The sequence below is a fragment of the Triticum aestivum genome, chromosome 6B (genome assembly GCF_018294505.1).
Source record: "Triticum aestivum cultivar Chinese Spring chromosome 6B, IWGSC CS RefSeq v2.1, whole genome shotgun sequence".
NCBI lineage: Eukaryota > Viridiplantae > Streptophyta > Magnoliopsida > Poales > Poaceae > Triticum > Triticum aestivum.
The window spans coordinates 370,112,731-370,184,819 of record NC_057810.1 but is presented as its reverse complement, the minus strand read 5'-3'; positions in this window follow the sequence as shown (position 1 = coordinate 370,184,819).

Here is a 72,089-nt window from a genome sequence, read left to right as displayed (position 1 = left end):
TGAGAAGCCTGACTATCTACCAGATCCTGTCGAGGGCACAAAATCGTAGCTGAGGTATCAAGCTAAACATCGAAGTCCACGTGGAACTACTAGCGAGACCGAAGTCTTTCTGCAAAAACATAAAATAGGCAAACGCGAGTACAAATGTACCCAGCAAGACTTACATCAGAACTAACTACATATGCATCATTATCAACCAAGGGGATGGTGGGGTTTAACTGCAGCAAGCCAGCTTTGACTCGGTGGCTATCCTAAACTACGATTGCAAGTAACTCTTTTGAGGTGGCGCACACGAGTCCACATATTCACCATATCAATACACCACTATGGATACGCTCCCGTCTCCCTACGAGAACGCCATCCATAGCAATCACGCTTATCTTGCGTATTTTAGAGTATCCACTTTCACTTGTCTATGAACTGATATAGGCAACCCAGAAGTCCTTTACCGCGGACACGGCTATTCGAATAGATGATGTTAACCCTGCAGGGGTGTACTTCTTCATACATGTTTCCACCACTTAGCGTCTGCACACGAGATGTGCTCGGCAGACTTCAAGCGAAAGCCGACGTGGGTGTAGACCATGACCTACCTAAACACTCAAGTCTCTAGTCGAGGTTTATCGCCTATTCGGGTTCCATCCATGAGGAGATCCGGCCGGAGTTTCGCTCACAGCCCCAAACGATGTGAACAGGGTTCTGTGACACCAAACAGGCGCCCGGTATACCCGGCCACGTGCCTACCGCATCACAGCCCACCCCTACGGTCAGCGCTGTCCACGGCCTCCAGCATACTACAAACACCAAAAACTACTTGCAACTCCTGGACAGAGGACGAGGGTGAATAAGAAGTCGAGCGGGGTCATATTTCAGGGCCCAATGTATGGTAGTAGTTGAATCATGGATCACAAACACAGAACTCAGTTCCTAAGGACGGCTTCAATGAGGCAACCCACCATGTACTCCTACATGGCCTCTCACCGCTACCTTTACCAAATCGTGTTCACACACTTAGCTCACACACAGTAGGACATGTTCACACGCCTCTGATTCATCCCCGATGAATCAGACCTGACTCAACTCTAAGCAGTAGCAGGCATGACAAACAAGCATGAATGAGTAGGCACAACAGGGCTCAAACAACTCCTACTCATGCTAGTGGGTTTCATCTATTTACTGTGGCAATGACAGGTCATGCAAAGGATGAAGGGTTCAGCTACCGCAGCAAGTAACAAATATGTCGTTGTTGTCCTAATGCAGTAAAAGAGAGCAGGAGCGAGAGAGTGGGATTTTATCGGAATGAACAAGGGGGTTTTGCTTGCCTGGCACTTCTGAAGATAACATTGAGTCTTCATCAGTGTCAACGATCACAACGTCGGAACATCGTCTACCGGGAGGGAACAGATACCGGCAACAAAGAAGAACTACAATCAATGCAATGCACAATATGATGCATGCTCATGACATGGCAATATGAATGTGTTTTGAGCTAATGCAACTAGCAACAGATTAAATGAAGTTGGTTTGAATACAAGATTCAAATTCAAACTCCATATGTGATTATTCAAATGCCATTTAATTGATTTGTGCTAAACAGCAGCTATAAGTTGTTCTAACATGCATGAAAATGGTACAGATGGATTCCTTGAATTTTTCTGATAATTTTTCATATATAAATTATTTCATTTGGAGTTACGGTTAATTTTCTATGATTTATTGAAGTTTTAGCTATTTTCTGAAATTTCCTGAATAATAATAAATCCAGAAAATACTTATTGCGTCAGCATTGTGTCACTATGACGTCAGCAGGTCAATAGACGCTGCTGCTAGTCAAACCTGACCAGTGGGGTCCACTGGTCAGTGACTGGGGCTGGTTAGTGCCGCTGACGTGTGGGCCCAGTCAACGGCCACGTCAGCACGGTCAAAACTGACGCGTGGGGCCACTGCAATTAGACTAAACTAAACAGAAAAATATACTAATCCTAATTAGGCGCAGGGGCCCACATGGCAGTGGCTCATAGGGTGATTAGCCCCTAACTAAGTGGCCACATCGGCCCGCCGGAGTTTGGCCGGCGGCGACCACAGAGCACGGCGGGGGCACGCCGGACTTGCGCTAGGGGCATCGGATTCGCGCGCTGAGGGCACTGGGGCGTAGCCCGGGCTCTCCCGCATCTGATGGGGTAGGTGGGAGGCTGCGGGGACGCCGGGGTTCGTCGGAACGGAGCTTGCGGCGGCGCCGGAGTTCGGGTGGTAACGGGCGCGAGGCCCTGGTGGGGTTTTGGACAAGCTGAGCTGCGCATGGGCTTCCTGTGAGCCCCACGAGCTCAAAGCCGTGCTCGGACGCGACCGAAACAAGCCATGGCCGCGACGGCAACATGGCCGGTGGCAGCGAGCTCCGGTTGCAGTGAGACGGCGGGTGCAGCATAGGGGCGAGCGAATGGAAAGAGGGGAAACACGACGGGGCTCACCGCGATGACGGCGGAACGCTCGGCGAGGTCGGGGTGGGTCCGGAGCCGACGAATTTGACGGTGATGGCCGGCGGGTCCGAGGTAGAAGACGAGCCCGGTGAGGTCGTTCGGGGGCTTCTGGAGGGGCGTGGCTCGGTGAGGTGGGTCGAGGACGGAGTGGCGGAGCTCCTGAGCTCAGCGGGAGGGCGAGGGGTGGCCGGTGGCTGCGGCAATCGGCGTTGGCGGCGATGGTGGCATGTCGGTGGTGCTGCGGGAGAGAGCAGAGAAGGGGGGGGAGGAGTACAGAGGGAGCGAGAAGGGCCAGGGCTGCGTGGCGTCGCGGACGGAGTCCAGGGCGACGAGGGGAAGGCGGCAATCAGGAGGTGGCCGGGGCATCGCCAGCGCTCGCCACCGAGCTGCTTCGGTGCGAGGGGAGGAAGACGACAGGAAAAGGGTGGGCTGGGCCGCGCTGGAGGAGCTGGGCCAGGTAAGTGGGCTGAGGTGAGCGCCAGGTAGTGTCAGGTAAGTGGCTGGGCTTCTCTCTTTTATTTCTGTTTTTATTTATTTATTTGTTCTGTGTTGTTATAGTTTAGTAAAATACTAAACCATTTTATAAAATCCTGAAAATAGTTATGTGGCTAGAACTAAAATATACCAAACCACATAAAATGTTCCAGTATTATTGGACATATATTATTTATATATCAAATATATATCCAATGCAAATAGTTATTGAATTAATTCAATGGCCCGAAAATAAATGTTTCAGTCACTCCAAAAATATTGGTTTGCATTTAATTCTTGCCAATATTTTACAAAGCTGAAAAGGAACATTTTCTTGGACTTCTTTGAGAAGATTTTAATGTTGATCATTTTTAGAAGGTTTCTGAGGCTTTGAAAATTCCCCAATTCAAATTTCATTTGAATTTAAACATGATGCACACATGAGGGTCTAGCCTAGTGCATAACAGGACCAGGGATGTGACAACTCACCCCCACTAAACAAAAATCTCGTCCCGAGATTTAAGCGTAGGGTAAGGTGAAGGGGGAACACAACTAGCACAATCTTCACGATCCAGGTTGCACTTCAAATGAACGTTGATTCAAACACCATCTTTGTCTCGAAGTCCTCCTCTGAGAACTCCAACTATCATGTCAGCGAGAGGAAAGGGAAGACCCTAAAAGAATTGTTCTTCTCGAAGGTCGAACAACTCAGGATTAACCCACGGATTGAGACATAGCAACATCTCTCGAGCTGAGAGACGAAGCACACATCCATAGGAATGGAGTGAAGCAGATGACAAAGGTTCACTAGGTAGACAACAATTTCACGCTTAAGAAGGTGGTAAATGATTGTTAATGTAGCGAGGAGTTTGAGTTGCCATGATACCATAACGATGCACCTTAGGGAAGGTGACTCGTAGAAATATCCCCTTAAGTGGCAAAAAGAATTACCTTTGATTCAAAGATCCTTGAAACTCTTTATACCAGCTTAAGGCAAATCATAATCAATCATTTAGAGGGGTTCGGTAGAATGGCATACCCGAACTTGGATGATGTGGATTACCTTATTGAAGACAACGTAATGGATGAATTTGCTTATCACCGGAAATGGAAGGGACCCATGGTAGAATGGCACATTGGCGGTGCAAGCTGGGAACAAAATGCAAATGCTGGGAATGATTCTGGTAACTGGGGAAGAACCCAAGAATAGAGAGTGAATTCACTGTTTGAAAAGGTCATAGCGTTGCCGAGGAAACTGAGAGGAATCCCGGTTAGTGCCGATGATAAGACGTAGCGCTTGTGCGTGCTCTCAAGAACTTGAGCAATTCCACAATCATCAAGGTTTTACCAACATCCGTGTCAAGGATCCTGGCAACACAACTTGCTACCATGATGAATGATGATGGATGATGCAGATGCAAGGAAGATAACACTTTCTCAGATTTCACCTTAGCGAGGCCAAGGGATCAAAATCTAGATGATCGACCGAGAGACATTTAGCACTCCGCTTTTAATGTTCTCCCTGATGTGATAGCATAATCCATTCATAGATATGGTTTGACATCTAGAACATCAGGTAAAGGTCGGACTTCGGGAACACAAAAGAAATCCATAAGGAACATCTAAGGAGTAAATCCTACGAAGCCTTATGGGGAGGTGGCCAACTTTCTCAATCAAGATACTACAATAATAGGTCTTCCGGCTGGGTGTGTTGGCCATGACATCCACTTTACCGGTTTCCGAGGGACCGATATTATAGTTTTTGGGAAATGTTCCAAACCATCATATCTGCCTGAGATTCAGATCTGGTTGGTGTCAGGATATTCCAGACTCATCGAGTCTAGGAAGAAAAACGAAAGTTTGCAACACAAATCGACGAGATGATGTTGCGAGATTCTCGGGAATGAACTACGATAGTAAGCTCCAAAACATGAGTTGGTTTTGCTACAAACATGTGAACACGCTGTCCCAGACAAACATGACCACGTGGTAGTCTTATAATAAAACACTACCGAGTTCAGGTGGGGAACCATCAACGAGGATATCAAAATCCTTGCAGAAGGCATGCTCTTAAGAAGGAACTTCTTCTCCTTGAACAAATCAATCAGTGGCTTGGTGTGCTCGGAACACATATGGAATGAAGGTTGCAAGTCTCCGAACCATAGAATACTTCACACATATGCATGACTGACTTGGGATGATTCCAGAGGAAGCAAAACTAACTTTCTCAAATTCACGGCGGCAACTTTCACCAAATGCACGTGTATAAGAGGAAGTCACTCCTTTCATCAAACACATACTTCATGAGTTAGCATGAAGAAATGCTTTCAGAAGTTTCCAACACTAACTTGTTGTCCAACAAGATCATGGAGGAGATAAGCATGTTGTCAATGGGATCAACAACAATTCATCTGGGTTTCCTTTTAAAAGGAATTCCATAGTTAAGTGGACACGGTGATAGCATTGGTCAGACCAAAGAATATAATGGTGTACGCTCGAGGAAAAACCCACGAATAAGACAACATTACGAACATCGTTGGTTCTGACTTGATTTGACGATAGCTCATACTCAAATCAAAGATTGGATAAGATAATAGGTCCAGCAACTGATCACAGGGACCAATCGATGAAGATATCATCTTTCTTCAACACACACTACACAAGAATATCCCTTTGGAATGAACTAAGTCAGGCAAGCTTTTATCTTCCAACTCTCCAAGTTGTTGTCTAGCTTAACCAACTAGCTCAGGGATATCTAACACCGATTCTTGGAGAGAGGGTGGTTCACAAGAAAAACCAACTTGATCACGAGCTCAACATAACAGTCAGGAAAACAACCCGGTAACACTTCCAAGATGATATTTGGAAAGCCACGAACCACTGGTATGTTACTAAGCTCGAGAACAATCTCGCTTTTGAGGGCAAGACGATATGATCAAATGAGTGAGGACTTGACAAGATCCTAACTCATCAATCGAAGGGTGCACCGAAATAAGGACTAGGTAGCACGATCAGTCTTAGAAGGATGATTCAAAAACCAACACGCTAAGAATGAAATTATTATCCTTTAACTACCAAGCAACGAGGTTGCTGGGAGTATTGATTCCACACATCACAATTCAGTTGTCGGTATTCCGGTTGCATCAACACGAGGACCGAGGAATGACTAATGATGGTGAGAAGTATCACTATGTTAAAATTCATGAGAGTTGGTGCAGTTCTCATGACAATTCTGACATAAAGAGGGTAATACTCCAAGGTAGAACAGAACCAAAAGCTGGATTGGCATTTGATCTGCGGAATACAACTACTTTGACCCAATCCTAGATATGGATGAGGTACTGGAGTTTGTTTCTCCAAGTCATTCAGGACAGAATGGCTTGACGGACCACAAGGGTAATAGGCATAGATAAACGAATGCATGCATACCCTTGACTATCAATTGATAGACGAAGGTCAGTAGACAACTAAAGAGGGACAACTCAAAGGAACATATAATTTTCTGAGTTGTGGATGCATGGATTAGCATGTCGAACGAGTTCAACATATTTCTTCCGGACAATCCATGCGGAACGGTAGAGCTGGCAGGGTCACAACATAGACTCGAGAACTCAACAAGAGCTCTGGTTGTGATCTTTTGGTTCAGAAGAACTCCTGCCAAGAATGGTTCATGGTATTTGGAAGAACGATATACCACGGACCTTGAGGACTATCGCAAAGGTTACTAATATCCTAAAGGAACTAGCAACACTATCAACAAGAAGTAAGTAGAGTGAATCTCGGGTTCAAAACCCAGGAATAGAATACCTACTAACTAAATGGCATCACGGGATGCTTTCGACAATGATGGCCAGAATCATCACGCTGGAAACACAGATCATGGCTAGACCACTAGATGATCCCCTAAGCACCTAGGGTCATAATAATAACTCCAACATATAAGTCGAGGCAATAGGGTACCTCAACTCACCGATTAGTGTGCTTAATCTGGCCCAAAAGGACATCAGGAACGGGAGGAAAGAATTTGCAAATGCATCAGATAGTTTAGAAACCTGGGATGACTCGGACAGCATAACGGCTGTAAATGCTCAAAAAGATCTGAGACATCATGCAAAATGGTGGCATAACCACTCAGAAACACAATATCAAGGTTTCGAGATCAACAATTAACATACGGAAGTAGTAGGAACTGAACTCAAGCTTAAATCCAACAATCTTATAAGTCTACGGATTAGTAACACGTGATCCTGATAGAAAGAAGAGAAAGCCTAGTTCCTTAACCCCGTAGGAAAGATAAGATGACTCAGATCAGAAGGGCATAAGGTATAAGGAATAAAAAGAGCCTTACGTTCCATCCCACAATCAATTCCCTTATATAGCTAAAGAATTTCTAGACTCAACTTCGACTAGTTTGGCTTGGTAATCCTACAGGCAGTCAAGCTCTGATACCAACCCTGTCAAGACCCTGACTCAATGCCACATCGATCTAGCATGTAACACCTCATATCACTTTGCGGCCTCACGCACGGTATTCCCACGGGTGTCGCCTTACCTTTGCCCGGGACTGTTTGCGCCTTTTGGCACACGTATATGATAGTGTCGCTAGCATCCATATGATAAGGAGCCCGGGTTGACATGGCTAGTCGTAAACCCAAAGTGGCACAGACTCACAGGGACAGGCATCCATGACCCAGCATCGAACGTGTCGGTCATCAGCGAGTGAATCCAGGCTGTAGCACTGGGCTAGCAGGACTCCGGTGAGCCGGGCTGTAGCGGGCTAACAGGACTCCGGTATTCATCGCGTGACATTTCCCCGAAGGGACAGACATAGGAACGAAGAAGGACACATGCCGGCCAGCCTAAGTGTTCCGGAGCAGTAGCAAGCTACCATGGCTCGGTGGAAACACTAGGAGACATTTCCCCGTAAGAGAGGCTACTAAAGATAAACAACTAGATGGTCAGATCCCACACATACCAAGCATTTCAATAACATACACACAATATGCTCGATATGTGCAAATACAACATGGCATCACAACATGACTCTACGACTCTAGTAATTTATCAATAGGCTCCGAGGAGCGAGATATTACAAACAGGGGTCTCACGACCCAACATTCAGAGCATACAAATCAAAACACAAGCGGAAGCTATCATGTCTGAGTACAGACAACTAAAAATGAAAAAGGCTGAGAAGCCTGACTATCTACCAGATCCTGTCGAGGGCACAAAATCGTAGCTGAGGTATCAAGCTAAACGTCGAAGTCCACGTGGAACTACTAGCGAGACCGAAGTCTTTCTGCAAAAACATAAAATAGGCAAACGTGAGTACAAATGTACCCAGCAAGACTTACATCAGAACTAACTACATATGCATCATTATCAACCAAGGGGATGGTGGGGTTTAACTGCAGCAAGCCAGCTTTGACTCGGTGGCTATCCTAAACTACGACTGCAAGTAACTCTTTTGAGGTGGCGCACACGAGTCCACATATTCACCATATCAATACACCACTATGGATCCGCTCCCATCTCCCTACGAGAACGCCATCCATAGCACTCACGCTTATCTTGCGTATTTTAGAGTATCCACTTTCACTTGTCTATGAACTGATGTAGGCAACCCAGAAGTCCTTTACCGCGGACACGGCTATTCGAATAGATGATGTTAACCCTGCAGGGGTGTACTTCTTCATACATGTTTCCACCACTTAGCGTCTGCACACTACATGTGCTCGGCAGACTTCAAGCGAAAGCCGACGTGGGTGTAGACCACGACCTACCTAAACACTCAAGTCTCTAGTCCAGGTTTATCGCCTATTCGAGTTCCATCCATGAGGAGATCCGGCCGGAGTTTCGCTCACAGCCCCAAACGATGTGAACAGGGTTCCGTGACACCAAACGGGCGCCCGGTATACCCGGCCACGTGCCTACCGCATCACAGCCCACCCCTACGGTCAGCGCTGTCCACGGCCTCCAGCATACTACAAACACCAGAAACTACTTGCAACTCCTGGACAGAGGACGAGGGTGAATAAGAAGTCGAGCGGGGTCATATTTCAGGGCCCAATGTATGGTAGTAGCTGAATCATGGATCACAAACACAAAACTCAGTTCCTAAGGACGGCTTCAATGAGACACCACCATGTACTCCTACATGGCCTCTCACCGCTACCTTTACCAAATCGTGTTCACACACTTAGCTCACACACAGTAGGACATGTTCACACGCCTCTGATTCATCCCCGATGAATCAGACCTGACTCAACTCTAAGCAGTAGCAGGCATGACAAACAAGCATGAATGAGTAGGCACAACAGGGCTCAAACAACTCCTACTCATGCTAGTGGGTTTCATCTATTTACTGTGGCAATGACAGGTCATGCAAAGGATGAAGGGTTCAGCTACCGCAGCAAGTAACAAATATGTTGTTGTTGTCCTAATGCAGTAAAAGAGAGCAGGAGCGAGAGAGTGGGATTTTATCGGAATGAACAAGGGGGTTTTGCTTGCCTGGCACTTCTGAAGATAACATTGAGTCTTCATCAGTGTCAACGATCACAACGTCGGAACATCGTCTACCGGGAGGGAACAGATACCGGCAACAAAGAAGAACTACAATCAATGCAATGCACAATATGATGCATGCTCATGACATGGCAATATGAATGTGTTTTGAGCTAATGCAACTAGCAACAGATTAAATGAAGTTGGTTTGAATACAAGATTCAAATTCAAACTCCATATGTGATTATTCAAATGCCATTTAATTGATTTGTGCTAAACAGCAGCTATAAGTTGTTCTAACATGCATGACAATGTTACAGATGGATTCCTTGAATTTTTCTGATAATTTTTCATATATAAATTATTTCATTTGGAGTTACGGTTAATTTTCTATGATTTATTGAAGTTTTAGCTATTTTCTGAAATTTCCTGAATAATAATAAATCCAGAAAATACTTATTGCGTCAGCATTGTGTCACTATGACGTTAGCAGGTCAACAGACGCTGCTGCCGGTCAAACCTGACCAGTGGGGTCCACTAGTCAGTGACTGGGGCTGGTTAGTGCCGCTGACGTGTGGGCCCAGTCAACGACCACGTCAGCATGGTCAAAACTGACGCGTGGGGCCACTGCAATTAGACTAAACTAAACAGAAAAATATACTAATCCTAATTAGGCGCAGGGGCCCACATGGCAGTGGCTCATAGGGTGATTAGCCCCTAACTAAGTGGCCACATCGGCCCGCCGGAGTTTGGCCGGCGGCGACCATAGAGCACGGCGGGGGCACGCCGAACTTGCGCTAGGGGCATCGGATTCGCGCGCTGAGGGCACCGGGGCATAGCCCGGGCTCTCCCGCATCTGATGGGGTAGGTGGGAGGCTGCAGGGACGCCGGGGTTCGTCGGAACGGAGCTCGCGGAGGCGCCGGAGTTCGGGTGGTAACGGGCGCGAGGCCCTGGTGGGGTTTTGGACAAGCTGAGCTGCGCATGGGCTTCCTGTGAGCCCCACGAGCTCAAAGCCGTGCTCGGACGCGACCGAAACAAGGCATGGCCGTGACGGCAACATGGCCGGCGGCAGCGAGCTCCGGTTGCGGTGAGACGGCGGGTGCAGCATAGGGGCGAGCGAATGGAAAGAGGGGAAACACGACGGGGCTCACCGCGATGACGACAGAACGCTCGGCGAGGTCGGGGAGGGTCTGGAGCCGACGAATTTGACGGTGATGGCCGGCGGGTCCGAGGTAGAAGACGAGCCCGGTGAGGTCGTTCGGGGGCTTCTGGAGGGGCGTGGCTCGGTGAGGTGGGTCGAGGACGGAGTGGCGGAGCTCCTGAGCTCAGCGGGAGGGCGAGGGGTGGCCGGTGGCTGCGGCAATCGGCATCGGCGGTGATGGTGGCGTGTCGGTGGTGCTGCGGGAGAGAGCAGAGAATTGGGGGGGAGGAGTACAGAGGGAGTGAGAAGGGCCAGGGCTGCGTGGCGTCGCGGACGGAGTCTAGGGCGACGAGGGGAAGGCGGCAAGCAGGAGGTGGCCGGGGCATCGCCAGCGCTCGCCACCGAGCTGCTTCGGTGCGAGGGGAGGAAGACGACAGGAAAAGGGTGGGCTGGGCCGCGCTGGAGGAGCTGGGCCAGGTAAGTGGGCTGAGGTGAGCGCCAGGTAGTGTCAGGTAAGTGGCTGGGCTTCTCTCTTTTATTTCTGTTTTTATTTATTTATTTGTTCTGTGTTGTTTTAGTTTAGTAAAATACTAAACCATTTTATAAAATCCTGAAAATAGTTATGTGGCTAGAACTAAAATATACCGAACCACATAAAACGTTCCAGTATTATTGGACATATATTATTTATATATGAAATATATATCCAATGCAAATAGTTATTGAATTAATTCAAAGGCCCCAAAATAAATGTTTCAGTCACTCCAAAAATATTGGTTTGCATTTAATTCTTGCCAATATTTTACAAAGCTGAAAAGGAACATTTTCTTGGACTTCTTTGAGAAGATTTTAATGTTGATCATTTTTAGAAGGTTTCTGAGGCTTTGAAAATTCCCCAATTCAAATTTCATTTGAATTTAAACATGATGCACACATGAGGGTCTAGCCTAGTGCATAACCGGACCAGGGATGTGACATCGGTTCCTAATTAAAAAGAAAGACATCATGGACTGCCCAGACGCCGAAGCCTTAGCGGCATTCAAACACAGCATCCGAGATGAATGGCTAGCCCGACACCTCGGGCAGGAGAAGCCAAAGACCATGGCAGCCTTAACTGCACGTATGACCCGTTTTTTTGCGGGTGAAGATAGCTGGTTGGCTCGTAGAAGTAACAGCTCGGGGACCCCAACACTTTTAATGCCAGGGACGGCAATGGTAAACCACGCCACAATAAAAACAAACGTCGAAGCAACAATGACGACGCAGATGATACGGTAGTCAATGCCAGATTCATTGGTTCTAAATCTGGTCAGCGGAAGAAACATTTCAAAGGCAACAAGGACGGTCCATCCAGCTTGGGTAAGATCCTTGAGAGGCCCAGTCAGATTCATGGCACACCCGATAAGCTTGCTAACCACACCAATAGGAATTGTTGGGTTTTCAAACAGGCTGGTCAGATAAATACCGAACACAAGGGAAATGGACCTCCAAGTGAGGACGATGATGAGCGCCATCAGCCAAACACCGGGGGACAAAAGCATTTCCCCCCCAAGGTGAAAACAGTGAACATGATCTATGTCACTCACATTCCCAAGAGGGAGCGCAAGCGCGCACAAAGGGACTTCGATGCCATAGAGCCTGTCGCCCCAAACTTCAACCCATGGTCAGCCTGTCCGATCACTTTTGATCGCAGGGATCACCCAACCAGTATCCATCACGGGGCTTCGGCCGCCCTGGTACTCTATCCAATTATTGACGGATACCATCTCACAAGAGTCCTTATGGACGGGGGCAGCTGTCTCAACTTGATTTATCAAGACACTGTCCGCGAGATGGGCATTGACCCATCAAGAATCAAGCCTATTAACATTACCTTTAAAGGTGTGATACCCGGCGTGGAGACCTGTTGTACGGGCTCACTAACACTAGAGGTAGTATTCTGCTCCCCAGACAACTTCCACAGTGAGAAACTAATCTTTGACACCATCCATTTATGCAGTGGTTATCATGCACTGCTCGAACGAACTGCTTTCGCCCGCTATAATGTAGTCCCGCACTATGCTTATTTGAAGCTTAAGATGCCCGGACCTCGCGACGTTATTACCGTCAATGGAAATATGGAGTGCTCCCTCCATACTGAAGAACACACTGCGGCCCTTGTAGGCGGCCTTATCAAACCAAATAATTCATCGAACATTAAAGCCAACAACATATCTAAATGAGTCCGGTCCATGCATCACTGCGATAACTCGACGTATCTGGACCTCAATTAGCAGCTCGGCCTCTGCCGACTGCCCCATAAGGTTGCAGCTTATGTACCGCGCATACATAACTACACACTGAAAATACCTTTGGCAGCACCGGAGGCACATTGTGGAAAAAGTCCATAGTACGGCTTGACCCTATTTGGACTGTATACATCTTTTTTCACTACAAGTTCATTAAGAGCCCTATTTTGTTGTATGGTTGCACCAGGGATCCTTTCAATGCTAGTGTTTCCCATCTTTACGGCCAACCATCAAATAATCCTATCAAAGGACTTGTTACCAAGGAGAAATGGCGCAGACATGGGGCAGGGCATCACTGGAGTCTTTGAACCATTACCTTTAGGCCGTATGTTAGACTTTCCCTTATGTAATTTTTTTCTTAGGCATGTAACATGACCTTAATATTAATGGCATTGTCTACCGAAACACGCCTCGACGTATTGATAAGGATATAAAGGAAACATGCTATCACCACCTTTGTGTTTGGTTCTTATATTATCTCGTGACCCATATTACCTCCTTGCCTTTGACTGACATACGCGCTTCAGCACGACCTTCATGCCAGGGGTTGTATTCGGCCCCGCAAATTCTCAAAGTATGAACACCTCTAGGGGATTCTTCGGAGTCCTAGATATTGCACTATATGCGTTGGCTCCGAATCATGACTTTGTTCTATAGTTGGGTTGCCCGGCTCTTGTGTTTGCCACCTTACGTTCCGCAAGTTCAGCTAAGGTAGTAAAGGGAGAACTACTGCGATTGTATTTCTGGTTCATCCGGTTAGGTACCTAAGTGGAGAAAGCCGAAAACTTACTGTCATGATATGCGAGAGCGGGTCAGTGATCCGGTGACTTAGTGTTATACTATCGTTCGCGATTTATACCGTGTTATACAAGGGGCTGGGCTTTGACCAGCCGTGTTGCAAAGGCACCGTAATATGGATTTCGGTTCATGCAACAGGGGCTAGAACTTAGCCCCACTAATGGACCCCTATGGCTAAGTGAAAGTGATAAAGCCGCATAGTCTGATTGCCTTGTTCATCTCGCAAGACGCCTCCTATATGGGACCAAGATGTTGGATAAAGTGCGGACATGCGTTCCGGAACACCCCTGTAATATTTACATGGGGGCAGAATTCGACGACTGGAAAACTTTCCGAATTATAAACTAAATGGCCAAACAGGAGGATAAACTAACAAAATCATAAATCACAAGCATAAATATTTCACATTATGAGTTCATTACATGGTTCTTACAAACCAGACTCCACTACTCAAAATGATATCCTTTGAGCATTGACCCTCTACAATGCAGGCTCCCTCAAGGACCTCGCTGAAGTAATTCTCCGACTGCCGTTGATCCTTGCCTTCAGGCGGCCCTGCGGTGGCAATTTGGGTGGCCTTCATCTTCGCCCATTCCACCTTGAATCGGGCGACGACCATCCGGGCACCTTCTATGCAGGCCGACCACTTGATGGCGTCAATCCGAGGACGCGCATCGACCAGCCGCTTCAGGAGTCTGAAGTAGCTGCTGGGTATGGGCTTGGCTGGCTAAAGACAGACTATTACATCCTTCACGGCTAGTCTAGCCACCCTGTGCAGCTCCGTCAGCTACTTCAGCTGATCGCTGAGGGGCGCTGGATACTCTAGCGCAAGGTACTACGTCCAGAACAACTTCTCCGTTGAGTGCCCCTCTTCGGCTCAGAAGAACTCGATGGCGGTCGCAATACTCCTCGGGAAATCTGCAAACACACTTGGAGGACTCCAAAATCGGGTCGGCAAAATGTATCTCTTACTTGTAAATATACTCTACAGGAGAAAGGCCTTACCAGCCGCTATCTGCCTTGCCTCTTGGATCTCCTGGCGCGCGCCCTAGGCTTCAACCCGGGCCTCCTTCATGCTCTCGAGAGCTTTGGCGAGTTCGGAGGCTTGCTCCGAAGTCTTCTGTTCCAAGGACTCGCACTTAGCTATGGCGTCCTTGAGGTCTTGTTCGACCTCGCCCACCAGCGCCTCATGTTTTTGGCGGGTGCTTTGCTCTAGCTCCAACTCCTTCACTGCTTTGTCACCGGCCGCCCTGCTCACCTCTGCCTCCTTCTTGGCTTGGGCAAGCGCGCTCTTGAGGGACTCGACCTCAGCTACGCTAACTATGAGTAACTTCATAGAACTCAGTAAGTTTAAAGAATGAGTACACATATCACTTCGGGTATATACAAATGCCGCATACCTTGCATTTCGTCAAATCGCTTGTTGACGCGGTCGAGCTCCTCATCGGCTAGTCAAAGTTTCCGACTAAACTCGGAAACCTCCGCAGCTTGGGCATGGGCCGCCAGTGCATGCCTGTCCGACACAATTTCATACTACATTATTAACTTATTTTGGGATCCTCCGTCTGGATTGTTCCAATCTTGACAGAGTCTCAGGGGCTACTGTCTATACATGGGTTCAACCTTGCAAAAAAAAACTTGTTAGAAAATTACATTGCATATCTCAAAGCCCGCCAGTAGGCTGTTGAAGGCTTCATTCAGTCCGCTTTTTGTAGACCAAACTTTCTCCATAACCACACCCATCTGGGTGCGGTGCTCCTCCATGATGGAAGCGCATCGCAACACTTCCTCGAGAGTATGAGAGGCCTCCGGATTAACGGAGGCCGCCGATGGAGCTGCTGCTCCTCCCCCCTCTGTCGAAGGAGGGTGTTGGTCCGAACCCGAAGCCGCATTGGTCTCCGGGACGGTGTTCGGTGAGGTCCCGAACTGTTGAGGCCCCCACCCGCGATGGTCATGGGGGTCGTCATGCCCTGCTCTATAGCATCTGAGGTGTTATCCTCGGGCGCCTTCTGGACGGCCTCGTCCATCCCTCCTCGGCTAGGAGAGGTCCTTTGGGATGACACCACGGAGTACTCCATGGCAGGGGGAGAGGGTTCGCGGTGGTCTGTCACTCTCCACCTATTCAGGCGCCAGAGAATTCCCTGACGAAGACGAGGGGTTCGGGATGTCACGCGAAGGGCTGAAATATAAGCAAAGATACAATTTATACAAAGGCAGGAAAGCAGAAGCTGAATGAGTAAAGTTTTTTATGCTTACGATTCGGCCAGGGGCTTGACCCTGGGGGCTCTCCTTGGGCTGTGTTTGGACTTAGAGTCCAAACTAACCGAGAAGGTGATCTTCTTCTTCTTCGGCGTCGCCCCCTCCGGATTCTTGGAGGCTGTCGTCTTCTTCATCGTCGTGATGCAAGGGGAATCGCTCTCCACTTCCTCCTCCTCCTCCTCTTCGTCCTTGTCTTCCTCGTGAGAGGAGGAAACCTCAGTCTTTACGGACACTGCGTCTGAAGGACCTTTGCAGCAGGGCCCGCCCTTGGGCCCCTTGCCCGTCTTCTTGCTTTTCTTCTCAGGCGCTTGATAGGGCACCGGGACCAGCATCTCCGCTAGCTGAGGGGTGACTGGGTCTTCGGGGAACGGAGTCAGACTCTTGATCCTCTCCGCCTTCTTTGTCCAGCCCTGTAAAATGGTTGGCCGATAAGATTTGTAGTACTTGAATATATAGACTGGACATGTCTTCGGACAACTAATACTTACCGGAGTAGCCGGATTCTAGGCGTCAAGACCGACGTCTTCGGTCTCCATGGGCCAGATCTTCTGCGTCTTGAAAAGCAGCTTCCATATTTCAGCATGCGTCGTGCCGAGGAAGTGCTATAGGGTCCGCGGCTCCTCCGTATTGTACTCCCACATAGGGGATGTTTGGCGCTGGCAGGGGATAATGCGGCGGAAGAGCATGATCTGCACCACATTGGTGAGACCAACGTTCTTGCCCAGCACGTTGGTGATGCACGTTTGCAGCGTCTGCACCTCCGTCTGGGACCCCTAGTCCAGGCCCTTGGCGTTCCATGACGTGAGCCTCGTGGAGGGTCCGGATCTGTACTCCGGAATCGCTTCCCAGTTGATGTGGCGTGGCTCGGTGATGTAGAACCATTCTTGTAGCTAGACCTTGACGGTTTCAACAAAGGCCCCCTTTGGCCATGTGGCATTGGGCAGCTTGCTTATCATGGCCCCACTCCAGTCCGTGTGCTGCCAGTCGACCACCTTCGGCTTCACATTGAAGATCTTCAACCATAGGCCGAAGTGTGGGGGGATGCGGAGTAAAGCCTCACACACGACGATAGACGCTGACATGTGGAGGAAATAGTTCGGGGTTAGATCATGAAAATCTAGCCGTTAATAGAACATGAGTCCCCAGACAAAGGGATGGAGTGGAAAACCTAGGCCTCTAAGGAAATGGGGGAGGAAGACGACCCTTTTGCTGGGCTCCGGAATGGGGATGATCTGTCCCTTGGTGGGGATCCTATGCCCGATGGTTGTGGCTTGGTATCCCGCACTACGGAGAACCTTTATCCCCGTCTCTGTGATGGAGGAGGCCTCCCACTTGCCCTTGGAACCGGATCCAGCCATGGTCGGAGGAGGTGGTGGCGGTGAGGAAGAAGAAAACTTTATTTCGGGCGCTAAGAGCTGGGGAGATAAGAAGGTTGAGGAGATTGGAAGGCATGGGGAAAAGAGGAGAAATCCGTTTCCCTCTTATAGGCAGTAAAAATGCCAACAATCCCCCCACTTATGCCTTGAAACTACCTGTTTCCCAACGTGGGCATGTGCCTTAAATAGTTAGATTACCCAAATCTTACTGATGAGCAATCCTGTAATAAGTCGGCACGAGCTCTGTTTTGACAAGACGTGCCAAGGGGGCTTGGCCTTGAAACACGAAATGCGGGGTGTGAAAATGGTTCAGAACGCTGAAGTGTCAAGTCTGATGCTTCGCCTGAAAAAGTTGCCAGTGAAGACAATGTTCCTATTTTTTATATCCTGCCTTCACGGCTAAGGGTTGTGTTAATTATGCAGAGCCGAATGCAGTTCTTTTATGGGGGAAAGCTAACATATATTGTTTAGGGAACCCGCCTCGCAATGCCGAAGATAAACTGCGCGCCGAACACATCGTCATTGAAGACTGGTTCAGTGGCTACGGAGGGAGTCCTGGACTAAGGGGTCCTCGGGCATCCGGTCTATCGGATATGGGCCACACTAATGGGCCGTCAAGATACAATGAAGATGACCACCACTCGTGTCCGGGTAGGACTCCTGTATGCGTGGACGGCAATTTTAGGTGTCTAGATATGCTATTTCCTTTCTATTAAACTAACTTTGTACAACCCTGAGCCCCTCTGGTATCTATATAAACCGGAGGGTTTAGACAGAAGAGGGGATCATAACATTGATAGGCTCACCAAGCTAGGGTTTAGCCACTGCATCTCTAGGTAGTTCAACTCTTGTAACCCCTATACTCATCGAATATAATCAAGAAGTAGTAGGGTTTTACCTCCATTAAGAGGGCCCGAACCTGGGTAAACACTGTGTCCTTTTGATCATAGTTACCATCAATCCTCAGACATAGAGCTTGGGCCCCCTACTTGAGATCTGCCGGTTTTGACACCGACAACAGTTGCCGAGGCAGTATGGGAAAGTGGAGACGCCCACCTCCAATCAAGCACCACGTGTCGGCTCGTTTCGTAGGTGATTGGGCCCGTAGGGCTCTGCACTTGCCCTTTGGCTTTGCCTCGGAGCCAAGTGCGAATGCGCCTTGGGCCCGGGGGCTTCTGTAGGCGTTTTGGGAACTAGGGTACCTAGACCTGCATGCCTCCAGCCCATGGCGTGGCTGCATCGATGGCCTGTTATGATCCAAATTCAACCACAACAAGACAAGACCCTCACGAGGGGCCAAGCCTCGCGAGGCGGACGACATCAAGACCTCCTGAAGGAGCGGCCTCCTCAGGTAGCCTCCTGAGCAGCAGAGATTTGTATGCAAGACCCATCCTCGTGAGGTAGAAATGACATCAGCTGTGACGACCAAGGCCAGACGCGCGCCAGCATGCACGGAGCAGCAGGTTTCCTCTTTGGTACAAAGGAGGCAAGCATGGGTGTGGAATCCCAAGGAATCTGCCAAAGGTTGCTATTTGCGTGCAAGAAGACCAGGACCGCCAGAACAGCAGGATGGATGTCATCGCCGAGCCCACCACAACATCATGATCAGAAGCTTTGCACGCGAAGACCACCTTTCATCAGGATCAGATGTACTTCTTGTCCCCTTTCAAATTTGGCCGTTGTGGGATCCCTTTTCGCCTATGTTTTGGAGGAAGAGGACCAAGGCCACTATAAATATAGCCTAGCCAAAACTGTAGGACACATCGGGTGATCAGCTCATCGAATCCCCAACAGCTCATCGCTAGAACAAGCCTCCTGAGTTTGTTCTTCCACCTGTACTAGTTCATCCTTAGCCACTCGCGAGGCGAATCCACCACAAAGCAGGAGTAGGGTATTACATCGCAAGGTGGCCTGAACCTGGGTAAACTACCGTGTCCTTCTCCTTCTTGTTCATCGAGCTAGGTCATGAGAGCAGCAGATCGATCAGCTTGAGAGGTTGGGTGCTTCGCACACGCCCCTGAGTTCAAACCTTTCTTGGGTCTGCGGAGCCCGGAATCTGACATAAGGGATCATAAGGCTTTGTCACAAATTAGACTCCATTGGCATATTATTTTTTTGCAGGAAGTTTTGACCGAGAAAACTGTCGTCGCTCTATTTTTAAAGCTGGAAGGGATTTGCATGACTAAAGATCTCACCAGCAAGTTGCATCTGAAGCAAAAATTATTCCTTCATAGGTTATCCTAGGGAGGTAATTTTTTGAATCATGTTTCAGAATTTAAGGAGATTATATCCGATCTTGCTGCAATGGATGTTAAGTATGAAGAGGAAGATACCGCTTTAATGTTATTTTGTTCACTGCCAAGCTCTTATACCAATTTTAGAGACACCATATTATACAGTTGTGATACTCTCATGGTTAATGAAGTTTATGAAGCTTTGAACTATAAGGAGAAGATGAAATTAATGGTGCCTCATGATAGTTCAAATTCATCCCAAGCCGAGGGATTATCTGTTCGTGGCAGGACAAAGGAGAAGAACTCACATAATGGAAACAGAGGCAAAAGTAAGAACGACTATAGGGGCCAGTCGCAATCCAGAGACAAGAAATATTGTAGATATTGCATGAGAGATGGGCATGATATCTCAGAATGTTTCAAGTTGCAGAACAAAGAAAAGAGGAAAGTTAACAAACAAGGTGAAAATTTTGCTAAGGTTGCTCGCGATGATAGTTTTGATGATGCTCTTGTCGTTATTGCTGGATGTGCTGAGACCAATGATGAGTGGGTACTTAATACTGCATGTACTTTTCATATGTGCCCGCATAGTTATTGGTTTACTACTTTTGATTCCACTACTACTGCTGGTTCTGTTTTGGGCTTTGATAATTCACCATGTAAGATAAAAGGCATAGCTTTCATTCGAATCAAGATGTTTGATGGCATAATCAGAACTTTGACGATTGTTCGGTATATTCCGAAGATGAAGAGAAATCTTATCTCTGTAAGTGCCCTTGATGCAAAAGGGTACAGGTATTCGGGTGGAGAGAGTGTCTTGAAAGTCACCAAAGGTTCTCTATTGTGATGAAAGGTGACTTAAGTTCGACCAATGGTCTTTATTACCTTCGATGTTCTACAATTTCAGGTAACGCTACTCCAGTTATTTCAAAGAATTCTGATTGTGATGCTGCTAATCTTTGGCATATGCGTCTTGGACATGTGAGTGAACTTGGTTTAGCAGAGTTATATAAGGACATCTTATTGATGGATATGAAACTTGTAAATTAAAATATTCTGAGCATTATATCTTCGGCAAGCACAAGAGGGTCAAGTTCAACACTTCGGTTCATACAACTGAAGGTATTCTTGATTATGTTGATTCTGATTTATGGGGACCATCTCGCAGAAAGTCACTAGGTGGTGCTAGTTACATGTTGTCTCTTATTGATGATTATTCAAGGAAAGTATGGCTTATTTCTTGAAGCATAAATATGAAGCATTCACAGCATTTATGAAGTGAAAGATTATGATCAAAAGATAAACTAAAAAGTGGGTAAAGATACTTCACGCTGATAATGGTATGGAATTCTGTTCTACACAATTTAAGAATCATTGCAAGTCTGAAGGCATTGTCAGACACTACACCCTTCCTTATACCCCTTAATAAGACGGTGTTGCTGAGCATATGAATAGGACCATTATTTTCTGAGCCTGTTGCATGTTGTCCAATGCAGGTTTGCATAGGTTTTTTTGGGCTAAGGCCACTTACACTGCTGTTATCTCATTAATCAGTCACCATCTATTGCTCTTACACTACTATAGGTTGGTCCAAATGCGACAGTCCAATCAGAGACCCTTCGATGAAACTGTGCGCGATGCATTAATCACAAATGGTGATGTAATAAAACCATCAAAAAGATGAAAACATTTGCGATGGCGCTGACATCAGACATATTTCTGTCGGATTTCGGGTTCCGCAAACCCTTGAGAGGTTCGAATTTGGGGTGCGTGCGGAGATCTCAACCTGCCCAGCCTGGCTACTCGCGATCCTCACAGCCTAGCGCGTCGATCTCAAAGGGACAGAGAGACACAACAGTTTATCCTGGTTCGGGCCACCTTGTGATGTAATATCCTACTCCAGCTTTTTGGTGGATTGCCTCGATGGGCTGAGGACGAACTAGTATAGTGGATGAACAGCCTCAGGAGGTGAGGTGTTCTTGAGCTCGAGAGAGCTGGTGATGTGGTCGGGTGAGAATGAGTCCGATCTCTCTCCTCCTTTTTCTATTGTGGTGGCTAAGTCCTATTTATAGTGGCCTTGGTCCTCTTCCCAAATGTTCGCGGGAAGGGATCCCACAACGACCATATTTAAAGGGGGACAAGAAGTACACCCTATCTTGACTAAAGTGGTCTTCGCCTGCAAAAGCCTCAGGTCGTGACGCTGCGGTGGGCTCGGCGATGACCTCCATCCTGCCGCCCTGGTGTTCTTGGTCTAGTTGCACTAGAATGGAAACCTTTGGCTGATTCTTGGGACTCCACGCCTATCGCTTGCCTCCGCTGCACCAAAGAGGAAACTGGTATTCTGCTCCCGCTGGCGCCCGCCTGGCCTTGGTTGTCATGGCTCACGTCAGCTGAGCCTCGTGAGGTGCATCTTGCATAGAAGTCTCCACTCCTTGGGAGCCAGCCTGAGGAGTCCGATCCCCTTGGAGGTCTTGGCTTCGCCCGCCTCGCGAGGCTTGGCCCCTCGCGAGGGTCTTGAGTTGTTAATGCTGAAGATGGGCCACACCAGGCCGTTGACGGAGCTATGCAGTAGGCCACGGGCAGGCATGTATGGGTACCCCGTATCCAGAACGCCGACAGTAGCCCTCGGGCCCAAGACACGCTCGGACTTGGCTTCTAGGTGAACCCAAAGGGCAAGTGCGGAGCACCACAGGCCCTAACCGCCTGCGGCCTTGAACGATGCGTGGCGATTGATGGGACGTGGGCGTCTCCACTTCCCCTGCCTCAGCAACCGTTCGACTTGTCATGTCGATGCTGCATGCAGAAGATCATCATTACGCGAGGTCGTGGAGGCCGGCGGTTGGCCTCCTCCGGCTATAAATGTGGGGAGGGGCAGAGCCCTCTCGCTCATCTCTTCCTCTGTCTTATTGCTGCTCATTTCCTTTCCTTCTCCATCTTGATGCTGCTTCCATAGCGCCGATCAGAACGTTTTCTGCCGCAAAAAAGGGGAAGGCCCCTCAGGAGGGGTCTGATCCACTCCCGCCGAAGAAACGGTTCCGCTGCTCCAGCAAGGACGGCACGAGGCAGGAGGTGACGAGGCCTTGGCAATCAAGGCCTCCGCCCGGCTTCCCCCTGTCGGTGTACAAAAGTAGGGGTTCTACTTTGCACCCCTCTACATGTGCACGGGCAGTCAGAGACACGCCCAAGGCCACACTTGGCAAGGCAAGGGAAGGAGGCCAGAGCCGCAAGATGGTCAAAGCAACGCCAAGACACAAAGAGCAAGAGGGTGAGGTGGACTCCCGTGGCAAGACCTTGCCGGGGCAGCCTTCGCAGCTACGACAAGAACCTTGCCAGGGCAGCTTGCCCAACCCGAGCGCAGCGCGTCACCCTCAAGCCAAAGGTTGCCGATGACCATGCTGAAACGAAGGCTCGGGAGGCACCTCCATGATGGCATGTAGATCTTTGTGAAGATCATGAACACTCCAAGTCAGATGAGGATTAGAAGACGACGAACCTCGGCTAGATCCTTGCCAAGCAAACCCACAAGACCTCCGGCAAGATCCTTGCCGAGGACGACCACAATACCACAGCAAGACCCTTGCCGGAGCCCCGACAAGGCCCTTGCCGAGGACATTCGCGGGGCCACTACCAGGCCCACATCTGCCAAGTTTCCACCGCCGCTCCCATGTAGCTGCTAGCCCACAAGCTAGGCATGTACCTACGTGTCGACATGAGGCTGCCAAGCCAACTCAGCGAGCGCCTACGTGGTGGCATGCAAATCTTCGTGAAGGCGCTACCACCGCGCCACCACAGCAGCCTGCCAGCCTACATGGCACTGACCGCCTCACTGGCCCGGGCACGTGTCGAAGTAGGGCGAGGCGGCGGTAAAGTGAGGGGGACACCTAAGAGGCGCATAAAATGTGTCTTGTCCCGTATTGGCTAAGCGATAAGCTTACCCACCGTACACCGATGCCACCTCCTGTGTGCCACTGTGGGGATCCCCTTGCCTATAAAAGGAGGCCCGAGGCATCCAAGAGAAGGATTCAGACCATTGGACAAGTTACACTCATTGTAGCTAGCTCAAGAACTCCAAGAACACGGATATACACACCAAAGCAGGACTAGGGTCCTATGCATACTCGCGGCCCGAGCCTGGGTAAACGACCCGAGTGCTTGTGCCGATTGTTGATCCTGCTCTTTTCACGACCCCACGCGGCGCAACCGTAGTAGGGATTCCCGTGATCCCATAGGTGTCATTTCCACCGACACCCCCTTCCTCTGTACACCCACGTACAGGATGGTGACTTGCACCGTCGAGCAACCCCTGGTGGCGACGGACGAGCCACTGCTGTCCTGCCTACCGAGCCACGGGCCCACGCCGAGGGTAGCTCACGCGAGTTCTTGGTGTCGGCAGCGATGTCACCCGCCTTGTGGATCCGGCTCCCGAGGTTTTTCGCTGACGAGCCACCGCCGAGGGGGCCACTTGAGTTGTGGTTGTAGCACGCCAGGTGCTGCAGCCTGGCCACCGGGGCTGAGGTCGAGGTGGTGCCTCCTGGATGTCTTCATGACCCACGGATGGGGCAAGGTTGCTCGAGCCTGCCGCGTAGAGGGGGCCCTCGCGATCCACTTCGAGTATGACGACGAATCCACTCTATTCTTCAACGTCTTCGACGAGGAGGGCCGGTGGATGGAGTGTTGCCCCGGAGGAAGCAGCCCACAGGATGCGGCCGTGGGCGCCGGACCTGCTTCCGTCCCCGTCGGCGCCTCCTCCAACATCAATGATGATTCTTGGGAATCCAGCGATTCTTCGGAGCCCAGCGAATCTCCAGAGTCCAGCGACGACAGCTACGTGCCGCCAAGCTCCCGCCACGGCCGGAGACGCGGTAGCGGTTGCCGCTCGGCATCTTCAGTGATGCGTGCTAGCCTGGTCGGAGCTAAGTTTCTTCTTTTGTTTCCCTGCGCGGAATTAGGAATAGGCCCGCAGGGGCATGTAACGACCGAAATGCTTTAATTCCGGCGTTGTTCTTTTGTTTTCATGATGAAATTTTGTATCCCTATCTTGCATGGTTCTCATCTTTCCTACCCTTAGTTAGCGTAGAGCTCTACACCGGTGGGACACAGTCCTCCGGCAGGCTTCAGCCGTCGCTAGTATGCCAGGTTGCGATGCCATGGTCAAGGATAGGAGGTGAGCGGCCCAAGGACTAGTGAGAGCTCATGTGGCGCGATGCTCATGAGGTCCCCCTTGGCGTGCAAGCAGCTGCCCAAGAAACAGGAAGGGGAGTGAAACTGCCAGAATGGGACTGCAAGATTCGAGTGAGCGGGTTGCGACACTCATGTCGTCGTGTGTGCGACTTATCTTTTAGCAGACTCTTTGTGATTCCCCTGGATGGTGCCCATTCGTGCATCCGCGGTAGCATCACTAGGTGGGGCCTGCGACACTCATTCCCTTTCCTTGCTTGCCTAGGTCCTCTATGTCCTCGGGTCCCGTCCCTCGAGCAGGCTCAGCCGCCGCTGGTATGCCAGGTTGCGGTGCCATGGTCAAGGCCAGGGGGTGATGGCTGGAGAGCCAGTAGGAGCTCCTGATGCACGATGCTCAGGAGCCCCCCTTTGACGTGCAAGCGACTCGCGAGGCAAGGTGGTGACCGTCAGGGCCTGCCCATAACTATGCCTCAGCTGAACCGGCATGTGTTAGCTGGCAGAAGGGATTGCAACTCCCTATGATGCTGACTGCCTATCCTTGAACCTTTCGTGGGAAGACGAAGGCACCGAGGACCTGGTGAGGTGGCGTGCGCGAGGTCGGCCGCGAGCCAGAGCTCGACTCTCGGGTTTATCAGTGTTGCTATGACGGACCCAAGCACAAGCATCATGCGGGCGTGAGTAGCTTCCATTGCAGGACGAGCATAGGACGACTCGTCAATGTAAGGGGACTGCAAGGCGGATAGGTCTCGAAGCAAGCAGGTAATGGTAATAAAACAGCTCGTGAAAGATGGTTAGGCAATTCTGACGAACACAAGAAGAATACATGTCGCAGGGACGGACCAACGTGACACAGGGATGGTGCAGCCCGAGGGGCGCTCGCAACTAAACATCTAAAATTTGTCACTTGGCACCGTTGCTGAAGAGATGTCGGGGTAGCAGAAGATGCGCGCTGCTGAAGTCGTTCCTCATGAGCCACCTTGGCCCTGAGCCTCGGAAGGCTCTGGGGCCTGAGGTGCTCTTGAGGATCCATCTCCACCTCCGCCAGGACGCCTGGTGCCTAGCCTCCCGAGCTTCTAGGACGTCCCGCATGCGGTGCTGAAACGCGATAGCCGCGCTCGGCAGGCCAAAGGGCATGCAAACATAACTGTGAGGGGGACCCTCGCATCAGCCGACATGGGACGTCTAGAGGTGCTGCCGAGACGCGGCCCTGTTGAGCCCTGGGATGTCGATGCAGACGCGGAAATCCTTACCCTCTCTAGGGCAAGGAGCTGCGCCCTGCGGTGGGCCGCGATCGCCCTGCAGAACCCTTGCTTCCTGAATGTCCTCGACTGCCTTGCTGATGAACTTCTGAGCACCTGGCACCCCACGCCCTGTGCCTTCTCCTGGGAAGCGTGCACTGAAGCATGCCACCACATGGTGCCCGAGTGCCTCCCTCATGTCGATGGCTAGGTCTGAGGCCCTCCAGAGCAGAGCCCTAGAGCCCAGCCTGAGAGGGGCGCCGGGCGCGCCTTCCTATGCGATAAGTGAGGCTGCCCCGTCCAGGGACAGGAGGCTCAGCGCGGCACTGTCGGGTGATGCCTCATGAGATCCCTAGCCCAGCTGTAGCTTCTTCATCTTAGGGACGACCTCAGGAGGGAGGACATCGCCCTTGTCTTCACGGTTCTTGATTGCTGCAGCTTGGTAGACGCGCTCGAGAGGGCACACCGCGTCCTTTTTCCTCGCAGGCGACCGTGATGATGCCGCCACTCCCTACCATCTTGAGGATGTTGTAGCCGTGGTGCGTCGCTGCAATGAACTTGGAAAGTGCTAGGTACCCAAGGATGGCGTTGTATGGCAGACGAATATCAGCGACGTTGAAGTCGATGAGCTCGGTGTGGTAGTTGTCACGCTTGACGAAGGTGACAGGGAGGAGGACTTGCCCTATTGGATGCGTGGAGTCATCGGTCACTCCTGAGAAGGGCTTGGTAGGCCGGAGCTGCTGGTATGGCACTTAGAGCATGTTGAACATCTGGATAGAGAGAACATTTAGCCCGGCTCCGCTGTCAATGAGGGTCTTGGTGACGACCATGTTGCTGATGACGGGCGAGCAGAGCATTGGGAGTGCGCCAGCTATGGCCGCGCACTTGAGCTGGTCGAAGGAGTTGAAGGTGATGGCGTACTTGGACCAGCTGAGCGGGTGTGTCACCTCGAGCTTGGGAACCTCTGCATTCACCTAGCGCACGAACTTCTTGAAGACGCGGTGAGAGGCTGGGCCTTGGGAGCCGCCCAGGATGCAGGCGATGGCTAGAGGCTCCTGGAATCCCCCAGCCCCCTCGTGTAGGACCTTGAAGTATGTCTAGAGGGGGGTTATTAGACTACTTGACCAATTAAGAACTTAACCTTTTCCCAATTTTAGAGTTTGGCAGATTTTAGCTATCTTAGGACAAGTCAAGCAATCATCACACAATTCAAGCAAGCATGCAAAGAGTGTATAGGCAGCGGAAATTAAAGCATGCAACTTGCAAGAAGGTAAAGGGAAGGGTTTGGAGGATTCAAACGCAATTGGGGACTCGGATGTTTTTTGCGTGGTTCCGATAGGTGGTGCTATCGTACATCCACGTTGATGGAGACTTCAACCCACAAAGGGTAACAGTTGCGCGAGTCCACGGAGGGCTCCACCCACGAAGGGTCCACGAAGAAGCAACCTTGTCTATCCCACCATGTCTGTCGCCCACGAAGGACTTCCCTCACTAGGGGTAGATCTTCACGAAGTAGGCGATCTCCTTGCCCTTACAAACTCCTTGGTTCAACTCCACAATCTTGTCGGAGGCTCCCAAGTGACACCTAGCCAATCTAGGAGACACCACTCTCCAAGAAGTAACAAATGGTGCGTTGATGATGAACTCCTTGCTCTTGTGCTTCAAATGATAGTCTCCCCAACACTCAACTCTCTCTCATAGGATTTGAATCTGGTGGAAAGAAGATTTGAGTGGAAAGCAACTTGGGAAGGCTAGAGATCAAGATTCATATGGTAGGAATGGAATATCTTGGCCTCAACACATGAGTAGGTGGTTCTCTCTCAGAAATGGTAAGTTGGAAGTGTAGGTTTAGTCTGATGGCTCTCTCCATGAATGAAGAGGAGGTGGAGGGGTATATATAGCCTCCACACAAAATCTAACTGTTACACACAATTTACCAAACTCGGTGGGACCGATTCAACAGACTCGGTCGGACCGATTTAGCAAACCTAGTGACCGTTAGGATTTTCGATGGGACTGACATGCAACTCGGTGAGACCGATTCGGTTAGGGTTAGGGCATAACGTAATCTCGGTAAGACCGATTAAACAAACTCGGTGAGACCGATTTTGGTAATAAGCTTTCCAGAGAGTTGGTTAGGTAAACTCGGTGGGACCGATTTGCTATTTTCGGTGAGACCGAAATGTTACAAAAGGGAAACAAAGAGTTTACATTGCAATCTCGGTGGGACCGATCGCTCACTTCGGTTAGACCGAAACGTTACGAGGGGAAACAGAGAGATTACAATCCCATCTCGGTGAGATCGAGATCCCTATCAGTAAGACCGATTTTCCTAGGGTTTGTGGCAGTGGCTATGACATTCAAACTCGATGGCGCCGGATAGAAAGAATCGGTGTGACCGATTTTGGCTTTAGGTTTAGGTCATTTGTGGATGTGAGAAAGTAGCTGAGGGTTTTGGAGCATATCACTAAGCACATGAAGCAAGAGGCTCATTAAGAAACACCTCATCCCTCCTTGATAGTATTGGCTTTTCCTATAGACTCAATGTCATCTTGGATCACTAAAATATAAAATGAGGAGTCTTGAGCTTTTGAGCTTGAGCCAATCCTTTGTCATTAGTGTTTTGAGGGATCCACTTTCATCATCCATGCCATGCCATTCATTGAGCTTTCCTGAAATAATAGTCTTGGAATAGCATTAGCTCAATGAGCTATATGTTGTTATGAATTACCAAAACCACCTAGGGATAGTTGCACTTTCAATCTCCCCCTTTTTGGTAATTGATGACAACATATAGATCAAAGCTTCGACAAATGATAATAAGATTTAACAACATCGCCGCTTTGAGAAGTATGTGATAAGCAAGAGCTCCCCCTAAATTTGTGCATAGTTTAAAATTTGCTTTGGACTGCAAATGCACAAGGAATTAGGCTCATGGGTTACACTTCCATGTCACATACATCTTGGTGGAGCGCTCAAAATAATAAAGATTGAATACATGCACTCATCACCAAGCAAAGTGAATGATCACATATGATAGATAGGATAATATCATCAAACATGCATAAGTGTAGCTTATGATCAAACACATGATCATCAATGTCTCACAAGCATAGTATCTCAAGCAATCAAAAGCAAACAAATTTAACCACCAAAGAAAGAGAGAACAAAAGCAACTCTCTCTCTCTCTCTCGAAGCCTATGATCTATACATTTTTCTCCCCCTTTGGCAACAAGTTACCAAAAAGTTCATAGAAAATGCATAGTGCTAGATCGACTCTCAGGCTTGATCTTCAGGTCGTGGTGTCCGGATAACTCCAAGAACGAAGGCTTCAGTCGAAGTGGATGGAGGTGGAGGAGTTGATGCTGGAGCTGGTTGCACTAGAGATGACGGGGCTGTAGCTGGTGTAGATGATGTTGCTCTGGTGTCTGTCATAGGCGCTGCAACTGACCTCTGGGCTCTAGGCACTCTGGCAAATACATTTGTGGTAGTCCTGCCCTGCCTCTCCTGCATGTCCTCTTGGAGCTGCTCCACAACTGACTGATTCTCAGTTACTTTGACATCTAGATCATGGAATTTGAGTTCCATGATTCTTTCCAAGCTCTCCTGATTTCGAGTGAGGGTGGCCAGTCCCTTCTCAATCCTCAGAGTTGATGCTATCAAGTATCCAAGCTGCTCCTGCTTGTTCTTCAAGAAATACTCAGATGCCTCTTGTAACGCCCCGGATTCGATGCGCCAGGTGTCCGCCAGTTATTCACCGTCGTTGCCATGTCATTTGCTTGCGTGTTGCATATTGCCATGTCATCATGTGCATTTCATTTTGCATCCGTGTTCGTTTCTTGCATCCGAGCTGTTTCCCTGTTGTCTGTTTTACGATCCGACACTCCTATGTCATCTGGCGTTCCCTTCTTGTCTCTTTTCGTGTGCGGGTGTTAAACATTCTTGGAATAGACCGAGGTTTGCCAAGCGGCCTTGGTATACCATCGGTAGACCGCCTGTCAAGTTTCGTGCCATTTGGAGGTTGTTTGATACTCCAACGGTTAACCGAGGGACCGAAAAGGCCTCGTGTGTGTGGCAGCCCAACACCCCTCCAAAGTGGCCCAAAACCCATCCAAACCCCATCCTTGCTCTCGGTCGTTCGATCACGATCGTGTGGGAGAAAACCGCACCTCATTTGGAGTCTCCTAGCTCCCTCAATCTATAAATAAGTCCTCCCCTCCATTTTTGGCGGATGAATCCCCAAACCCTAGATCAAATCGCCCCCGCCGCGCCCGGACATGTCCGCGCCCGCCGGACAAATCGCCCCGCCGCCCCGCGCCTATCGCTGCCTGCCACGTGGCCTCCCACCGCCGTCCGCGCCGCCGGCCCGCAGGGCCCGAGTCGGGCCCGTGTGGCCCGCCCGCTGCCGCCGCGCGCCCGAGGCGCCCGCTGCGCCCGGCCGGCGCTCGCCTCCGCCGGCACCTCCCCTCGCCGCCCGGCGACCTCGCCGGAGCGCCGCCGCTCGCCGCTCGCCGGCCTCGCCCCGTCGCCCTGCCGCCGCCCTCCGCCCGCGCGGATCCCGCGCCCCGCCGGCTCCCCGCCGCCCGGCCCCGCGCCTCGGCCGCCGAGCTCCCCCGCTGCGGAGCCCGTCCGCGCCACCGCCCCGAAGCTCCTCCGCGCCCTCGCGCTGCCCCTCGCGCCCGTCGCCGGCGCGCCATCTCGCCGGCCGCCCTCCGCCGCTAGCTCGCCGCCGGCCATCTCCGGTGCCGGATCCGGCCGGGGCCACCCCGGATCCGTCGTCCTCGGTCTCCTTCGGCCTCCCCGCACCCTCTCCGGCCGTCTCCGGCCACCTCCACGTTCAACTCCGGCGAGGTCCGGGAAGATGGATGAGATCCACCCATCCCCGATCCAAACGCCCTCGCCCCGCCCGGATCTCCTCGTCCCGTTTCCGAAGGGTAAAATCCACTAAGTCCCGAAATTATTTTGCATTCTGGTGCCTCTTTTGCCATGCCATAACTCCATGCATACTGCTCCATTTCGTGCGTGTAATATATCAAATTGTTCGTCTCAACGAGTACTTAATTTCATTCCATTGCATCATGTTCATTAAAGTCAATCTTGATGCCTGAATCATCATTTCAAGAGTGCTATATAATGTTATCTGCTGTCTGTTAATAGAACATGCTCATTTGTCATTTTTGTCATGTTTGATGTGTGCATCCTATGAGGTTGATGTCTACTTGTGTTTTGAATTATGCCATGCCATATTTACTGGGGTTCCATCCATGTATTTTTTTGAGTTGTGTGGTGAGTTCATCAAGCTTGTTAAGTAGGGTACTTGCTGTTGCTGTTTTGCTAGGCTGATTCTGTTATATTTTGTTGCTATGTAAACCTGCTGCTACAAGTAATTCTATGCATAATCTGGAGAAGTTCACTAAAGATGTTTTGTTATACATGTCATGCTCTATCCATTCATGCCGCTGGTTGCATTTATATCCTGTTGTAGATTGTTGTAATCTTGCTCTCAAATTGCTAAGTAATGTTGCTGTCAGTCTGTTAACATTAAGTTCAAAGTTGCCATGGTTGTTGTTAGTGATCCATGCACCCTATGAACTTGCTCTTACCATTCTTAGCTTCACAAACATGTATTCTTACTGTTGGTTTCCTTTACATGCCATGTATTGCTCAGTGGTGAGTGGTTAAAGCTCACCAACATGCCTACTTATTGTTGTTCCTGCCATGTATGAATCTGTCATATCATTTGCCATGTTTACATGGGTGCCATCGTATCTTCTGATCCTTTTTGGCTCATGGTAAATAAAGGACTTTTGTTCTATGCATTTAGTAGATTCATGCCATGCCTTTGTTTGCCATGTTAAGTTCCTGTAACATGTTGTTTGATAGCTCTAAACATTGCAACCTGATGTTATTTCTGCTAAGCCTGAAACTGTTATTATTTGCAATCTTGCCATGTCCTTTTGAGCATGTTCTAGTGATTTCTGGAGATAGGTCAGTGTTCATGTTTTGTCATGCTTTACCTGTACTTCATGCCCATGCATTTTGTTCTTACGTTGGGATGCTCTAGCATATTGTTTTGATGCTTGCTAGATGCCTAGTTGCTATTTTGGACAGCTTGTCCTTTAAACTTGTATAGAGTGTATGTGTTGAACCGTTGCTCCGTTTTGAGTGTGCTCTATATGAAACTTGCTTGATTTTGCATGTAGTTTCATATTATCATGTTGCATCCATGTTTTGAGAGTGTTTGCTTGATGTTTTTATGCATTTTGCATCAATGCCATGCTTAACTTGTTTTGCTCATATCTTCTAGGCCGTAGCTTCGAATCTAATGAACTTTATATGTTACTTGACTAGAATCTCGTGTAGATCATCTTGGTGCATCTTAACTTGCTGTTTAACAACTTGAAAATAATGTTTATTCAGATCTGGACCAATTTCTAAATTTGCATATGAGGACTTACGGGAATTGTTATATGTTGTTTCCGGCCTCATTTAACTTTGCTTTGATGTGTTGTTCTTGTATGCATCATCTCTTGCCATGAGTAGCTTCATGTAGCTTTGTCATGCATCATGCTTGTTGTGCATCATGTCATGTATATGTGTGGCGTGTTTACTATGTTGTGTGCTTCTTCTCGATAGTTCCTGTTTCGTAGCGATCGTGAGGATTCGTACGTCTACGCTTGGTTCGTCTTCGTGGCTTCATCTTCTTCATGGACTCGTTCTTCTTCCTTGCGGGATTTCAGGCAAGATGACCACTACACTGGATCTCACTACTATCATTGCTATGCTAGTTGCTTCGTTCTATCGCTATGCTGTGCTACCTATCCCTTCTTCTATCAAGCCTCCCAAATTGCCATGTCAGCCTCTAACCTTTTCACCCTTCCTAGCAAACCGTTGTTTGGCTATGTTACCGCTTTGCTCAGCCCCTCTTATAGCGTTGTTAGTTGCAGGTGAAGTTGAAGATTGCTCCATGGTGGACAGGATTATGTTGGGATATCACAATATCTCTTATTTAATTAATGCATCTATATACCTGGTAAAGGGTGGAAGGCTCGGCCTTATGCCTGGTGTTTTGTTCCACTCTTGCCGCCCTAGTTTCCATCATGCCGGTGTTATGTTCTTGGATTTTGCGTTCCTTACGTGGTCGGGTGATTTATGGGACCCCCTTGACAGTTCGTTTGAATAAAACTCCTCCAGCAAGTCCCAACCTTGGTTTTACCATTTGCCTCACCACCACCTATACCTTTCCCTTGGGTCGGCCAACCCGAGGGTCATCTTTATTTTAGCCCCCCCCCCGGGCCAGTTCTTCTCTAAGTGCTGGTCCGAACCGAGCAACCTGCGGGGCCACCTCGAGGCAACTTGAGGGTTGGTTTTACTCGTAGCTTGACTTATCAGGTGTTGCCCTGAGAACGAGATATGTGCAGCTCCTATCGGGATTGTCAGCGCATCGGGCGGCTTTGCTGGTCTTGTTTTACCATTGTCGAAATGTCTTGTAAACCGGGATTCCTAGACTGATCGAGTCTTCCTAGGAGAAGGAATATCCTTCGTTGATCGCGAGAGCTTATCATGGGCTAAGTTGGGACACCCCTGCAGGGTATAAACTTTCGAGAGCCGTGCCCGCGGTTATGTGGCAGATGTGATTTTGTTAATGTCTGGTTGTAGATAACTTGACACCAGATCCGAATTAAAATGCATCAACCACGTGTGTAACCGTGATGGTCTCTTCTCGGCGGAGTCCGGGAAGTGAACCCGGTCTTTGGGTTATGTTTGACGTAAGTAGGAGTTCGGGATCACCTCTTGATCATTGCTAGCTTCACGACCGTTCCTTTTCTCCTCTTCTCGCTCTCATTTGCATATGTTAGCCACCATATTATGCTTAGTCGCTGCTGCAACCTCACCACTTTACCCCTTCCTTTCCCATTAAGCTTTGCTAGTCTTGATACCCATGGTAATGGGATTGCTGAGTCCTCGTGGCTCACAGATTACTACAACAACAGTTGCAGGTACATGTTATGCAATGATCATGACGCGAGAGCGATGTTTGCTTGTTTTGGAGTTCTTCTTCTGCTTCTTCGATCAGGGGATAGGTTCCAGGTCGGCAGCCTGGGCTAGCAGGGTGGATGTCGTTTGAGTTTCTGTTTGTGTTTCATCCGTAGCTGGATGGTGCTCTTATGTAGGATGATGTTGTATTCGTGTGGCATTGTATGCCTTTTTTATGTATCCCCATCTATTATGTAATGTTGATGTAATGATATCCACCTTGCAAAAGCGTTTTCAAGATGCGCTTCTATCCTTGGTGGGACCTTCGAGTTCCTTTAGGATAGGGTCGCATCTTGGGCGTGACAAGTTGGTATCAGAGCCTCGACCGACCTTAGGAGCCCCCCTTGATTGACCGTATAGTTTGGTCGTTGTTGAGTCTAGAAGAAAATTGTTTTCGGAGTCTAGTTATATCAGAGAGTAGGAATTCTTTTTACTCCTCAGTCCCTTCGTCACTCTGGTGAGAAATCTTGACTTAGGTGTTTTGAATTACTCCTCTTCCTGTTCAAATTTTTCTTTAGGATCACATGGTTAGTTTCGTGAGTTGTCCATCCTCTTTTGTCCGGTGCATCTCTCGTCAAGTCGACTCGAACCTCTTTCTCTTTCGCGAGATCAATCCTCAGTTCTTCCTCCGACGTCGTTGTTTTTTCCCTGCCCGAAATTGTCTTTGTTTTTCCCACCCGCCCTCCCTTCTTCTTCTCGGAACAGGAGTCCATAATCGAGTATCCATCCTACTCGTGCGAAGTCTTTGCTTTCTTTCCTCCACGATTTCAACCGGTGGTTTCGCTTCAAGTTATTCATCGATTTCTCGTTCCAAGTTGCCTTTGTTTTTCCGCCCTCCCAACCTCTTCTTCCCAGAGCTTGAGTCTTTTTCAAGCATCAGTTTCATTCGTGTGGAGCCTCTTCAGTCTTTCGTCAACTATTTCAACCCGTGAATTCTCTTTTGTTTGACATTCTTCATTTCTTTTCCGGTGGATTCAATTCAAGTTTTTTGGTAGTGATTATATTCTTTCCCTCGGCTCAAGTGTTTCCCTGCTCGTTTGCCTCTCGCCAGTTTATCCTTCCGGAGTGCTCAAGACATCTCAAGAGATTCATCTATGTTTGAATTAATTTGAGGTTATCACCTCATTCAAATATTTCAATTGTTCCGGTGCATCATCTATCTCTTGAACAACCCTTTCCAAAGGTGTTTGCTTTTAGTGGGACCTAACCCACAGGTCTTTTCCCAGGATCTTACCTGACTCTCCTAATTCCCCTGGAGTTATTCTCAATTCTTTTCGAAGTGTGACGTAAGAATGGATTTCATCAGTCAGATGCCTTTTCAAGATCGATTTCAAATCATTTCATCGTCGGCTCAACCTCTTTGCTTTTCATTCTCCCGGAGTATCTCAGTAATTTTGGTGGTGTTTCTCGTTATTATTTGAAGATTGAAGAAGAGTTTCTCCTCTAAATCTTGTCCGTTCTTCCGAAGATTCATGGTTCTAGCTTCATGTTATCCTCTCATATTATTCCGTTTGTCAGATATTCTTTCTTACCCATCCGGAGTATGTCAGGAGTTGTTTTTCCATTTTTTTCACCGGAGGCCATCATTCCAGTTATCGTTCTCTATTTATCCCGGTGCTTCGTTCAAGTGTTCTTTAATCAGCTCATGATCTCTTTGTTCTTTTGCATCTAAATCCCCTCTAGCTTATTGGTTCTTATAATTCTTCCCGGTGATTCATTCTCTTTTGTCAGTCATTTCCAAATTCTTACGGTGGTTCGTTCAAGATAATTTTCCTTGTTTATGATATTAATCCATTCGATCTTTTCAATCCTACCGGTGGTTCATGAAGACCTTCTCAAGTTTGCGATATGTCACTTCTCAATTCTTTTTCAAGAAGAATAAGTAGTATGCAAAATCCATTTGTCATCAATTTAATTTGGTGAAGGATAAGCATACAATAAACCTTATTCTTATTTATTCCAAGTGAGTAATCCCTTCCTTCGGAGTTTGTTCGTGATGAATAAATTCTAGTTCCAAGTATTTTCATCTTTTCTTTTCCGGAGTTCAAATTTCCTCGGCCATCTCGTCGGAACTTCCATCTAAATCACCGCAAGCTTTAATCTTATTCTTTTCATCCTTCAATTCTATCTTTGTCCTTTTGTTACAGGAGTTCTTCACGGTGGTTCTTTATGATTTAATTCATTCTTCAAGAGTTCATCAAGATTCTTGTTGGAGGAATTCAAGTATCTTTTCTTCTCGCATCTCGAAGTGTAATTAATTCTCCGTATTCTTTTGAACTGGAGTTCTACATTTTCTTTGTTCTTCTAAGCTATCCAATCATTTTCCACTTGTGGTCAGCGATCACCTCATAATGTTGAGATGTTATCCATAAGTCCACGACAAGCTTATTCTTTTGTTGTTGAATTTCCAACAACTCCGTTCAATCCTTTCTTCTAAAGATGCTTTCAATTTCATTCGTGGCACAAGTTGTCATTTTCTTCTCCGTTCTTTTCATTCAACTCTTTCAATTCTTTCCGGTGGTTTTGTGTGATGTCTTTAGCAAGTATCATTCCTTCCTCTCAAGCTCGTGTTATATTCCTCCACGTTTCAGCCGGAGTGCTACCTAAATACTTTTCAGTCTTATTCATTTCTTATCTCGGCCTAACCGGAGTGGTTTCATAGCCTATCTGATTTCGTGAGCTTTCGATTCTTGTCATTCTCGTCGTTCCTCTCTTCTTCTCGAGTGCTCTCGATTTTTTGCTTCTTCTCTTGAGTTCTTGTTTCACCTCTTCCTCTTTCTCTTCCGTCTCGGTCCTAAGATCTCCGGACGAGATCTCTTGTTAGTGGAGGAGAGTTGTAACGCCCTGGATTCGATGCGCCAGGTGTCCGCCAGTTATTCGCCGTTGTTGCCATGTCATTTGCTTGCGTGTTGCATATTGCCATGTCATCATGTGCATTTCATTTTGCATACGTGTTCGTTTCTTGCATCCGAGCTTTTTCCCCGTTGTCCGTTTTGCGATCCGACACTCCTATGTCATCCGGCGTTCCCTTCTTGTCTCTTTTCGTGTGCGGGTTTTAAACGTTCTCGAATGGACCGAGGTTGGTATACCACCGGTAGACCGCCTGTCAAGTTTCGTGCCATTTGGAGGTCGTTTGATACTCCAACGGTTAACCGAGGGACCGAAAAGGCCTCTGTGTGTTGCAGCCCAACACCTCTCCAAAGTGGCCCAAAACCCATCCAAACCCACTCCTTCCTCTCGTTCGTTCGATCACGATCGTGTGGGCGAAAACCGCACCTTATTTGGAGTCTCCTAGCTCCCTCAATCTATAAATAAATCCTCCCCTCCATTTTTCGCGGATGAATCCCCAAACCCTAGATCAAATCGCCCCCGCCGCGCCCGGACATGTCCGCGCCCGCCAGACAAATCGCGCCTCCGCCCCGCGCCTATCTCCGCCTGCCACGTGGCCTCCCGCCGCCGTCCGCGCCGCCGGCCTGCGGGGCCCGAGTTGGGCCTGCGCGGCCCGCCAGCCGCCGCCGCGCGCCCGAGGCGCCCGCTGCGCCCGGCCGGCGCTCGCCTCCGCCGGCACCTCCCCTCGCCGCCCGACGACCTCGGTGGAGCGCCGCCGCTCGCCGCTCGCCAGCCTCGCCCCGTCGCCCTGCCGCCGCCCTCCGCCCGCACGGATCCCGCGCCCCGCCGGCTCCCCGCCGCCCGGCCCCGCGCCTCGGCCACCGAGCTCCTCCGCCGCGGAGCCCGTCCGCGCCGCCGCCCCGAAGCTCCTCCGCGCCTTCACGCTGCCCCTCGCGCCCGTTGCCAGCGCGCCATCTCGCCGGCCGCCCTCCGCTGCTAGCTCGCCGCCAGCCATCTCCGGTGCCGGATCTGGCCGGGGCCACCCCGGATCCGTTGTCCTCGGTCTCCTCCGGCCTCCCCGCGCCCTCTCAGGCCATCTCCGGCCACCTCCACGTTCAACTCCGGCGAGGTCCGGCAAGATGGATGAGATCCACCCATCCCCGGATCCAAACGCCCTCGCCCCGCCCGGATCTCCTCGTCCCGGGTCCTCCTCATCCCGTTTCCGGAGGGTAAAATCCACTAAGTCCCGAAATTATTTTGCATTATGGTGCCTCCTTTTCCATGCCATAACTCCGTGCATACTGCTCCGTTTCATGCGTGTAATATATCAAATTGTTCATCTCAACGAGTACTTCATTTCATTCCATTGCATCATGTTCATTTAAGTACATCTTGATGCCTGAATCATCGTTTCAAGAGTGCTATATAATGTTATCTGCTGTCTGTTAACAGAACATGCTCATTTGTCATTTTTGCCATGTTTGATGTGTGCATCCTATGAGGTTGATGTCTACTTGTGTTTTCAAGTATGCCATGCCATATTTACTGGGGTGCTGTCCATGTATTTTTGTGAGTTGTGGGGTGAGTGCATCAAGCTTGTTAAGTAGGGTACTTGCTGTTGCTGTTTTGCTAGGCTGATTCTGTTATATTTTGTTGCTATGTAAACCTGCTGCTACAAGTCATTTATGCATAATCTGGAGATGTTCACTAAGGATGTTTTGTTATACATGTCATGATCTATCCATTCATGCCCCTGGTTGCATTTATAGACTGCTGTAGATTGTTGTAATCTTGCTCTGAACTTGCTAAATAATGTTGCTATTAGTCTGTTAACATTAAGTTCAACGTTGCCATGGTTGTTGTTAGTGATCCATGCACCCTATGAACTTGCTCTTGCCATTCCTAGCTTCAAAAACATTAATTCTTACTGTTGGTTGCCTTGCCATGCCATGTATTGCTCTGTGGTGAGTGGTTCAAGCTCACCAACATGCCTACTTATTGTTGTTCCTGCCATGTATGAATGTGTCATATCATTTGCCATGTTTACATGGGTGGCATCATATCTTCTGATCCTTTTTGGCTCATGGTCAATAAAGGACTTTTGTTCTATGAATTTAGTAGATTCATGCCATGCCTTTGTTTGCCATGTTAAGTTCCTGTAACATGTTGTTTGATAGCTCTAAACATTGCAACCTGATGTTATTTCTGCTAAGCCTGAAACTGTTATTATTTGCAATCTTGCCATGTCCTTTTGAGCATGTTCTAGTGATTTCTGGAGATAGCTCAGTGTTCATGTTTTATCATGCTTTACCTGTACTTCATGCCCATGCCTTTTATTCTTACGTTGGGATGCTGTAGCATATTGTTTTGATGCGTGCTAGATGCCGAGTTGCTGTTTTGGACAACTTGTCCTTTAAACTTGTATAGAGTGTATGTGTTGAACCGTTGCTCCGTTTTGAGTGTGCTCTATATGAAACTTGCTTGATTTTGCATGTAGTTTCATATTATCATGTTGCACCCATGTTTTGAGAGTGTTTGCTTGATGTTTGTATGCATTGTGCATCAATGCCATGCTTAACTTGTTTTGCTCATATCTTCTAGGCCGTAGCTCCGAATCTAATGAACTTTATATGTTACTAGACTAGAATCTCGTGTAGATCATCTTGGTGCATCTTAACTTGCTGTTTAACAACTTGAACATAATGTTTATTCAGATCTGGACCAATTTCTAAATTTGCATATGAGGACTTACGGGAATTGTTATATGTTGTTTCCGGCCTCATTTAACTTTGCTTTGATGTGTTGTTCTTGTATGCATCATCTCTTGCCATGAGTAGCTTCATGTAGCTTTGTCATGCATCATGCTTGTTGTGCATCATGTCATGTATATGTGTGGCGTGTTTACTATGTTGTGTGCTTCTTCTCGATAGTTCCTGTTTCGTAGCGATCGTGAGGATTCGTATGTCTACGCTTGGTTCGTCTTCGTGGCTTCATCTTCTTCATGGACTCGTTCTTCTTCCTTGCGGGATTTCAGGCAGGATGACCTGGATCTCACTACTATCATTGCTATGCTAGTTGCTTCGTTCTATCGCTATGCTGTGCTACCTATCCCTTGTTCTATTAAGCCTCCCAAATTGCCATGTCAGCCTCTAACCTTTTCACCCTTCCTAGCAAACCGTTGTTTGGCTATGTTACCACTTTGCTCAGCCCCTCTTATAGCGTTGTTAGTTGCAGGTGAAGTTGAAGATTGCTCCATGGTGGACAGGATTATGTTGGGATATCACAATATCTCTTATTTAATTAATGCATCTATATACCTGGTAAAGGGTGGAAGGCTCGGCCTTATGCCTGGTGTTTTGTTCCACTCTTGCCGCCCTAGTTTCCGTCATACCGGTGTTATGTTCCCGGATTTTGCGTTCCTTACGCGGTAGGGTGATTTATGGGACCCCCTTGACAGTTCGCTTTGAATAAAACTCCCCCAGCAAGGCCCAACCTTGGTTTTACCATTTGCCTCACCACCACCTATACTTTTCCCTTGGGTCGGCCAACCCGAGGGTCATCTTTATTTTAGCCCCCCCGAGCCAGTGCTTCTCTAAGTGCTGGTCCGAACCGAGGAACCTGCGGGGCCACCTCGGGGCAACTTGAGGGTTAGTTTTACTCGTAGCTTGACTTATCCGGTGTTGCCCTGAGAACGAGATATGTGCAGCTCCTATCGGGATTGTCGGCGCATCGGGCGGCTTTGCTGGTCTTGTTTTACCATTGTCCAAATGTCTTGTAAACCGGGATTCTGAGACTGATCGGGTCTTCCTGGGAGGAGGAATATCCTTTGTTGATCGCGAGAGATTATCATGGGCTAAGTTGGGACACCCCTGCAGGGTATAAACTTTCGAGAGCCGTGCCCGCGGTTATGTGGCAGATGGGAATTTGTTAATGTTCGGTTGTAGATAACTTGACACCAGATCCGAATTAAAATGCATCAACCGCGTGTGTAGCCGTGATGGTCTCTTCTCGGCGGAGTGCGGGAAGTGAACACGGTCTTTGGGTTATGTTTGACGTAAGTAGGAGTTCAGGATCACCTCTTGATCATTGCTAGCTTCACAACCGTTCCTTTGCTCCTCTTCTTGCTCTCATTTGCGTATGTTAGCCACCATATTATGCTTAGTCGCCGCTGCAACCTCACCACTTTACCCATTCCTTTCCCATTAAGCTTTGCTAGTCTTGATACCCATGGTAATGGGATTGCTGAGTCCTCGTGGATCACAGATTACTACAACAACAGTTGCATGTACAGGTTATGCGATGATCATGACGCGAGAGCGATGTTTGCTTGTTTTGGATTTCTTCTTCTGCTTCTTCGATCAGGGGATAGGTTCCAGGTCGGCAGCCCGGGCTAGCAGGGTGGATGTCGTTTGAGATTCTGTTTGTGTTTCATCCGTAGCTGGATGGTGCTCTTATGTAAGATGATGTTGTATTCGTGTGGCATTGTATGCCTTTTGTATGTATCCCCATCTATTATGTAATGTTGATGTAATGATATCCACCTTGCAAAAGTGTTTTCAAGATGCGCTTCTATCCTTGGTGGGACCCTCGAGTTCCTTTAGGATAGGGTCGCATCTTGGGCGTGACACCTCCTCTTGAGTTGGCATCTTGGCAGCCTTCTCTTTCCTTGCCTTCTCCTTCTTCTCTTGAGCTTGTACTGATGATGGATCGTTTTCATTCATGACAACCTCATTTTCCTCAAAGTCTAGATAGAGGGGAAAGTGTTCCTTATCCAATAGATATTTGTTTGTGCCCATCTTTGAGTTAATCAACTCCTGAATCTGAGGGGCATATCCACAACTCCTCTTCTTGTCTGCTGCAGTCCTCATCCTCAGAATCTGAGGTTCTTTTCTTCCTTTGGCTGGTGGCAGCTTTAGGCAGATTGCTAGGAGTGCTTCTGCTGCCATCATCAGAAGAACTTGAGGGACTAGTGCCCTCACTCATCTGAACCTGCTCTTCTGATCTGTTCTGGCAGTCACTCTGGTCTGACATGCTACAAACACTGACTGCTGACCCTGTGAATAGTTATAGATGAGATAGAGTGGATGAGCATCACAAAATGCAGAGATTTTTGCAAAAGAATGATTCAAAAATTCAGTTTCAGTTTTCCACAGAAAGCATTTCGGATCAACCGATTTTCAAACTCGGTGATACCGAAGCAGTTTTGGAACCTAAACTGATGAACTCGGTTGGACCGAGTCTCAGTTCGGTGGCACCGAGACTGCTAGGGTTTCACAAAGTCCTAAAATCGGTCTCACCGATTAGCAATTCTCGGTCAGACCGAGAGTTACTAGTGCAATGGAGTTAGCCAAATCGGTAGGACCGAGTTTTTCAACTCAGTAGGTCCGAGATGGTTTCGGTGGAAACCTAACCCTAAAATTCTGAATCTCATCTAATCTACGGATTGGATTGACTGGATAGGAGTGTTTCAATCGTGGCAAGAATCAATAAGAACACAATGTGCTAGGAATCGGACGAGGTTAGCACAGTGATCGAGTCCATACCCTAGCTTGGCGATGAACTCGCTACGGTGGCAACGTCAGGGTTGAATTCCGTTGACAGCGGCGGAGACCAGCGACAGGAGGTGGCTGGCGACGAGGAGACGATCTGGAGACCCTGATGGCACAGCGAGCTATTGCGCGGGCGAAGAGGTTCGGAGAAATTTCCAAATTTTTTCCCGTGACTATATGTAGCCCGACCCTGTCGGTGTGACCGAGTGGAACAACTCGGTGGCACCGAGATGCATAACTGTGTACAGTTACAGCAACTCGGTGTGACCGAAAAGTTCAAATCGGTTGCACCGAGATTGAAAACCTAGATCGACTTAGTGATCTCCGAGTGCTCCTCACACAGAGTGGTTCAAATCTGACTTGATCAAATTTTGTGATGTAGAATGAATAGAGTTTGAGACGAGAAAAGCATAGATAGCTAGAGAAGGTTCTTAGGCATTCTTGTCCATCCACTTGGCAAAAAGAAAAGAAGCCAATCAATCAAAACAACAAGTGGATGTCCTTGCATGAGTAAAATATGCACCAACATGCTCACACAATAAGATGGCAAATGAAATATGTGGCAAAGAATGCACAACCAATTCTAGCATCTATCAAAAAATTGGCGATGACTAGATCATCTGTATATGAGTATATTGACTTAGGAGTCAAATGAAAACATTTGACCATAGGTCATACTCATCGCTTAAGCTCAAGTGGGGTTACCACTTTTACATAATGCATTGATGTGTTCACACCATTAGAGTTGCTTTGACTCAATTCTTAGAGTTAAGCTCCCCCTAGATGTGAGATCCCCTTTTAGAGGGATGAACTAACCTTGGGTTTTGTCGATGATGACTTCATGTAGGTGTTGAAGATGTGGATGCTCAATGTTGATGTAGACCATTTGGAGCAATCCTTTGGAGTGAGTTGCACTTTCAACTTACCTACATGGGTTAGTCCCACAAGGAACAAACAAGAGTATCCATAGACATAGAGTGATGCACACACAAGATGATGTCCATGAAATCATTAGGTTACCTTGTCCCTTGCCTTACCAACATGAGGGTTTGTGACTCCTTGAACTAGTGCAAGATGTGGGAGTTGATTGCACTTGTTCTTGCCATAATGATATAAGTGAAAAATGTTGGCGGAGTCACCCTCAAGAACTCTTCTAGTTCTTCATCTTCGGGATCCACATCATCTTGATGGGAATCCTTGGAGTTGTAGTTGTACTTGATGAAGTAGAACTTGACGTAGTCTTGGGAACCCACTTGAACGATGCCTTAGGTGCTTCTTCAAATGCATCAATCTCTTCTTGAAGCTTGTCCTTGCCTTTGTTCTTGTGGTCTTGTGGTGGAAGATCATCTTGTGCTTGTGTTCCCTTGAAGGAAGTAGGATCATACTTCTCTTGTTGAGGAACACACTTCGTCTTGGGGTATTCATCTTCTTCCCACTCAACTCCATTGGCATTGAACTTCCGTTCAAAACCAACACATTGATTCTTCCGGCGCCTTCCTTGCTTGCATACAATTTCCTCGAATTGCTTACTCCCGGCAAGGCTCTCGTAAACACCTTTCTCTATAATTCCCTTCAATAAGCTATTTTCTTGCTCAAGTGTAACTTGTCTAAGAGAATCATTAGTGGAATCAAGAGAACTACTAGAGTCAATAATATTGGATTTGACATTGTTATTGTTACTACTAGAGGAAGGATCGTTCTTGTACTTGTTACTAGACTTGACTTGAGGCATGTAAGTAGATAAGAGTAAACGCTTGGCAATGTAAGAAGAACTTTTCTTATGTAGATCATCATTGATTGCTTTTAAGAACTCATGCTCTTGCTCAAGATTGAGCTTTTCAAAGCGTAACTTCTCATGAGCCCTTAAAAGTTCTCGATGATCTTCGAAGATAGTTTCATGAGCTAACTTTAGAGTGTTTAGTTCTTTAGTTAGAAGCTCAATCTTCTCCTTATCATTGTCATTCGTTTTATCTTGATTAGCATGATTAATTGATGTTTCATCATAGTATCCATAACTAGAGTTGTCAACAAGTAAATCATCATCCACAAGCAAGTCATCTTCATCACTATCGAAATCAACATACTCAGGATGTGTTACCTTTGGACCTTTGGCCATGTAGCATCTTCCAATTCCTTCATTTGGTGAATCAAATATGTCATAGGAGTTGGTTGACACAAGTGCTAGACCGGCAACACCTTCATCTTGAGTATATTCGGAGTCGGAGTGATAGCTTCTCTCGGAGTGATTGTCGGAGTCGGAGCCGGATACCCATTCACCAACATGAGCTTGATGTCTTCATTTTGTGTAGCTCCTTGATGACTTGTCCTTCCTTTCCGAATCCTTGCTTCTCCGTGAGGGTCTTCGTTCATAACGATCATCTCTACTCCTCCTCTCTCTCGATGGTGATTCTTCTCTTTTGCTTCTTCTTTTTGGAGAATCTTCTCTTCTTTTGTAGGGTGCCGTACACTCATTGGAATAGTGTCCGGGTCTCCCACAATTGTAGCAATTTCGCTCTTGGCTAGAAGATCTTTTGTCATTGTAAGACCTTGACTTGGAGCTTCTTTCTTTGCTTCTACTCTTGTAGAATTTGTTGAAGTTCTTCACCATTAAGCTCAATTCTTCATTGAAGGTTTGTTTCTCACTTGATGATGTGGGGGCTTCACTTGAGGCTTTGTAAGCACCACTTGACTTGTTGTGAAGTTCCTCCTTATCCTTAAGTGACATCTCATGAGCAACAATTCTTCCAATGACTTCCGTTGGCTTCAGATCTTTGTAGTTTGGCATCATTTGGATCAATGTGCACACGGTATCATACTTTCCATCCAATGCTCTTAGGATCTTCTTGATGATGAATTTGTCAGTCATCTCTTCACTCCCTAAGCCGGCAATCTCATTTGTGATAAGTGCAAGCCTAGAGTACATTTCAGCGACACTTTCACCATCCTTCATTTTGAACTTGTCAAGGTGACTTTGGAGCACATCCAACTTGGATTCCTTAACGGAGTCGGTACCTTCATGCATATCAATCAAGGTATGCCAAATTTCCTTTGCATTCTCAAGACGGCTGATTTTGTTGAATTCTTCGGGGCACAATCCGTTGAAGATGATATCACAAGCTTGAGTGTTGTATTGCACCATCTTCAATTCTTCCGCATTAGCTTCACGGTTCGGCTCTCTCCCATCAAAGAATTCACCTTGCAAGCCAATACAAATAATTGCCCAAATGGCGGGGTTATGTCCGAGAATATGCATTTTCATCTTATGCTTCCAACTAGCAAAATTAGTACCATCAAAGTAAGGACCTCTACGGTGATAATTTCCCTCACTAGACGCCATACTCTCCTAGGTTGTGAAACCAAGGCTATGACCACCAAAAGCTATGGAAATCAAAGCAAATGGAGACCAAAGCTCTGATACCACTTGTAGGACCTTGAAGTATGTCTAGAGGGGGGTGATTAGACTACTTGACCAATTAAGAACTTAACCTTTTCCCAATTTTAGAGTTTGGCAAATTTTAGCTATCTTATGACAAGTCAAGCAATCATCAAACAATTCAAGCAAGCATGCAAAGAGTGTATAGGCAGCGGAAATTAAAGCATGCAACTTGCAACAAGGTAAAAGGAAGGGTTTGGAGGATTCAAACGCAATTGGAGACATGGATGTTTTTGGCGTGGTTCCGATCGGTGGTGCTATCGTACATCCACGTTGATGGAGACTTCAACCCACGAAGGGTAACGGTTGTTAGAGATCAAGATTCATATGGTAGGAATGGAATATCTTGGCCTCAACACATGAGTAGGTGGTTCTCTCTCATAAATGGTAAGTTGGAAGTGTAGGTTTAGTCTGATGGCTCTCTCCACGAACGAAGAGGAGGTGGAGGGGTATATATAGCCTCCACACAAAATCTAACCGTTACACACAATTTACCAAACTCGGTGGGACCGATTCAACAAACTCGGTCGGACCGATTTAGCAAACCTAGTGACCGTTAGGATTTTCGGCAGGACTGACATGCAACGCGGTGAGACCGATTCGGTTAGGGTTAGGGCATAACGTAATCTCGGTAAGACCGATTACACAAACTCGGTGAGATCGATTTTGGTAATAAGCTTTCCAGAGAGTTGGTCAGGTAAACTCGGTGGGACCGATTTGCTCTTTTCAGTGAGACCGAAATGTTACAAAAGGGAAACATAGAGTTTACATTGCAATCTTGGTGGGACCGATCGCTCACTTCGGTTAGACCAAAATGTTACGAAGGGAAACATAGAGATTACAATCCCATCTCGGTGAGACCGAGATCCCTATCGGTAAGACCGATTTGCCTAGGGTTTGTGGCAGTGGCTATGACATTCAAACTCGGTGGCGCCGGATAGAAAGAATCGTTGTGACCGATTTTGGCTTTAGGTTTAGGTCATTTGTGGATGTGAGAAAGTAGCTGAGGGTTTTGGAGCATATCACTAAGCACATGAAGCAAGAGGCTAATTAAGCAACACCTCATCCCTCCTTGATAGTATTGGCTTTTCCTATAGACTCAATGTGATCTTGGATCACTAAAATATAAAATGAAGAATCTTGAGCTTTTGTGCTTGAGCCAATACTTTGTCATTATTGTTTTGAGGGATCCACTTTCATCATCCATGCCATGCCATTCATTGAGCTTTCCTGAAATAATAGTCTTGGAATAGCATTAGCTCAATGAGCTATATGTTGTTATGAATTACCAAAACCACCAAGGGATAGTTGCACTTTCACCTCGTCCTAGTGATGATCTTCGTTCCTTCTTGGTGGTGAAGGTACCGGGGGAAGACCAACATTGCCTTGAGGCCGGTCCTCGTGAGGCTGGTCCCTCTAGGCGCCCTCGCGAGGCTGACCCTGCCAGCGGTCCTCCCGAGGCTGGTCGTGCCACTGCTGGCAATGGTCGCGGCCGTCCCAACATCCTCCACTTCGGCCACCTCCACGACCAGAGCCTCGACCATTGCGCTTGGGGCATCGACCAAGGCGCCCGTCGCGGAGGGCGCTGAGCTCCTGGCAGTCGTTCGTGTTGTGGCTATGCATGTTGTGGAAGACGTAGAATGGTCGGCTGCTCTTGGACGACTCAGTGTGATCACAACCATGGTTCATCTCCGGCTCGGCTGCAAGCACAACTGGCCCCTTGCGCTTTATATCCTTGACCTTGGCTCTCTTATCTTCTGGGTCAGCATTGGGGAGCTCGAGGAGGGAGAGACGTCCCTCCTTAGCCCTAGCGCACTTGTTCGCCATGTTGAACATCTCCAGGGCTGTGCAGAGGTAATCATGTATGGCGAGCTCCTCCAGCATCCTGACGTCGCGGACGCCATCAATAAACACTAAAATGATGGCCTCGTCCGACAGCTTGGGAATCTTGAGGCGAACATTGTTGAAGCGCTGGATGTACTTCTGCAGGGTCTCTCATGGCTGCTGCTTGATGCGTCATAGGTCACCCATGGCCGATGGACGGTCGCGAGTGCCCTGGAAGTTGGTGATGAAGCGGACACGCATCTCATCACTGGAGGAGACAGACCCCACCGGGAGATTCAGGAGCCATGAGTGCGCGCCATCCTTGAGGGCCATGGGGAACTAGTTTGCCATGATCTTCTTGTCGCTGCTGGCTGCCTCGATGCTCAGTTTGTAGAGCTGCAGGAACTCGGCGGGGTCAGCTGTGCCGTCATAGCATGGGGGCAGGTCAGGCTTGAACTTTCCCGGCCAGATGGCACTGCGCAGCTCCGGGGTGAACGCGTGACATCCTACCGTGGTCAGCGGAGCCTGTTGAGGAGGTGGAGCCTGGTCTTGGCGCTCGAGCACCGCCATCATCACATGTGGCGCACGTTCTTGACGTGGAGGTGCTGAAAGCGCACGATCATCCTCTTGGGGCTCCGGCACTACTTGACAGCTTGCTTCTTCCCGCGCAGGCGCCTAACACGGCAGGTCGTGCCGTGGTGCCACCCGCCTTGGTTCGACGATGGCACCCTAGGCTGGAGGTGGTGGAGGTGCCCCGTGAGGCAGTGAGTGGGCCGCCGCAGTGGAGTCTCTGGCGGCGCTGACGAGCTCGGTGATGCGCTTGAGCCACTCCTCGTAGAACTCGTCGACTGAGCTATGGCGAAGGAGCTCCTGCGCCATGAGCAGGGCAACTTCTGCATTTGCCGGGCCACGACATGCGTGGGAGGACGAAGCGGCCGGAGGTAGTGACGGAGTGGCGTTGTGCCCGTCATGGCGCACCGAGGGGTGCAGCGATGAAGCTTGCTGCTCGTGGCCAGCAGGGCCCGTGGTGGCGTTTGCCGCTGGTGATGGAGGATGACGAGGACAACTGTCGCCTACTGGTGCAATCTAAACGACGCGGGTGGCAACCGAGGCCCGGCATTCAGCGCGAGCGCAACGTGCGTCTGCCATGGAAACATCATGGTAGCGGCGGATAGATCGACGGAAGAGAAGATCTGACGCACCCCTACCTGGCGCACCAAATGTCAGATTTCGGGTTCCGCAAACCCTTGAGGGGTTCGATCTCTGGGGTGCGTGCGGAGATCTCAACCTGCCCAACCTACCTACTCGCGATCCTCACAGCCTAGCACGTCGAGCTCAAAGTGACAGAGAGACACAACAATTTATCCTGGTTCGGGCCACCTTGCGGTGTAATACCCTACTCCAGCTTTTTGGTGGGTTGCCTCACGGGGCTGAGGATGAAATAGTATAGTGGATGAACAGCCTCAGGAGGTGAGGTGTTCTTGAGCTTGCGAGAGCTGGTGATGTGGTTAGATGAGAATGAATCCGATCTCTCTCCTCCCTTTTCTATGGTGGTGGGTAAGTCTTAGTTATAGTGGCCTTGGTCCTCTTCCCAAATGTTGGCGGGAAGGGATCCCACAATGGCTGGATTTGAAGGGGGACAAGAGTACGCCCTATCCTGACTAAAGCGGTCTTCGCCTGTAAAAGCCTCTGGTCATGATGCGGCAGTGGGCTCGGCGATGACCTCCCTACTGCTGCCCTGGCGGTCTTGGTCTTATTGCACCAAAACAGAAACATTTGGCTGATCCCTCGGGACTCCGCGCCTTCTTCTTGCCTCCTCTGCACCAAAGAGGAAACTAGTACTCTATGCCCGCTGGCGCCCTCCTGGCACTCGACTGGTCTTGGTCGTCATGGCTCACGTGAGCTGACCCTCATGAGGTGCACCTTGCATAGAATTCTCCGCTCCTCGGGAGCCAGCCTGAGGAGGCCGATCCCCTTGGAGGTCTTGGCGTCGCCCGCCTCGCGAGGGTCTTGAGTTGTTGATGCTAAAGCTGGGCCGTACCAGGCCATTGATGGAACCACACAGTGGGCCGCGGGCAGGCAAGTCTGGGTACCCCCATATCTAGAACGTCGACATGTTCAGATTGGAGTTGCGTGTGCGATGCATGGCAAACGGTTAATCCAGAAGAACTTTTTGCGATGAGGCAGAACAACAAAAAATGGGTAGTCAGATGAGGGTGTGTGTGATATATAGTGTACAATTCACTAGGATGAACTGTGTGTGATTAGGTAACACAATATAAATGGTCAGGGAGATCAAGGTGTCTGTGATGGAGGGCATACAGTTCACTCGAATGAACTGTTTTCGATGAGACACCACAACAAAAACAGTTCAACTGAACAAGATGTGTGTGATAAGCGGCAAATAGGTCCGTAATCAGAAATATGTGTGAAGGCAATAATAACACAAACGATTGCTGCTAATAAGCCATGTGAGTAGATCAGCCTACAAAAGAATAACATAATAAACATCCAATTACATAAGTGACTATATATATCATTCACACACACCACAATAAACAATTGTATGCATTCTAAACTAGGAGAAACGATCGTCTAGTCATCTGCTTCTTGTGACGCTCCCGCCACTTCTCTGTGGTTCGATCCCTCATCTGGGGCAGGAAGAAGACACTCCCTCATGTCAACGATCCGCATGTACATCTTGTAGCTTGTGTACGTGTCCTTGGCCGCGTACTTGACGTGTTGTCCATCCAGTCTCTCATGCCAGACACTTTGCGAAGCGTTCTTGTCCTTCTTGCTCTCATCCTTCATCTTCATGCAGTCAGGGTTAATGTTGGCCGAGGCGAGGTCAACCAGGGAGTTCTGTTTGTTGTTGTCGCTGCCCCAGACCTTGTAGTGGTCCTGGATGTTGACAAGATTCTGGCATTTCAATCCCGAAACCTTCAACGCTTTTAGATCCTTGGTGGTGTCCACTGTAGCGAAATTATAATCAGAGTTGTTTATAAACCTGGAGAAACACTCGCAAGGCCTTGTGGTCAGGTGGTAGTGGTAGACAAGGACATCATGTCGCACGTATAGCTGGGCAACGACAACCTTCTGATCGTGCCTAGCATGCCCGATGGTGTACTCGAGGTAGCCGACCACTTGGTACTTGTCCTCAGCAAGAAACTGCTCCATAGTTTGGATGGAGCTCACCACCGAGACCGGCTCATTCGTGTACACCACCGAGAGGGCATTCCCCCTCATGTGGGTGTCCACTACGTGATGTGTGGTGAACTTCCCGCCGTTGTCATTGTCGGCTGCTGGGAGCTCCATTGGAGCCACTGGGAGCGCCATTGGAACCTCTGGATGTCCTCTCTATATGTGTCATCGTGGGTGTGCTTATTGTGTCTTGTGGTGTGAGCGATGAAGCTAAATGGCCGCAGGAATAAATGGGGGCCGGGCTGCCTGGATTCTTGGCGCGTCCGCATGGCAGTTTTTGCAGCGGGTAACTGCATCGTGGCGCTGTGCCCGGCACAATCGCATGCACATAAACGTACGGGATCGTGCGTCGGCCCCAAACACTGGCAGCGCGGGTGGAGGGACGAATGCAGAGCGCCCGAAGGGACGCGAGAGCAAAGCGCGCGCGGCGGGACGCAAGCAGAGTGCACCTCGACCGCCTCAACCGCGAGCAACCACACACATAGAGCAGTTGAACACACAGGAAATGGTCATCTACAAGTCGGCCGGCAGTTGTATCACTTCGTAGAGAGCGGCCATGTGCTACTACCTCCGTCTTGGTCTATTAGTCCACTTTATATTTTGTGCCATATTTTGACCTTAAATTTAACTAACAAACTGATAATGCATATTACAAAAATTGTATAATTGGAAACTATGTTCAAATACGAATCCAACGATATAATCTCTGGCGGCATGCATTCGTATTTTATTACTTAAATCTCTACTCAGAATTTGGCACAAAATTACATATATGACTTATAAACAAGGACGGGGGTAGTAGGTAATTTTATCACAAACGTTTTTTATTAACCATAAGTTTACGTGTCCTTTTGTACTCCTATCGCATGTCTTGTCACCCTACTGCAGCTGATGGCTTAGAGCGCAAGCTTGACCAGCGCGCTGGGCCGTTCTTTTGGCCAAATGGTGGTGAGCCCATTCCCGCGCAGCCGCACAGGTTCCCGCGCAAGCTTTCCACCAGACTCGGTGAAATCCCCCAAAATCCCAATGCTTACCGACCTGCTATATAAACCCTCATGGTCGGCGAGTTATGCGTGGCATTTTCCCCTCCCTCCCGGTAGCTTATCTCATCTGCTTCTCCCACAATCGCCAATGGCGTTGGTCCGTCATTGTCGCTCAGCCACTCCGCGGTCATTAGAGGACAGCTCCAGCTGGGAGGGTACACCGCGGCGGCGGCGCAGTCCCCGGCGTAGTGTAGTGTGCGTGGTGTCCCTGTTGGGTGTGCGCGGAACACCCACCACACGCTCTGCCGCCGCTGCCCATTGGTAATTGTTGTCGGCCGCCGTTGCCGCCACCCCACCGTCTGCCGCCGTGGCTGGCACACCACCGTTGAAAGCTAGGGACATCGCCCGCTCCCCCATCGCGGCCCGAAGGCTGGAGGTGGCCGTCATGGCCGCCACCCCACTACAGGCCACTGTGGCCATCACCGGCTCCGCCACCGCGGCCCAAAGGCGGGATGTGGTGGTCGTTGACGCCACCACGCGTCGGCTGCTGTGGCCGCCAGCCCACCGCGACCGCAGGGGTCATCACCCGCTCCGCCACCACCGTCCGAAGGCGGGAGGCGGAGGTGGAGGCCCACACGTGCGTCAGCGACCTTGCGCGCTACATCGAGTTCCTATGGGAGAAGGAGGAGCACCTCGTCAAGCACAGAAAGCGCCTTACTGCCGCCGTAGCCGCAGCACACGCCGCCGTAGAGGCGAGGAATCAGGAGACCTACGAGGAGAACCACAGCTTCAAGAGGGGTCTTCTAGAGCGAAAGAGGGCATTCGAGGTGAGCGTCACTGAAGGTGCAGCAGCGCAGACACCGTATTGCAGTTCTCTAGCTCGTCGGTAAGCTCCACCTCCTCTGCCTCTTACTGAGCGCGCTCGGCAGAGGAGAGGCTGTCGGAAGTAGTACAAAGCTCCTCTGTAATAGTAGTATTTAGGGGCTATTTTGTTTAGTTCATCTGACTATAGATGTGGTGGAACTGTACAACATACTTAAAATTAGCTAGTATATATAGTTGAACTAGCTATTTCAGTACGTGGTTGGCAACAATTGGGGAAAAGTTTGGTCGGTTGATACGTCCATCTTGCATCATGCTTTTATATAGATATTTATTGCATTATGGGATGTTATTACACGTTATGTCACAATACTTATGGCCATTCTCTCTTATTTTACCAGGTTTAACATGAAGAGGGAGAATGCCGGCAACTGGGATTCTGGGCTGGAAAAGGAGCAAATATTGGAAACCTATTCTGCACGGCTCCAAAAGTCCTGAAACTCTAGGGAAGACATTTTTGGAAATAATAAGAATTATTGAGTGAAAGAAGTACCAGAGGGGGCCCACACCATGGCCACGATGGTGGGGGAGCCCACCCCTACTGGGCTCGCCCCATGCCCCGTGGGCCCCCTGGTGGCCCTTCGGTGCCCATCTTTTGCTATATGAAGTCTTTTACCCTGGAAAAAATCATAAGCAAGCTTACGGGACGAAACTGCTCCACCACGAGGCGGAACCTTGGCGGAACCAATCTAGGGCTCCGGCGGAGCTGTTCTGCCGGGGAAACTTCCCTCGTGGAGGGGGAAATCATCATCATCATCATCACCAACGATCCTCCCATTGGGAGGGGATCAATCTCCATCAACATCTTCACCAGCACCATCTCCACTCAAACCCTAGTTCATCTCTTGTATCCAATCTTTGTACCTAAACCACAAATTGGTACCTGTGGGTTGCTAGTAGTGTTGATTATTCCTTGTAGTTGATGCTAGTTGGTTTATTTGGTGGAATATTATATGTTCAGATCCTTAATGCATATTAATACCCCTCTGATCATGAACATGAATATGCTTTGTGAGTAGTTACGTTTGTTCATGAGGACATGGGTGAAGTCTTGCTATTAGTAGTCATGTGAATTTGGTATTCGTTCGATATTTTGATGAGATGTATGTTGTCTCTCCTCTAGTGGTGTTATGTGAATGTCAACTACATGACACGTCACCATTATTTGGGCCTAGAGGAAGGCATTGGGAAGTAATAAGTAGATGATGGGTTGCTAGAGTGACAGAAGCTTAAACCCTAGTTTATGCGTTGCTTCATAAGGGGCTGATTTGGATCCACTTGTTTCATGCTATGGTTAGGTTTACCTTAATACTTCTTTTGTATTTGCGGATGCTTGCAATAGGGGTTAATCATAAGCGGGATGATTTTCCAAGAAAGGGCAGCACCCAAGCACCGGTCCACCCACATATCAAATTATCAAAGTAACGAACGCGAATCATATGAGCGTGATGAAAATTAGCTTGACGATAATTCCCATGTGTCCTCGGGAGCGCTTTTCTCATTATAAGAAATTGTCCAGGCTTGTCCTTTGCTACAAAAATGATTGGGCCACCTTGCTGCACCTTATTTACTATTATTGCTTGTTACCCGTTACAAATTATCGTATCACAAAACTATCTGTTACCTACAATTTCAGTGCTTGCAGAGAATACCTTACTGAAAACCGCTAGTCATTTCCTTCTGCTCCTCTTTGGGTTCGACACTCTTACTTATCGAAAGGACTATGATAGATCCCCTATACTTGTGGGTCATCAAGACTCTTTTGTGGCGCCATTTCCGGGGAGTGAATCACCTTTGGTGAGTGGAACTAGGTAAGGAAACATTTATATAGTGTGCTGAAATTTACTGTCACTTGTTACTATGGAAACTAATCCTTTGAAGGGCTTGTTCAGGGCATCTTCGCCCCAACCAGTAGAGCGAAGAGTTTCTCCTCAACCTACTGAACCTACTAAAATGTTTACTTTGAGATTCCTTCAGGTATGATAGAAAAACTACTAGATAATCCCTTTGCAAGAGATGGAACATTACATCCCGATTTACACCTTATCTATGTGGATGAAGTTTGTGGATTATTTAAGCTTGTAGGTATGCCCAATGATGTTTTCAAGAGGAAGGTCTTCCCTTTATCTTTGAAGGGAGACACATTGACATGGTATAGGCTATGTGATGATATAGGATCTTGGGACTATAAACGATTGAAATTGGAATTTCACCAGAAGTTCTATCCTATGCATCTTGTTCATCGTGATTGTAATTATATATATAATTTTTGGCCTCGCAAAGGAGAAAGCATCGCTCAAGCTTGGGGGAGGCTTAAATCAATGTTATATTCATGCCCCAATCATGAGCTCTCAAGAGAAATGATTATGCAAAATTTTGATGCTCGGCTTTCTCTCAATGATCGCACCATGCTCGATACTTCCTGTGTTGGTTCTTATATGATGAAGGCTATTGAATTCAAGTGGGACTTATTGGAAAGAATTAAATGCAACTCTGAATATTGGAGTTCCGACGATAGTAAGGAGTCAGATATGACACCTAAGTTTGACTGTGTTAAGTCTTTTATGGATACCGATGCTTTTCCTGGATTTAGCACTAAATATGGACTTGACTATGAGATAGTAGCTTTTTTCTGTGAATCTTTTGCTACTCACGTTGATCTCCCTAAGGAGAAGTGGTATAAATATAATCCTCCCATTGAAGTAAAATTAGTTGCACCTATTACAGTTGAAGAAAAGATTATAACTTATAATGATCCTATTGTTCCTACTACTTATGTTGAGAAACCACCCTTCCCTGTTAGGATAAAGGATCATGCTAAAGCTTCAACTGTGGTTCGCAAAAGTAATACTAGAACATGTACACCTCCTGAGCAAATTAAAGTTGAACCTAGTATTGCTATGGTTAAAGATCTCTTGGCTGATAATATTGATGGGCATGTTATGTACTTCTGTGACGAAGACACTAATATTGCTAAACCCGATGCTAAGATACATAGACCTATTTTAGGCATGCCTGTTATTTCTGTTAAAATAGGAGCTCATTGTTATCATGGCTTATGTCATATGGGTGCTAGTGCCAGTGCAATACCTATTTCCTTATATGAAGAAATTATGCATGATATCGCACCCGTTGAGTTAGAAGATATTGATGTTACAATTAAGCTTGCCAATAGAGATATTATTTCACCATTTGGGATTGTTAGAGATGTTGAAGTCTTGTGTGGGAAAGTTAAATATCCTGCTGTTTTTCTTGTTCTTGGTTCCCCACAAGATAGCTTTTATCCCATTATATTTGGTAGACCCTTCCTGAGTACTGTTAATGCTAAGATTGATTGCGAAAAGGATGTTGTTACACTTGGCTTGGGGGATATGAAACATGAGTTTAATTTTGCTAAGTTTCGTAGACAACCCCATGATAGAGAATTGCCTAGTAAGGAAGAAATTATTGGTCTTGCTTCTATTGCCATGCCTCCTACTGATCTGTTAGAACAGTATTTGCTAGACCATGAAAATGATATGTTTATGAATGAAAGAAGGGAAATAGATGAAGTATTCTTTAAACAGGGTCCTATTCTGAAACACAACTTACCTGTTGAAATCCTAGGGGATCCTCTTCCACCCCAGGGTGATCCCGTGTTTGAGCTTAAACCATTACCTGATACTCTTAAATATGCTTATCTTGATGAAAAGAAGATATATACTGCTATTATTATTGCTAGCCTTTCAGAGCAGGAAGAGGAAAGATTATTGAAAACTCTAAAGAAGCACCGTTCTGCTATTGGATATACTCTTGATGATCTTAAGGGCATTAGTCCCACTCTATGCCAACACAAAATTAAAGTGGACAAAGATGCCAAACCAGTTAGAGATCATTAACGACGGTTAAATCCTAAGATGAAAGAAGTGGTAAGAAAGGAAATACTAAAACTCCTTGAGGCAGGTATAATTTATCCCGTTGCTGATAGTGAGTGGGTAAGTCATGTCCATTGTGTCCCTAAGAAGGGAGGTATTACTGTTGTTCCTAATGATAAATATGAATTGACCCCGGAAAGAATTATTACAGGTTATAGGATGGTAACTGATTTCCGTAAATTAAATAAAGCCACTAAGAATGATAATTACCCTTCGCCTTTTATTGATCAAATGCTACAAAGACTATCCAAACATACATATTTCTGCTTTCTAGATGGTTATTCTGGTTTCTCTCAAATACCTGTGTCAGCGGACGATCAAGCAAAGACTACTTTTACTTGCCCTTTCGGTACTTTTGCTTATAGACGTATGCCTTTTGGTTTATGTAATGCACCTTCTACCTTTCAAAGATGCATGATGGTTATATTCTCTGATTTCTGTGAAAAGATTTGTGAGGTATTCATGGATGATTTCTCCGTTTATGGATCCTCTTTTGATGATTGCTTGAGCAACCTTGATCGAGTTTTGCAGAGATGTGAAGACACTAATCTTGTTTTGAATTGGGAAAAGTGCCACTTTTGGTTAATGAAGGCATTGTCTTGGGGCATAAAATTTCTAAAAGGGGTATTGAAGTTGATAAAGCTAAAGTTGATGCTATTGAAAAGATGTCGGGTCCCAAGGACATAAATGTATAAGAAGTTTCCTTGGTCATGCCGGTTTTTATAGGAGGTTTATTAAGGACTTTTCTAAAATCTCTAGGCCTCTGACTAATATATTACAAAAAGATATTTCTTTTGTCTTCAATGATGATTGTGTAGAAGCATTTGAAATACTTAAGAAAGCTTTGATCACTGCACCTATTGTTCAGCCTCCTGATTGGAATTTACCCTTTGAAATTATGTGTGATGCTAGTGATTATGCTGTAGGTGCTGATCTAGGGAAAATAGTTGATAAGAAATTAAATGTTATTCAATAAGCTAGTAAAACTCTAGACACTACCAAGAGAAATTATGCTACCACTGAAAAAGAATTCTTAGAAGTTGTATTTGCATGTGATAAGTTCAGACCTTATATTGTTGATTCTAAAGTAACTATTCACACTGATCATGCTACTATTAAATATCTTATGGAAAAGAAAGATGCTAAACCTAGACTTATTAGATGGGTCCTCCTGCTCCAAGAATTTGATTTGCATATTATTGATAGAAAGGTAGCTGAGAACACTGTTGCAGACAACTTGTCTAGGTTAGAGAATGTTCTTGATGACCTGTCGGTGTCAAAACCGGCGGATCTCGGGTAGGGGTCCCGATCTGTGCGTCAAGGCTGATGGTAACAGGAAGCGAGGGACACAGATGTTTACCCAGGTTCGGGCCCTCTCGATGGAGGTAAAACCCTACTTCCTGCTTGATTAATATTGATGATATGGGTAGTACAAGAGTAGATCTACCACGAGATCGTAGAGGCTAAACCCTAGAAGCTAGCCTATGATGTTATGATTGTAATTGTGATTGGCCTTCTAAGGACCAACCTCTCCGGTTTATATAGACACCGGAGAGGGCTAGGGTTTACATGGAGTCGGTTACAAGGAAGGAAACACAATATCCGGATCGCCAAGCTTGTCTTCCACGCAAAGGAGAGTCCCACCTGGACACGGGCCGAAGTCTTGAGTCTTGTATATTCACGCTTCAATAGTCCAGACGTTGTACACAGTCCGGCTGTCCGGATACCCCCTAATACAGGACTCCCTCAGTAGCCCCTGAACCAGGCTTCAATGACGATGGGTCCGGCGTGCAGTATTGTCTTCGGCATGGCAAGGCGGGTTCCTTCTCCGAATACTCCAAAATACCTGTCACGATGAATAGTGTCCGACCCCCAATCAATGTTGTGCTCTTCCGCTTTAGTGCCTCAATAATGACCATCTCCACATGTCGGGCGAATGCGAGGAGCCGAGGCATGTTTGCATTTGACACCCTCGATCCTCCGGGCTGACCGCCTATTTGAAGGGACGGGAATTCTCAGATCCAAACCTCACTCACTCTCCCTGAGCTAGCATCCCGTAGAGCGCTCCACGAAAAACCATTCCAACAAGGCCGACCGCCGTAGCTCTTCTGTTTGCCCTCCTCGCTCTAAGTCGGGGGATTGGGGAGAGTGTTCAGTTCCTCATAGCCATTTGATAAAGCTACAAACCCAAGGGTTTCTCCCACCAGCGTTCATGGTCCCCGTCCGAGCCGGAATAGCTACTTATGATGGACGGGAACAAGCGGAGGGATCCCCAAACCCATTTCCAGTGGAGTGTGTATGCCTCATCCCGCATCTGCTAAGGGGCGTCGGGTTTCCTATCCACCCGTTTCTTCGCGGGCTCCTGGAGTTCTACGGCCTCCAGTTGCACAACCTCACCCCTACCTCCATTCTGCACATAGCGGGGTACGTCGCACTTTGCGAGCTGTTTTTAGGCTGCGAACCTCACTACGGTTTGTGGAGGAAGCTGTTCTGCCTTGTTCCCCGCGCCCAGGGAAAATCCCGATGCCAAGTGGGAGGGGCCGAAGTATGGCGCATTGCCGAGACCGAATACCTGTCCGGTACTCCCGAGAAGGCACCAGAAAACTGGCCATCAGAATGGTTCTACATTGATGATGTTCCCCTTCCGGATCCAGTCCGGACAGGTCTCCCCCAGTTCAGTAACGCCCCGCCGAAGGCACGCCTAAGCTAGCGCCCCCGGGGCCCTCAAGAAGAGGACACGAGGGAAATAAACTCCCTGATGAGCAGGATAAAGTTACTAGACAAATCCGGACTAACGATAGTCGAGGTCATGGCGATATGCATAAAACAGGGAGTGCAACCGCTTCAATATCGGGGGAAGACCATGTGGCACTTCAACGGGGAAGACGACGCCACCCGCTGCGGTCGCAAGGGTCCGGACTCCGCCACTGCTTTGGCAAGGATTTGTACGATTTGTACAAAGGGGAAGAGGAGGAATTGCTCCGCATTAAAACGCGGGATGGATTCTCCATGTACAACCCCCCAGAGTGGGTACGTTGCCATCCTTTTCCCTGCTTCACTTACTTTAGCGTCCCTCTGCTAAGATTACTTGCGTTAATGCTTCCGAGCTGGAATTGAGGAGGGCCGTAGAAGGAATCTTCAGCCCCTCCCCGCAACCAGAGGACCCCGGAAGGGCCCTAGATCCGGGACTCAAAGAAGATCCGAATATCATTGTGGAGCTTGTCAACGGGGTATTTTGTCAAGCGAGCTGGGATGGCGCCCTAGTGGCCATTACGGCCGACAATCCTGGACTGCTCCCTATGTCACGTGTAAGCCAAACTGAAAACCCTATCCTCCGAAGAGGACTCCCCCCAGGTATTATAATTTACCCTTGAGGCGTCATTCTATTTGCAGAGACGACGACCGGAGCGAGGGGCCGAGCCCCTAGGGACTCGTCCACCACGGGCGTCCGGATCGGGCAGGCTCAAGAGGAAGGCGGTGAGGGTTGACACACCGCTACAGAGGTGAAGGAATAACCTGTCCTTCGATATGACAGCGCCCTTTGTGTCTGGCAGGAAGAGGAACAACCGGACTATATCCAAGGACCCCATTGATCACGCCTCCTCCAGCCGGGTTCCAGAACCGGCTTCGGGGGCGGAGGCGGACACGGGGCCAGCACTGCATAGTTCCCCGACGGAGGATGCGGATATGTGTTTGGCCACGAACTCCGAAGTGGAGAGCGCCATGAATCACCGGCGCCGGAGGGCCATGCTCCGGAATAACATCTTTTCCGAAGAGGCTTTTAATGCCTTCAATTCGGCGGACTCATACGTCCGAGCTGCTCGAGGCGGGCTTGCCCAAGCGACAAACCAGTATACCAAAGATATACGGGTAAGAAATTTTGATAAGTATGTATAGCAGTAGCCCCTGAGACTTGGAATAGTTGGGACAACTGATTGAAGGATCAATATATGCACAGGTCCTTTTAGACAAGAATGAACAATTGGCTCGGGAGCTGGAGGCGTGTAAGGCCTAGCTGATGGACGCGGTTGCCCAGTTAGGGGAATCGTAGAAGCTCCCCTCTGGTAATATTTGTCTCAATTGTACGCAGATGTACCAGTTAGTAAATGGCTGGTTTGGTTAGTCTAACAGAAAATTCTACAGACAATCCCGGGGTGAATCTGTCCCGCGTAACGGATGACGACTCGCATCTCAAAAGACAGCTAAAGGCTGGCGAGCGCATCCTTATGCAAGTGACTCAAGAGAAGAAAAAGCTACAAGATGCCAATATTCGGCTGAACGTGGAATTAAAGGACGTCCACGCTCAACTGGCAGACTCCGTGAAGGAGAACAGAAGGCTTCGGCGCGACATTTATTGTAAGTGCTCAAACGAACTGTATGATAGTTCGGCGAGGAAGTATTTTGAAAGAATTTGTCTTGCAGGAATGTTAACGGGTCGCCCTGAAGAGGAGATGCCCTCATCTACAAGTGATTTGCTGCAGGAACTTTCGCAGTTGCACGAGCGCACTCGGCGGGTGATGCACGGCGTTGCTCAGGCCTTGTGGCCGTCAAGCCTCCTGCCGAATGGCATGGGGGATCTTGCGGACCTGCTTCAAGGAGCCCGGCAGTGCTTCCGTTTGTGGAAGATATCAGCATGCCGACAAGGTGCGAGAGAATCCTGGGCGATGGTAAAGACGCCCTACACCAAGCTGGACCCGAACCATATGGCCGAAGTAGGACCGGCAGGGCCAGATGGGCAAGAAATTCTCGTGAGTCTCGTATATGACCAGGTAGCGTTTGCCGCTAAGTATTCTCAACAGGATTGTAGGCTAGATAGCCTGTTAGATGGTATAGAGGAGGAATATAGTCAGTCTTAGTGATTGTGTAACTTAATTGGCATAATTACCCCCTAGCCGGATTAAAATCATTTGTCATGGCGGACCTTTTCGCTTCAGCCCCCGGATCCTATAGTATAGGGTGTGTCCGAGTACCCGCTCAGTTATACAAAAACCGGGGTATGCATGGAGACCAAGCGTAGGGGTCAGAAGTGCTTGAACAGACAAGTACCCAACTAGTTATGTTATATTACATGGATAGAAAGAAACATCTTCCAGGGAGAATAGTTCCATTAGGGGTTCCTTTCCCTGGGTATGCATGTGTCAATGCACATGTCCGGACTGCGAATGATGGCGCAGGATACAGAACTTCTGGTTCTTTTGGTTGTAACCAACGAATACATCCTTTGTTCACCGATCGAATATTCTCTTAAGGAAACTAGCTTTCGGCTTCACCCAGTCTGAGGTACACATCCGGCTGAACCGGCAGTAACAATCGCAGAGGTGCTCCCCTTATGCCCTAGCCGAATTAATAGGAACATAGGGCATAAACACAAGAGCCAGGCAACCCAGGTTGGCAACATCTTAAGTCATATCGATGCATATAATGGTGAAGAAAAGGCACATATGGAAAAAGAACGCATATGCGATGGGAAAAAAGCCATTTAAAGTAATTATTTGCAGCTTCCGAATAGGAAGTCCCCAGGTATAGCTTACACACATAGGCCGGAGTGATCCGGGAGTCCGCACTGTATTAAATACTTTGTGTGAAGAGAAAAAAAGGGGTCGAGAAAGGAGAAAAAGTTGGGGGGGGGTGGTGGTGTTGGAAATATGCCCTAGAGGCAATAATAAAAGTGTTATTATTATATTTCCTTGTTCATGATAATTGTCTTTTATTCATGCTATAACTGTATTATCCGGAAATCGTAATACACGTGTGAATACATAGACCACAATATGTCCCTAGTAAGCCTCTAGTTGACTAGCTCGTTGATCAATAGATGGTCACGGTTTCCTGGCTATGGACATTGGATGTCGTTGATAACGGGATCACATCATTAGGAGAATGATGTGATGGACAAGACCCAATCCTAAGACTAGCACAAAAGATCGTGTAGTTCATTTGCTAGAGCTTTGCCAATGTCAAGTATCTCTTCCTTTGACCATGAGATCGTGTAACTCCTGGATACCGTAGGAGTGCTTTGGGTGTATCAAACGTCACAACGTAACTGGGTGACTATAAAGGTGCACTACAGGTATCTCCGAAAGTATCTATTGTTTTATGCGGATCGAGACTGGGATTTGTCACTCCGTGTAAACGGAGAGGTATCTCTGGGCCCACTCGGTAGGACATCATCATATGCGCAATGTGACCAAGGAGTTGATCACGGGATGATGTGTTACGGAACGAGTAAAGTGACTTGCCGGTAACGAGATTGAACAAGGTATTGGATACCGACGATCGGATCTCGGGCAAGTAACATACCGATAGACAAAGGGAATTGTATACGGGATCGATAGAGTCCTTGACATCGTGGTTCATCCGATGAGATCATCGTGGAACATGTGGGAGCCAACATGGGTATCCAGATCCCGCTGTTGGTTATTGACCGGAGAACGTCTCGGTCATGTCTGCATGTCTCCCGAACCCGTAGGGTCTACACACTTAAGGTTCGATGACGCTAGGGTTATAAAGGAAGCTTGTATGTGGTTACCGAATGTTGTTCGGAGTCCCGGATGAGATCCCGGACGTCACGAGGAGTTCCGGAATGGTCCGGAGGTAAAGATTTATATATAGGAAGTCCTGTTTCGGCCATCGGGACAAGTTTCGGGGTCATCGGTATTGTACCGGGACCACCGGAAGGGTCCCGGGGGCCCACCGGGTGGGGCCACCTGCCCCGGGGGGCCACATGGGCTGTAGGGGGTGCGCCTTGGCCTAAATGGGCCAAGGGCACCAGCCCCTAGATGCCCATGCGCCAAGATAAAGGAAAAAGGGAGAGTCCTAAAGGGGGAAGGCACCTCCGAGGTGCCTTGGGGAGGATGGACTCCTCCCCATCCTTAGCCGCACCCCTTCCTTGGAGGAGGGGGCAAGGCTGCGCCCTCCCCCTCTCCCTTGGCCCTATATATAGTGGGGAAAAGGAGGAGCAATTAGACCTAAGGCCTTTGGTTGCCTCCCTCTCCCTCCCGTGACACATCTCCTCTCCCATGGTGCTTGGCGAAGCCCTGCGGGATTGCCACGCTCCTCCATCACCACCACGCCGTTGTGCTGCTGCTGGATGGAGTCTTCCTCAACCTCTCCCTCTCTCCTTGCTGGATCAAGGCGTGGGAGACGTCACCGGGCTGTACGTGTGTTGAACGCGGAGGTGCCGTCCGTTCGGCACTTGATCATCGGTGATCTGAATCACGACGAGTACGACTCCATCAACCCTGTTCACTTGAACGCTTCCGCTTAGCGATCTACAAGGGTATGTAGATGCACTCCCCTTACTACTCGTTGCTGGTCTCTCCATAGATAGATCTTGGTGTTACGTAGGAATTTTTTTGAATTTCTGCTACGTTCCCCAACAGTGGCATCATGAGCTAGGTCTATTGCGTAGATTCTTTGCACGAGTAGAACACAAAGTAGTTGTGGGCGTCGATATTGTTCAATATGCTTGCCGTTACTAGTCTTATCTTGATTCGGCGGCATCGTGGGATGAAGCGGCCCGGACCAACCTTACACGTACGCTTACGTGAGACCGGTTCCACCGACAAACATGCACTAGTTGCATAAGGTGGCTGGCGGGTGTCTGTCTCTCCCACTTTAGTCGGATCGGATTCGATGAAAAGGGTCCTTATGAAGGGTAAATAGCAATTGGCATATCACGTTGTGGTTTTGCGTAGGTAAGAAACGTTCTTGCTAGAAACCCATAGCAGCCACGTAAAACATGCAACAACAATTAGAGGACGTCTAACTTGTTTTTGCAGGGTATGCTATGTGATGTGATATGGCCAAAAGGATGTGATGAATGATATATGTGATGTATGAGATTGATCATGTTCTTGTAATAGGATTCACGACTTGCATGTCGATGAGTATGACAACCGGCAGGAGCCATAGGAGTTGTCTTTATTTTTTGTATGACCTGCGTGTCATTGAAGAACGCCATGTAAACTACTTTACTTTATTGCTAAACGCGTTAGTCATAGAAGTAGAAGTAGTCGTTGGCGTGACAACTTCATGAAGACACGATGATGGAGATCATGGTGTCATGCCGGTGACGATGATGATCATGGAGCCCCGAAGATGAAGATCAAAAGGAGCAAAATGATATTGGCCATATCATGTCACTATTTGATTGCATGTGATGTTTATCATGTTTATGCATCTTGTTTGCTTAGAACAACGGTAGTAAATAAGATGATCCCTTACAACAATTTCAAGAAGTGTTCTCCCCTAACTGTGCACCGTTGCTACAGTTCGTCGCTTCTAAGCACCACGTGATGATCGGGTGTGATGGATTCTTACGTTCACATACAACGGGTGTAAGACAGTTTTACACAGCGAAAACACTTAGGGTTAACTTGACGAGCCTAGCATGTGCAGACATGGCCTCGGAACACGGAGACCGAAAGGTCGAGCATGAGTCGTATAGTAGATACGATCAACATGAAGATGTTCACCGACGTTAACTAGTCCGTCTCACGTGATGATCGGACACGGCCTAGTTGACTCGGATCATGTGATCACTTAGATGACCAGAGGGATGTCTATCTGAGTGGGAGTTCATAAGATGAACTTAATTATCCTGAACATAGTCAAAAGGATTTTGCAAATTATGTCGTAGCTCGCGCTTTAGTTCTACTGTTTTAGATATGTTCCTAGAGAAAATATAGTTGAAAGTTGAAAGTAGCGATTATGCAGACAGTAGATAGCTTATGTCCTTAATGCACCGCTTAGTGTGCTGAACCCCAAATGTCGTTTGTGGATGTTGCGAACATCGGACATACACATTTTGATAACTACGTGATAGTTCAGTTAAATGGTTTAAGTAGAGGCACCAAAGACATTTCCGAAACATCGCGGAACATATGAGATGTTTCGAGGGCTGAAATTGGGATTTCAGGCTCGTGCCCATGTCAAGAGGTATAAGACCTCCGACGATTTTCTTAGCCTACAAACTAAGGGAGAAAAGCTCAATCGTTGAGCTTGTGCTCAGATTGTCTGAGTGCAACAATCACTTGAATCGAGTGGGAGTTGATCTTCCAGATGAGATAGTGATGTTTCCCCAAAGTAATTGCCACCAAGCTGCTAGAGCTTCGTGATGAACTATAACATATCAAGGATAGAGATGATGATCCTTGAGGTATTCGCGTTGTCTGACATCGCGAAAGTAGAAATCAAGAAGGAGCATCAATTGTTGATGGTTGATGAAACCACTAGTTTCAAGAAGGGCAAGGGAAAGAAGGGATACTTCATGAAACGGCAAATCAGCTGCTGCACCAATGAAGAAACCCGAGGTTGAACCCAAACCCGAGACTAAGTGCTTCTGTAAATAAGGGGAACAACCACTGGAGCAGGATTACCCTAGATACTTGGTAGATGAGAAGGCTGGCAAGGTCGATAGAAGTATATTGGATATACATTATGTTAATGTGTACTTTACTAGTACTCCTAGTAGCATCAGGGTATAAGATACCGGTTCGGTTGCTAAGTGTTAGTAACTCGAAATAAAAGCTACGGAATTAAACGGAGACTAGCTAAAGGAGAGCTGACGATATGTGTTGGAAGTGTTTCCAAGTTTGATATAATCAAACATCGCACGCTCCCTCTACCATCAAGATTAGTATTAAACCTGAATGAGTGCTCTTGCACCTAAAGGAATGGTTTATTGAATCTCGGTCGTAGTGATACACATTTTTCATGCCAAAAGATATAAGATAGTAATGATAGTACCACTTACTTGTGGCACTGCCATGTAAGTCATATTGGTATAAAACGCATGAAGAAGCTCCATGTTGATGGATATTTGGACTCACTCATTTTTGAAAAGTTTGAGACATGCGAACCATGTCTATTGGTGTATACGCATGAAGAAACTCCATGCAGATGGATCGTTTGGACTCACTTGATTTTGGATCACTTGAGATATGCAAATCATACCACATAGGCAAGATGACTGAAAAGCCTCGGTTTCAGTAAAATGGAACAAGATAGCAACTTGTTGGAAGCAACACATTTTGATGTGTGCAGTCCAATGAGTGCTGAGGCATGCAGTGAATATCGTTATGTTCTTACTTCATAAATGATTCGAGTAGATGTTGAGAATATTTACTTGATGAAACACAAGTCTGAATTATTGAATGATTCAAGTAATTTCAGAGTGAAGTAGAAGATCATTGTGACAAGAGGATAAAATGTCTATGATATGATCATAGAGATGAATATCTGAGTTAGGAGTTTTGGCACACAATTAAGACATTGTGGAAATTGTTTCACAATTAATACCGCCTGGAACACCATAGTGTGATGGTGTGTCCGAACATCATAACTGCACCCTATTGGATATGATGCATACCATGATGTCTCTTATCGAATTACCACTATTGTTCATGGGTTAGGCATTAGAGACAACCACATTCACTTTAAATAGGGCACCACGTAATTCCATTGAGATGACACCGTATGAATTATGGTTTAGAGAAACCTAAGTTGTCGTTTCTTAAAAGTTTGGGGCTGCGATGCTTATATGAAAAGTTTCAGGATTAAGCTTGAACCCAAAGCGGATAAAATGCATCTTCATAGGAAACCCAAAACAGTTGGGTATACCTCCTAATTCAGATCCGAAAGCAATATGGATTGTTTCTTGAATCGGGTCCTTTCTCGAGGAAAAGTTTCTCTCGAAAGAATTGAGTGGGAGGATGGTGGAAACTTGATGAGGTTATTGAACCGTCTCTTCAACTAGTGTGTGGCAGGGCACAAGAAGTTGTTCCTGTGGCACCTACACCAATTGAAATGGAAGCTTATGATAGTGATCATGAAGCTTCGGATCAAGTCACTACCGAACCTCGTAGGACGACAAAGACACGTACTACTTCGGAGTGGTAAGGTGATCCTGTCTTGAAGGTCATGTTGCTAGACAACAATGAACCTACGAGCTATGGAGAAGCGATGGTGGGCCCGGATTCCGATAAATGGCTCGAGGCCATAAAATCCGAGAACGGATCCATGGACTTTGGTGGACTTGCCCGATGATCGGCAAGCCATTAAGATAAATGGATCTTTAAAAAGAAGACGGACGTGGATGGTAATGTCACCGTCCATGAAGCTCGACTTGTGGCGAAAAGTTTTTCACAAGTTCAAGGAGTTGACTACGATGAGATTTTTCTCATCCGTAGCGATGCTTGTAGTCCGTCGGATTCATGTTAGCATTAGCTGTATTTATGAAATCTGGCAGATGGATATCAAAACGAGTTTCCTTACCAGTTTTCGTGAGGAAAGGTTGTATGTAATACAATCAGAAAGTTTTTGTCGATCCTAAGGATGCTAAAAGGTATGCTAGCTCCAGCGATCCTTCTAAGGACTGGAGTGAGCATCTCGGAGTTGGAATGTATGCTTTGATGATGATCAAAGATTTTTGGTTTGTACAAAGTTTATGAGAAACTTGTATTTCCAAAGAAGTGAGTGGGAGCACTATAGAATTTCTGATGAGTATATGTTGTTGACATATTGTTGATCAGAAATGACGTAGAATTTCTGGAAAGCATATAGGGTTATTTTGAAAGTGTTTTTCAATAGAAAACCTGGATTAAGCTACTTGAACATTCAGCATCAAGATCTATAAGGATAGATCAAAATGCTTAATAATACTTTCAAATGAGCACATACCTTGACATAATCTTGAAGGTGTTCAAGATGGACCAGTCAAAGAAGGAGTTCTTGCCTTAGTTGTAAGGTACGAAGTTGAGACTTAAAGCTCGACCACGGCAGAATAGAGAGAAAGGACGAAGGTCGTCCCCTATGCTTAAGACGTAGGCTCTTCAGCATGCTATGCTGTGTACCGCACCTGAAGTGTGCCTTGCCATGAGTCAGTCAAGGGGTACAAGAGTGATCCAAGAATGGCTCACAGGACAGCGGTCAAAGTTATCCTTAGTAACTAGTGGACTAAGGAATTTTTCTCGATTATGGAGGTGGTAAAAGAGTTCGTCGTAAAGGTTACGACGATGCAAGCTTAAACACCTATCCGGATAGCTCTAAGTAGAGATACCGGATACGTACAATGGGGCAACAATTTAGAATAGTTGCAAGTAGAACAGTTGTTTGGAATAGCTCCAAATAGAGCGTGGTAGCTGCATCTAGGAGATGACATAAAGATTTGTAAAGCACACACGGATCTGAAAGGTTCAGACCCGTTGACTAAAACCTCTCTCACAAGCAACATGATCAAACATAAAACTCATTGAGTGTTAATCACATAGTGATGTGAACTAGACTACTGACTCTAGTAAACTCTTGGGTATTAGTCACATGGCGATGTGACATGTGAGTGTTAATCACATGACAATGTGAACTAGATTATTGACTCTAGTGCAAGTGGGAGACTGTTGGAAATATGCCCTAGAGGCAATAATAAAAGTGTTATTATTATATTTCCTTGTTCATGATAATTGTCTTTTATTCATGCTATAACTGTATTATCCGGAAATCGTAATACACGTGTGAATACATAGACCACAATATGTCCCTAGTAAGCCTCTAGTTGACTAGCTCGTTGATCAATAGATGGTCACGGTTTCCTGGCTATGGACATTGGATGTCGTTGATAACGGGATCACATCATTAGGAGAATGATGTGATGGACAAGACCCAATCCTAAGACTAGCACAAAAGATCGTGTAGTTCATTTGCTAGAGCTTTGCCAATGTCAAGTATCTCTTCCTTTGACCATGAGATCGTGTAACTCCTGGATACCGTAGGAGTGCTTTGGGTGTATCAAACGTCACAACGTAACTGGGTGACTATAAAGGTGCACTACAGGTATCTCCGAAAGTATCTATTGTTTTATGCAGATCGAGACTGGGATTTGTCACTCCGTGTAAACGGAGAGGTATCTCTGGGCCCACTCGGTAGGACATCATCATATGCGCAATGTGACCAAGGAGTTGATCACGGGATGATGTGTTACGGAACGAGTAAAGTGACTTGCCGGTAACGAGATTGAACAAGGTATTGGATACCGACGATCGGATCTTGGGCAAGTAACATACCGATAGACAAAGGGAATTGTATACGGGATCGATAGAGTCCTTGACATCGTGGTTCATCCGATGAGATCATCGTGGAACATGTGGGAGCCAACATGGGTATCCAGATCCCGCTATTGGTTATTGACCGGAGAACGTCTCGGTCATGTCTGCATGTCTCCCGAACCCGTAGGGTCTACACACTTAAGGTTCGATGACGCTAGGGTTATAAAGGAAGCTTGTATGTGGTTACCGAATGTTGTTCGGAGTCCCGGATGAGATCCCGGACGTCACGAGGAGTTCCGGAATGGTCCGGAGGTAAAGATTTATATATAGGAAGTCCTGTTTCGGCCATCGGGACAAGTTTCGGGGTCATCGGTATTGTACCGGGACCACCGGAAGGGTCCCGGGGGTCCACCGGGTGGGGCCACCTGCCCCGGGGGGCCACATGGGCTGTAGGGGGTGCGCCTTGGCCTAAATGGTCCAAGGGCACCAGCCCCTAGAGGCCCATGCGCCAAGATAAAGGAAAAAGGGAGAGTCCTAAAGGGGGAAGGCACCTCCGAGGTGCCTTGGGGAGGATGGACTCCTCCCCATCCTTAGCCGCACCCCTTCCTTGGAGGAGGGGGCAAGGCTGCGCCCTCCCCCTCTCCCTTGGCCCTATATATAGTGGGGAAAAGGAGGAGCAATCAGACCTAAGGCCTTTGGTTGCCTCCCTCTCCCTCCCGTGACACATCTCCTCTCCCATGGTGCTTGGCGAAGCCCTGCGGGATTGCCACGCTCCTCCATCACCACCACGCCGTTGTGCTGCTGCTGGATGGAGTCTTCCTCAACCTCTCCCTCTCTCCTTGCTGGATCAAGGCGTGGGAGACGTCACCGGGCTGTACGTGTGTTGAACGCGGAGGTGCCGTCCGTTCGGCACTTGATCATCGGTGATCTGAATCACGACGAGTACGACTCCATCAACCCCGTTCACTTGAACGCTTCCGCTTAGCGATCTACAAGGGTATGTAGATGCAAACTCTCCTCTCCTTCTACTCGTTGCTGGTCTCTCCATAGATAGATCTTGGTGTTACGTAGGAAATTTTTTGAATTTCTGCTACGTTCCCCTACAGGTGGAGCATAATTAAAAAGTAGGGGTAGGGAGACGAACACTGAGTTCAGCGTTAGGCGTAGAATCTGTGGAGTCTGGCCGCGTTCCATGGGTTTGGCCCGAGTCTATTGTCGGATGCATTACGTAAATGGTACGCTCCTCTGGTGAGAACTTTGTTAATGACGAAGGGACCTTCCCACTTGGGTTTGAGTTTGTCCTTCTTCTTCTCCGGTAGGCGTAGAACGAGTTCGCCAATATTGTAAGTTTTGGCCCACACTTCTCTGCTTTGATATCGTCGAGCCTACTGCTGATAGAATGCGGAATGGGCTTTTGCGACATCGCGCTCCTCCTCCAGGGCATCCAAGTTATCCTGCCGATCTAACTCGGCTTCCTTCTCTTCGTACATGCGTACGCGTGGTGAATCATGTATTATGTCGCAAGGTAGTACTGCTTCCGCACCATACACCTTAAAAATGGTGTATATCTAGTGGTGTGATTCGGTGTGGTCCGCAGCCCCCAAAGTACGGAGTCGAGATCCTCTACCCAGTGCGTATCCGATTCTGTTAAAGATCGCACTAGTCTGGGTTTGATGCCGCTCATGATGAGACCGTTTGCCCGTTCGACCTGGCCGTTTGTTTGGGGTGGTAGACGGAAGCGTAGTCAAGCTTAATGCCCATTTTGGCACACCAAGTTTTCACTTTGTCGGCTGTGAAATTTGAGACATTATCGGTGATGATGCTGTGGGGGACACCGTATCGGTGTACGACCCCGGATATGAAGTCTATTACAGGTCCGGATTCGGCCGTTTTAACTGGTTTGGCTTCTATCCATTTGGTGAACTTGTCCACCAGACCAATAAGTATTTTTTCTTATGGCTTCCCCCTTTAAGGGGTCCGACCATATCCAGCCCCCAGACCGTGAAGGGCCAAGTTATGGGGATTGTTTGGAGAGCGGTAGGGGCATATGACTCTGATTGGCGAAGAGCTGCCAACCGACGCAATGTTGGACAAGGTCCTGTGCGTCTGCTTGGTCCGTCAGCCAATAGAAGCATGTACGGAAGGCCTTGCTAACTAGCGTTCGAGCCGCGGCATGGTGTCCACCCAGTCTGGCATGGATTTCATCCAAGACTTGCCGCCCTTCTTCTTCGGAGATGCACCTTTGGAGCACTCCGGTCGTGCTTTTCTTATAGAGTTCCCCTCCGTGGACCTTGTAAGCTTTAGAACGCCGGACTATGCTGCGTGCTTCATTTTGGTCTTCGGGAAGCTCCTGCCTATTTAGGTAGGCCAGGAAAGGCTCAGTCCACGGGGCAATTATGGCCATGATTTCGTGGGCCGAAGATGTT